At 46.5% G+C, this 72,089-nt stretch overlaps 1 protein-coding gene across 2 annotated transcripts; it reads left to right on the forward strand.

Annotated features, from left to right (window-relative positions):
- The first annotated feature begins 28,012 nt into the window (after window positions 1-28,012).
- Window positions 28,013-53,945, forward strand: EHF (ETS homologous factor). 2 transcript variants are annotated; one of them, XM_088459026.1, is made up of 9 exons: window positions 28,013-28,107; window positions 31,303-31,565; window positions 38,350-38,409; window positions 41,126-41,185; window positions 41,381-41,467; window positions 46,764-46,777; window positions 50,230-50,278; window positions 51,818-52,013; window positions 53,471-53,945. In XM_088459026.1, exons 1-9 carry the CDS (start codon window positions 28,013-28,015, stop codon window positions 53,568-53,570), a joined length of 924 nt encoding a protein of 307 aa, XP_088315152.1. In that variant the 3' UTR covers window positions 53,571-53,945. The 2 variants fall into 2 exon arrangements, with proteins under 2 accessions (XP_088315152.1, XP_088315151.1); XM_088459025.1 differs by lacking the exon at window positions 46,764-46,777 and having other exon boundaries at window positions 28,013-28,115; window positions 31,329-31,565; window positions 41,399-41,467; window positions 50,213-50,278.
- Window positions 53,946-72,089: the final 18,144 nt, after the last annotated feature.

Genomic DNA, 72,089 nt, shown 5'->3' on the forward strand with positions numbered 1-72,089 from the left:
TACACACAGAGCACTGTACACACACAGAGGACTGTACACACAGAGCACTGTACACACACAGAGGACTGTACACACACAGAGGACTGTACACACACAGAGGACTGTACACACACAGAGGACTGTACACACACAGAGGACTGTACACACACAGAGCACTGTACACACACAGAGCACTGTACACACACAGAGGACTGTACACACACAGAGGACTGTACACACACAGAGGACTGTACACACACAGAGGACTGTACACACACAGAGGACTGTACACACACAGAGGACTGTACACACAGAGGACTGTACACACACAGAGGACTGTACACACAGAGCACTATACACACACAGAGGACTGTACACACAGAGCACTGTACACACACAGAGGACTGTACACACACAGAGGACTGTACACACACAGAGGACTGTACACACACAGAGGACTGTACAGTAAGTCCACCTGTAAATTCACAAACACGTTACCCCAGAATCACATGCATCACGTCCCAGCACTCATAATAACATAATAACAGCATTGTTCAGAATAGGTGGATATCTGAGAGCGTATAAGATTATTATTGCTCCAATGGATGTTGATGCTTATTTGTTAGCCAAGGAACAGGAGACACATTGACAGACAGGTGTGTGTTGTGCATAGCTTTAATTTCCATGTTCTGTACTATCTATTGTATGAGTTATATACAAGAAGCCTCTCAGCCTTTGTTACACGCTTAACAGAAAGTATTGGAATCATGTTGCTTACCAGCTTGTAGCCATGTATGTGGCTTCAAACATTCGTACCTGTTTGCTGCTGGTACCCCTGAGGGTTGTAAAATGTGGACCCACCACCTGGACCGAATGAAACTCTTGGTGGGGCTCTAAATTGTATTTGGCATTATAGAGCTTGAATGGGTCAATGTCATAACCAAGTAACAGGAAATGATGCTATAGAATATGTTGCAGAGCTATCTAAATGGGATAACGAGAGATACCTGTAGCAGGGATATGGGGAGATGCCAGGATGGAGACACATGTAGCAGGGATAATGGGATATACAAGGATGGGGTCACCTGTAGCATGGATAATGGTATACACCTGTATGGGCTCACATGTAGTCGGGATAATGGGAAATACCTGGATAGGAGCTACCTGTAGCTGGGATAATGAGAGATACCAGGATGGGGACACAGGTATCTGGGATAACGAGAGATACCTGTAGCAGGGATATGGGGAGATGCCAGGATGGAGACACATGTAGCAGGGATAATGGTATACACCTGTATTGGCTTACATGTAGTAGGGATAATGGGAAATACCTGGATAGGGGCTACCTGTAGCTGGGATAATGAGAGATACCAGGATGGGGATTCAGATAGTAGGGATAATGAGAGATACCAGGATGGGGACACAGGTAGCAGGGATAATGGGAGATACCTGGATTGGGATACCTGTAGCAGCTATAAAGGGAAATACCTGAATGAGGTCAGGTTTTGCAGGGATAATGAAAGATACCTGGATGGGGTCACCTGTAACAGTGATAATGGGAGATACCTGGATGGGGACACCTGTAACAGGGATAAAGGTATATACATGGATGGTTACACCTGTAGCAGGGATAATGGGAGACACCTGGATGGGGGTCACATGTAGCGGGGATAATGAAAGATACATGGATGGGGACACCTGTAGCAGGGATAGTGGGAGATATCTGGATTGTGACACCTGTGTACACCTGTAGCAGAGATAATGGGAGATACAGTACCAGGATAAGGACACCTGTAGTAGAGAAAACTGGAGATACATGGATGGTGACACCTGTAACTGAAATAATCAGAGATACCTGGATTTTGACACCTGTAACCGGAATAATCAGAGATACCTGGATGGTGACACCTGTAATAGGGATAATGGGAGATACCTGGATGGGGTCACCTGGAGCAGTGATAATGAAAGATACCTGGATGGGGACACACCTGTAACCGGAATAATCAGAGATAACTAAATGGTGACACCAGTAGCAGAGATAATGGGAGATACATGGATGGGGTCACCTGTAGCAGGGACAATGGGAGATACATGGATGGGGACACCTGTGTACACCTGTAGCAGTTATAATGGGAGATACAGTACCAGGATAAGGACACCTGTAGTAGAGAAAACTGGAGATACCTGGATGGTGAGACCTGTAACCGGAATAATCAGAGATACCTGGATAGTGACACCTGTAGCAGGGATAATGGGAGATACCTGGATGGGGACACCTGTAATAGGGATAATGGGAGATACCTGGATGGTGACACCTGTAATAGGGATGATGGGAGATACCTGGAAGGGGTCACCCGGAACAGTGATATTGAAAGATACCTGGATGGGGACACACCTGTAACCGGAATAATCAGAGATAACTAAATGGTGACACCAGTAGCAGAGATAATGGGAGATACATGGATGGGGTCACCTGTGTACACCTGTAGCAGTTATAATGGGAGATACAGTACCAGGATAAGGACACCTGTAGTAGAGAAAACTGGAGATACCTGGATGGTGAGACCTGTAACCGGAATAATCAGAGATACCTGGATAGTGACACCTGTAGCAGGGATAATGGGAGATACCTGGATGGGGACACCTGTAATAGGGATAATGGGAGATACCTGGATAGGGACACCTGTAGCAGGGATAATGGGAGATACCTGGATGGGGACACCTGTAGGAGGGATAATGGGAGATACCTGGATAGAGACATATCATGCTGAGGCTGCTATGAGAGCCAGCATGACCACCCTGCTCCTCTAAATTACTCTCAGCCTAACACAGCCGGTAACAGGGAGAGGTGATATGTGCATGTGCTGCAAATGTCTGCACATGGATCCAGAGTAGCCTCCCCGGCTTCACTAGGTAAAACTAACATTATCCTGTGCTTGACTTCAGCCTTCATTTAATAACAATGCGATTGACTGGCAGCATTATATTAGTATCAGACAGAGTGCTTCTAACAAATATGCTGCTGGTATTTAACCATTCTACATTACTTACCCCTCCAGCAAGGTCCAGTGATGTTCCCCTCCTCAGTGGTGTCCTCCTCTCGGTTACTGGCATCCATAGGCATATTTATAATAAATCACTCACCCAGAGCCCAGAGTATACTAACCTTGTGCCACGCAGTCGGTCCCTCCTTCTCCTCGGTGCCATCTTCCCAGTGACATCTTTTGGTGCAGGGGGGACCCGCTTGCCGGCACAAGGTAAGATAGAGAGGAGCCCATTGATCAGAGGATGAGGCCCGCTGCACACAAGCCCCCTTGGGGGCCCCCCTGCCACTGTCACCACTGGGGTATTTTTTTGTGGCTTCCTGGGGGGGGGGGGAGCTTAGTATCAGATATATGGTGGTCACAAAAATGCTCACTGTAGTGTATGGTGGTCACAAAAATGCTCTCTGTAGTGTATGGTGGGCACAAAAATGCTCAAAATATTGTATGGCGATCACAATAATGGGAAGGGGGTGGTGTGCACCCTATCAGAGTTGTTTACAATATATCTCAGTACTACCTCCACTTGCGACTGGGTGGGTGTAACTGGACGGCAGCGGGGTGCTTGCATATAGGATAGGTTTGCCATAACGTGCTAACAGAAATACAGGCACTGCTGATCATTACAGAGACCCCTATGTTTTTTTTATTACTTTATGGATTAGTTTACTTTGTAATTTATGTTTGGTTTGTGTAGTGGGAGGGGCTTCTTTTAAAGATTTTCCTTCAGTTCCACTTTGCCTAGAAAAGGTAATCATTGTATGAATGGATCAGGGTGGGGGGCCCCAAACCAGTATCCTGCCTAGGGCCCGTGAGGTTTTAATCCGGCTCTAGTTAACACGTCCCTGCTGGTAGCCCAATAATGCCAACAAGGGCTGCTGAGTAATGCGCACGTGCGACGGACGTCTGCTTATGCGCATTATACTTTCGCTCAAAGGGGATTCAGCAAAGCTGAACCCGGAAAGGCTTTTGGTGGGTTCCCATCGCCGATAATGGGGACCGAGCTGCTGACGCCATCTATAGACAGAGATAGACTTTCTCCCGCAATTTGCCTTTATAAATACACCCCTAGTACACCGTGATGGCAGTGATGTTTCAGTTGGATTGTAATGAATTGTGTGATAGTGTTTCCTGTACATATATTATTTAGCGACTCATTTCCAGTGGGAACAATTATATTGAATAGAGTATGTCTATTTATTGGTATTTCAGTCTTTGTACAAATATTACAACATTTTCTTTTTTTAAATAATACAAAACATTTTGTTTTACCCCGTGGCTAGTTGCCAGCCCTGAGCTATGCAATCAAGTGTCGCTACCCTGCGCATTAATTCCCAGATAGTGCACTTAACGTAAATTTTCCTGGCAGGCTCAAGAGCTGCAAGGAAAAACCTGCGCTAAATGCCCCCTTTAGGGGCCCAACGTGTGGGATAACCCAATGATTTCTGCTCTTTACGTGGAATTTATGAGTTAACGCATTACCCGCGGGTTTTCAGCACGAGGAAACTGACAGGACGTTAAACCCGGAGCAGGAATAATGGGATATGCAGTACCTGGATGGGGTCACCTACTAATACAATATGCCATTGTACTTATATTATGCTATTATTTTGCAGGGAATATCCTGAATCTAAATGCATCTTTGTCATACTGTACTTGCTAACTCTAGACCAAATAAAATCTCAGCGCCTATTTAGCACCTTAGCTGAAGTGAACCTGTTATACACCTGCTGCAGAATAGAAAGAGGTATTTATTGCCCGTCTCACATAAAAAAATACAAAAATATGACACAATTCTGCGCTGGAGTATTTTATAAAAATCATTCAATAATGCATTTATTTAATTATACATAACTCATAAAAAAAAAAATAAGAATAAGAATATATAAAAGCCAACTTGTGTATTAGTTACTCACTAATAATAATATACATCTAAATTAACATGTAGCAGTTGCTGTAGAATGCAACATATTAAATAGCAACATCACAATTGTCCACAATCCTATAATCATACATTGCTACTGTAGCAGCCGGAATTCAATTAATGCTTTTCCTTTTTAGGGCCAGATTCAATTCGCCGCGAAAAGCCAGAAAAATGTCGAAAAGAGAGTTGTTTTCGCCTCATTCACCTGCTTACTCAATGCGCGCTTTTCACCCTACTCAATTGCAAAATAGGCGAAAACGCATATGGGCGAATGCTGCGAATAGTAGAACTGGCAAAAAGGTCACTATTTTGGGGGGGGAAATCAGTCTGTACCCCCAATAAAGCCTAACTCACCCGCGGAATCAATATAAAAGTGTATTATTAGCCATAATAAAAGTAACTAGGGATCTTATATTGGGGAAATTTTCATACATGCAATAGTGTGGGTGAGTCCTCGGTCAAAATTAAGCACCAGAATCAACTTATTTGACCATGGGGATTCATTTGGGAGAGGTACCTAAAGTTTCAAGCAGAATTTGGGGCAGTTTTGGAATTTTCATTTTTGACCAAGTTTTAAGGTCCGGGGCTTAGGGAAATTTTCATACATGCAATAGTGTGGGTGAGTCCTGGGTCAAAATTAAGCACCAGAATCAAGTTCTTTTGCCATGGGGATTCATTTGGGAGAGGTACCTAAAGTTTCAAGAAGAAATTTTTCATTTTTTTTTTTTCATTTTTGGCCGAGTTTTAACCCTGCTGTTCTGCTCGGGTCTACTATACTCATGTACTGTTCGGGTCAATATGACCCGTATCATAAAATTACGCTTTTTACTAATATTCAAACAATGATTATTCTCCAAACTTTTATTAGAGTAAATAAACATTTAGATGAACAAACCAAAACAAACTATAAATACGAGCGAACTGAAACCAAAAAGATTTTGTTTTGGGTCAAATAGACCCGAACAGTACAGCAGGGTTATTGCACTTGATTCAAAAAGGTGAAAAGATGACATAATCCAAATGTGAACCAATGAAATGACACTGCATTCATAATTTTCAGAATTTTGATTGTTGAAGGAATGTGTTTTTCGAAACATTTACGGTCACTCACTAGTATAATATTCAATTTGGGTCATGTTAACTACTCATAACTTTAAAAAAAAAAAAAAACAACATATTTTTTTTCGATCATAACAACTATTTGCCAAAAAAATAAAAGTCAAAATATGGAAATTGTAATTACATAAATAATGAACCAACACCGAAACAAATTTTGTTTCGGGTCAAATAGACCCAAACAGAATAGCAGGGTTAAGCAATGTTTTTCATGAAAAATAATTGCTGTAGTTAAATTGGGGGTACATGTAAATGGATACTAGTAAAGTGCAGAATAAATAAATGTTAAAAATACACCTGCTGCAGTCTCCTGCAACCCTAAAAACACCTGTCCCATCGCAATTGCAAAGCTGCCTGCGTGCATACATCATTTATCTATAGCCTGCGTGCATGCATCCTATCTCTATAGCTTGCGTTTATACATCTTATATCTATAGCCTGCGTGCATGTATCCTATATCTATAGCCTGCGTGCATACATCCTATATCTATAGCCTGCGTGCATACATCCTATATCTATAGCCTGCGTGCATACATCATATATCTATAGCCTGCGTGCATGCATCCTATCTCTATAGCCTGCGTTTATACATCTTATATCTATAGCCTGCGTGCATACAAAATATATCTATAGCCTGCGGTTATGTAAAAGACATTGCCAAAATTATCAGAATGTTGCCACCCACCACCTGTGATCTGGACCCAGCCTCAACTAAGTTTCTCTTAGGGTGTATGGACATGATTGGCCCTGCAATTGCAAAAATAGTTCAATGCTCTTTGCAAACAGGCATTTTTCCAGAACCACTAAAGGAAGCAATTGTTAGACCACTTCTTAAAAAAACTAATTTAGACCCCAACTATAGACCAGTATCAAACCTTCCTTTTCTAGGAAAGGTCATTGAGAAAGTGGTGGCAATGCAACTGGAAACCCACCTGTCTACCCATGATATTTATGATCTATTCCAGTCAGGATTCAGGAGAAGACATAGCACTGAAACAGCCCTGGTATGTGTGCTAAATTATCTTCTGATGGCAAGAGACCGAGGTGATTGTTCAATCCTAATCCTTCTGGATCTCTCAGCAGCATGTGATACTGTGGACCATGGGATTCTAATTGAGCGCCTGAAAAATTTCTGTGGACTGGATGGCACAGTCCTTAGCTGGTTCAAATCATTTCTGACTGGCAGGTCACAGAGAGTTTCTTCTGGAGTAAACTCTTCATCACCAGTGCCACTTCTATGCGGTGTCCCACAAGGTTCTATACCATCTCCCATGCTTTTTGCAGTATACATGCTACCATTGGGAGAAATAAACAGACGTCATGGCCTGGTCTACCACTGCTATGCAGATGATACACAACTGTGCCTGTCCTTTGCTCGAGGTACAAAGGACCCCATAACAACCCTAAATGGCTGCCTAGCTGAGCTTCAGGAGTGGATGATGCCAGTTGGCTGCGACTGAACCCTGATAAAACAGAGGTCCTTATGATAGGTCACAGGACAGGGCTACAGCATAGCCAACCAACAGGACTTACGCCTGGGGGATCAGAATTACAAAACACTGAACAAGTGCGAGTCTTGGTGTTGGCCTGGATAGTGGCCTCTGACAATTAAACATCAGGTATCAGCCACAATCAAATCCTCATTCTTTCATCTGAGGAACATTGCCAGAATCAAGCACTTAATTCCCTCAGAGGATCTGCCTAAAGTCATACATGTATTTATATCATCACGCCTAGACTACTGCAACGCCCTCTACCTCGGTCTCCCAGCAAAAGAATCGCGACGCTTGCAGATGGTACAAAACGCATCTACCAGGTTATTAACCAACCAGCCCCGTTCCAGCCACATAACACCCACTCTCTACTCCCTTCACTGGCTGCCTGTCAGATGGCGAATTGTTTTCAAGATTGGATTACTAACTTACAAAGCCCTACATGACCATGGCCCAAGGTACCTGAAGCAGCTTCTGGCTCCGTACCGTCCCACACGATTACTGCAATCCGGTGACGAAGGGCTATTAACAGAACCTAGAATCTCACGGAATTCGTCTGGGGGTCGAGCTTTCAGTTTTGCGGCTCCAACCTTATGGAACTCACTTCCCCGCACAGTTCGAGAGGCCTCCACTCTAGAATCCTTCAAAAATAGACTCAAGACTCACCTATTCACCCAAGCATTTCACTAATGTCCCTTGTTTAAGCTTATTTTGTGTTTTGTACTGTAAAGGCAAATGCTAAGCACTTTGAGTCCTTTAGGAGAAAATCGCTATATAAATAAAATTATTATTATTATTATTATCATATATCTATAGCCTGCGTGTATACATCCTATATCTATAGCCTGCATGCATACATCATATATCTATAGCCTGCATGCATACATCATATATCTATAGCCTGCTTGCACACATCATATCTATAGCCTGCGTGCATACATCATGTCTATAGCCTGCGTGCATACATCATATCTATAGCTTGCGTGCATACAGCCTATATCTATAGCCTGCGTGCATACATCCTATATCTATAGCCTGCGTGCATACATCCTATATCTATAGCCTGCGTGCATACATCATATATCTATAGCCTGCGTGCATACATCCTATATCTATAGCCTGCGTTCATACATCATATCTATAGCCTGCGTGCATACATCATATCTATAGCCTGCGTGCAGCTTAGCAATTGCAATCCTTGCTGAATCAGGCCCTTTGTCCCTGTGATTGAGGTTACCTTGCTGAATAGGAAATTCTCTTTAATTTCCAAGTAAACCCCAAATAGCAGCAGAGGCTCAAAGTCTTGTTTGGGGAGGGAGGTGATAAACTCTGTATGGCATAGATTACTGTATATTGCTAGGTTTTACAGATAGTAATTATCATGCTTTAAGTCTCACAGCCTCACACTGCAGCTACCTATCTAAACAAAGTTTTGACAGTCACTGGGGCTTAATTGTGAAACTAAATGTGATGGATGGTAGTTAGGATAATCAGGTTTTTTGCATAATAATTGTTTTTTTTTGTCCATCAGAATTATTATAATATATTGTGTGTGTTCTGAACCAGTCCCATTGTCCCTAATTGAAGCTTTTCCATAACTTGAGGTTACTTTTACGTTAAGTAAAGTTCCTTTGGGAGTATATTTACTAAAGGTCGATATTAATCGATTTAAAATCGATCAAATTTGATTAACATCGATGTTGTGTTTCTGAAGCTGAATAACACATTTACTAATACTTAAAAAAACAAATAAAACATTGTAAATGTGTGATTAAGATCCAGATTTTAATCGATTTTGATCAATTTTAAATTGATTAAAATCGACCGTTAGTAAATATACCGCAAGGTGTTTTCTGACAATCTTGAACTTGATTAAACCTCCCTCCAGCCTCCATTTTCGTGGTAAGGAAAATAGCGCTGCAGCTATCCCAACCATGGGCTACACTGTAGCAGCGTAAATGTGACATAGGCTTAATTAATATATGAAGATAAAATACACACAATTTACAATGCTACTCAGCATTTAGAAGTAACTTTAATAGAGATTAATTAAAGATCCAAAGTCATCGTTCCTAAATTAGTGCTGTCATCGTGCATTCATTACACAGAACAGAGGATGACATTACAGTACAGTCATTCATGTTTCACTGCCAGGAACCTTGTTCATTAAGTTTCTATCTGAAACCTTATAAAATGGCAATAAAAATAATACCTTTGCCAAGTTTCTTTGTCTACGGGTTTGTTTTGGCATAGGTAAAAGTGGTTTGTGGGTTATTTTATTTAACCCATTCACAATATATTATTCCACACTTGGTTTTATAAGGTGAAAATATGGGAGTGGTAGGAAAAGTCCACATTCAGAAGGTCAAAATTTAGAATATACAGCCATGGCCAAAAGTTTTGAGAATGACACAAGTATTGGTTTTCGCAAAGTTTGCTGCTTAGTGCTTTTAGACCTTTTTGTCAGATGTTACTATGGTATACTGAGGTAACATTACAGCATGACATAAGTGTCAGATGTTACTATGGTATACTGAGGTAACATTACAGCATGACATAAGTGTCAGATGTTACTATGGTATACTGAGGTAACATTACAGCATGACATAAGTGTCAGATGTTACTATGGTATACTGAGGTAACATTACAGCATGACATAAGTGTCAGATGTTACTATGGTATACTGAGGTAACATTACAGCATGACATAAGTGTCAGATGTTACTATGGTATACTGAGGTAACATTACAGCATGACATAAGTGTCAGATGTTACTATGGTATACTGAGGTAACATTACAGCATGACATAAGTGTCAGATGTTACTATGGTATACTGAGGTAACATTACAGCATGACATAAGTGTCAGATGTTACTATGGTATACTGAGGTAACATTACAGCATGACATAAGTGTCAGATGTTACTATGGTATACTGAGGTAACATTACAGCATGACATAAGTGTCAGATGTTACTATGGTATACTGAGGTAACATTACAGCATGACATAAGTGTCAGATGTTACTATGGTATACTGAGGTAACATTACAGCATGACATAAGTGTCAGATGTTACTATGGTATACTGAGGTAACATTACAGCATGACATAAGTGTCAGATGTTACTATGGTATACTGAGGTAACATTACAGCATGACATAAGTGTCAGATGTTACTATGGTATACTGAGGTAACATTACAGCATGACATAAGTGTCAGATGTTACTATGGTATACTGAGGTAACATTACAGCATGACATAAGTGTCAGATGTTACTATGGTATACTGAGGTAACATTACAGCATGACATAAGTGTCAGATGTTACTATGGTATACTGAGGTAACATTACAGCATGACATAAGTGTCAGATGTTACTATGGTATACTGAGGTAACATTACAGCATGACATAAGTGTCAGATGTTACTATGGTATACTGAGGTAACATTACAGCATGACATAAGTGTCAGATGTTACTATGGTATACTGAGGTAACATTACAGCATGACATAAGTGTCAGATGTTACTATGGTATACTGAGGTAACATTACAGCATGACATAAGTGTCAGATGTTACTATGGTATACTGAGGTAACATTACAGCATGACATAAGTGTCAGATGTTACTATGGTATACTGAGGTAACATTACAGCATGACATAAGTGTCAGATGTTACTATGGTATACTGAGGTAACATTACAGCATGACATAAGTGTCAGATGTTACTATGGTATACTGAGGTAACATTACAGCATGACATAAGTGTCAGATGTTACTATGGTATACTGAGGTAACATTACAGCATGACATAAGTGTCAGATGTTACTATGGTATACTGAGGTAACATTACAGCATGACATAAGTGTCAGATGTTACTATGGTATACTGAGGTAACATTACAGCATGACATAAGTGTCAGATGTTAATATGGTATACTGAGGTAACATTACAGCATGACATAAGTGTCAGATGTTACTATGGTATACTGAGGTAACATTACAGCATGACATAAGTGTCAGATGTTACTATGGTATACTGAGGTAACATTACAGCATGACATAAGTGTCAGATGTTACTATGGTATACTGAGGTAACATTACAGCATGACATAAGTGTCAGATGTTACTATGGTATACTGAGGTAACATTACAGCATGACATAAGTGTCAGATGTTACTATGGTATACTGAGGTAACATTACAGCATGACATAAGTGTCAGATGTTACTATGGTATACTGAGGTAACATTACAGCATGACATAAGTGTCAGATGTTACTATGGTATACTGAGGTAACATTACAGCATGACATAAGTGTCAGATGTTACTATGGTATACTGAGGTAACATTACAGCATGACATAAGTGTCAGATGTTACTATGGTATACTGAGGTAACATTACAGCATGACATAAGTGTCAGATGTTACTATGGTATACTGAGGTAACATTACAGCATGACATAAGTGTCAGATGTTACTATGGTATACTGAGGTAACATTACAGCATGACATAAGTGTCAGATGTTACTATGGTATACTGAGGTAACATTACAGCATGACATAAGTGTCAGATGTTACTATGGTATACTGAGGTAACATTACAGCATGACATAAGTGTCAGATGTTACTATGGTATACTGAGGTAACATTACAGCATGACATAAGTGTCAGATGTTACTATGGTATACTGAGGTAACATTACAGCATGACATAAGTGTCAGATGTTACTATGGTATACTGAGGTAACATTACAGCATGACATAAGTGTCAGATGTTACTATGGTATACTGAGGTAACATTACAGCATGACATAAGTGTCAGATGTTACTATGGTATACTGAGGTAACATTACAGCATGACATAAGTGTCAGATGTTACTATGGTATACTGAGGTAACATTACAGCATGACATAAGTGTCAGATGTTACTATGGTATACTGAGGTAACATTACAGCATGACATAAGTGTCAGATGTTACTATGGTATACTGAGGTAACATTACAGCATGACATAAGTGTCAGATGTTACTATGGTATACTGAGGTAACATTACAGCATGACATAAGTGTCAGATGTTACTATGGTATACTGAGGTAACATTACAGCATGACATAAGTGTCAGATGTTACTATGGTATACTGAGGTAACATTACAGCATGACATAAGTGTCAGATGTTACTATGGTATACTGAGGTAACATTACAGCATGACATAAGTGTCAGATGTTACTATGGTATACTGAGGTAACATTACAGCATGACATAAGTGTCAGATGTTACTATGGTATACTGAGGTAACATTACAGCATGACATAAGTGTCAGATGTTACTATGGTATACTGACGTAACATTACAGCATTACATAAGTGTCAGATGTTACTATGGTATACTGAAGTACAATTACTATAATTTCATAAGTGTCAAAGGCTTTTATTGACAACTACATTAAGTTTATGCAAAGAGTTAATATTTGCAGTATTGACCCTTCTTTTTCAAGACCTCTGCAATTCGCCCTGGCATGCTGGCAATCACCTTCTGGGCCACATACTGACTGATGGCCGCCCATTCTTGCCTAATCAATGCTGGAGTTTGTCAGATTTTGTGGGTTTTGATTAAGCAGGGCCGCCATCAGGGGGGGACTGCCGGGCCTGTAGTCCCGGGCCCGGAAAGAGAGGGGGCCCGGATGTCAGTTGTGGGGATGAATCATTAATTTACTGGCAGCCAGGGAGAAGAAACAGCGCGCAGGCAGCATTCCATAAGTTGCCGGTCGCAAGCCAATCACAGCTCACGGACCGGCAGCCAATCAGGAGCAGCCTCTCCTGATTGGCTGCTGGTCTGCGAGCTGTGATTGGCTCGCGTCAACGCCGTATTTAAAATGACGCAGGAGCTGTTTCTTCTCCCTGGCTGCCGATGCAATCCACAACGCTGACATCCAGGCCCGGTTTCCTCCATGCCTGACTGGCTGCCAGTGACAGGTAAGCATACTGACCCTTCCCTACACCCGCTTTATAGTCCGGCCAGCCTTCCCTGTGCACCCTTCTCAATCCAGACAATTGTCTGTCCTTTCCCCCCTCTACTCCAGCCAGCCTTCCCTAACCTGTGCCCCCCCTAGTCCAGCCATTCTTCCCAGCCATGTCCCCCCCTACTCCAACCAGCCTTCCCATCCCTGTGCCCCCCCTAGTCCAGCTAGCCTTCCCTGCCCTGTGCTCCCCCTAGTCCAGCCAGCCTTCCCTGCCCTGTGCCCCCCCTAGTCCAGCCAGCCTTCCCAGCCCTGTGCCCTGCCCTAGTCCAGCCAATCTTCCCAGCCCTGTGCCCTCCCCTAATCCAGCCAGCCCTGTGCCCCCCCTAATCCAGCCATTCTTCCCAGCCCTGTGCCCTGCCCTAGTCCAGCCAGCCTTCCCAGCCATGTGCCTCCCCACCTAGTCCAGCCAGCCTTCCCAGCTCTGTGCCCCCCATCCCAGGGAGGGGGGCCCTGCCTATTTTGTCAGTACCGGGCCCCATCATTTCTGATGGCAGCCCTGGGATTAAGGTCTGGTGAGTTTCCTGGCCCATGGACCCAAAATTTTGATGTTTTGTTCCCCGAGCCACTTAGTTATCACTTTTACCTTATGGCAAGGTGCTCCATCATGCTGGAAAAGGCATTGTTCGTCACCAAACTGTTCTTGGACAGTTGCGAGATGTTGCTTGGAGGATGTTTTGGTGCCATTCTTCATTCATGGCTGTGTTCTTAGGCAAAATTGTGAGTGAGCCCACTCCCTTGGCTGAGAAGCAACCCCACACATGAATGGTCTCAGGATGCTTTACTGTTGGCATGACACAGGACTGATGGAAGCGCTCATCTTTCCTACTCCAGACAAGCGTATTTCCAGATGCCCCAAACAATCTGAAAGGGAATTCATCAGAGAAAATAACTTTACCCCAGTCCTCAGCAGTACAATCCCTGTACCTTTTGCAGAATATCAGTCTGTCCCTGATGTTTTTCCTGGAGAGAAGTGGCTTCTTTGCTGCCCTTTGTCACGACCCTGTCTAGTTGTCACCTTTTTGCCTTGAGACTTACCCCTGTCAGCTTCCCCCATGGATCTGTGTGTGTAATTTGCCTGGAGGATTTGCTCTGATTATTGCACCTGGTCTCTCCTCTGTCTGTGAGCACTGCTAGCCCTGATTGGAGTCGCAGGTGTGGTTCTCATTCTCAGAGCTGCAGAGATGAATACTCCCTCTGCATGTTGTGCCTTCCACCACTCAGAATGCTACTACCAGACCACCTGTGCGTATCCACCAATTGCTGCCAGACCCATGGTATATATATCCTCTCCATTCTGGGCCTGAACATCTCGTCTTCCTGTGGTGTATGGTTCATGCATTCAAGTCTGTCCCTGTAACCTGCTACAGCAATCCCTGGTGCTATCCAGAAAACCTGTTTCAGCTGTACCTGGAAATCCAGTAAATCTGCTGGCAGCAACCCCCGGTGCTTCCAGAAAACCTGTTACAGCCAAGCCTGGCAATCCAGTAAGCCTGCTGACAGCAACCTCTGGTGCATCCCGAAAACCTGCTACAGTAATACCTGGCATCCAGACGTCCTGTTACAGCAATACCTGGCCTGTGCTCTGCTGCTAGTCCTACTCCTGGTTGGTCCCTGGCACTCTGTAAACCTGCATCGTGTTACCCTGCCTTGCTTCCTGCTGTGGATCAACTCCTGCCCCTGTTACCTACCTATTCCCTCCCTGAGCCTGCAAATTCCCAAACCTACCCATTCCTTCCTGAAACCTGTTATTTCCAATTATCCTGTCCAGCCTGCACCTGAGTTCTAGCCTTTGTCATAGTAATTTCAGATTACCCTGTTTAGCCCTCATCTCAGCATTACCTGACTTTCCTTCAGTCCACGTTGTTCCAGTCCAGAGTCAAGTTATTAGTTCATCAGTTCAATTCAACAAGTCTTCCTGCCGGTCCCAGTCCGGTCCCTCCAGTTCCTGTCATTTATCATCAAAGGCAGTTTTCACTGCAACCCAAGTCTTGTAAATAGAGCTATTTACATTAGCTGTGATTCCAGTCATGCCGGCCTCCATTGAAACCCGATCACCACCTGAGACAGGTAACTCGCAGACACCAATCATGACACCCTTCTTGACCCCAGGCCATCCTCCAAAAGTCTTCACCTCACTGTACGCGAAGATGCACTCATACCTGCCTGCTGCCATTCCTGAGCAAGCTCTGCACTGGTGGTGCCCCGATCCCACAGCTGAATCAACTTTAGGAGACGGTCCTGGCGCTTGCTGGACGTTCTTGGACACCCTGAAGCCGCCTTCACAACTATCGAACCTTGAAGTCCTTGATGATCCGATAAATGGCTGATTTAGGTGCAATCTCACTAGCTGCAATATCCTTGCCTGTGAAGCCCTTCTTGTGCAAAGCAATGATGACTGCACGTGTTTGTTTGCAGGAAACCATGGTTAACAGAGGAAGAACAATGATTTCAAGCATCACCCTCCTTTTAAAGCTTCCAGTCTGTTATACTAACTCAGTCAGCATGACAGAGTGATCTCCAGCCTTGTCCTTGTCAACACTCACCTGTGTTAATGAGAGAATCGCTGACATGATGTCAGCTGGTCCTTTTGTGGCAGGGCTGAAATGCAGTGGAAATGTTGTTTTTGGGATTAAGGGCCTGATTCAGACCAACTCGTGAGCACTATGCGCTCGCAAGCGGGTCGATGGTGGCCCAGTGCGCATGCGCACGATGGAGCCGGCTCCGTTGTGCGCATGCGTGAGACCCGGATATCGACGGCAAACTGTCGCTCCGAGTCTCGTACCAAAGGGGGCATGCTGTCGATGTTGAGTGACAGCACGCCCCCTTTGGTGGGCGGGCTGGGGGCGTGGCTGCCCAGATGGAGGCGTTCCCATGGGAACGCCTACTGTCTGGGGCCAGCCCCACTGATATCACAAGTGATGTCAGTGGGAGTGCTTTCGGCTCTGTTAGAGCCAAAAGCTCTCTGGGGCTTGCAGCAACGAGACCCTACCACAAGGGTCTTGTCGCAAGCCCGATGGTCACGATGGTCTTGACCATTGCGACCATCATCATGGCCACTCGCTATAGCTGTGGGTGGTCACCCACAGCTATGCGAGCGGCCAGGAGGCTGTTAGAAAAAAACAGAAGGCTGGCCCTGATTCAGAGCGAGCGCTTTGTCAGAGCGTCTGGCTCTGAATCAGGCCCTAAGTTCATTGTCATGGCAAAGAGGGCCTTTGCAATTCATCTGATCTCTCTTCATGACAATGTGGAGTATATGCAAATTGCCATCATAAAAACTGAAGCAGCAGACTTTGTGAAAACCAATACTTGTGTCAGTGGCATAACTATAAATGTTGCTTCCCCATGCCAAAAAAGTTTCAGGTGCCCCCCCCCTCCCAAAGGAAAACAAACACACCCAAAGACGATGTTTAAAGTATGTGGTTTCATGATACAGTAATTATGACACACTAAGTAATGCCACTTATAACACCTTATACCACACCGGAATACCCCTATAACACATTATGCCACACTGTAATGCCCCTTACAACACATTATGCCACACAGCAATGCCCCTTACACATGCCACACAATAATGCCACATATAACACATAATGACACACATTAATGCCCTTATAACAAATTATGCCACGCCGTAATGCCCTTATTTCACTTTATACCACGATATGCCACACAGTAATGCCCCTTACACATTATGCCCCTTATAACACATAATGCTACACAGTAATGCCCCTAATAGCACATTGTGCACACAGTAATGCCCATTACACATTATGCCACACACAGTAATGCCCATTACATCCCACCCTGACAGATCTACTTCACCAACCCTCCTCTCTGCTCCTGCCAGTCCGTCACCTCAGCTCAAGACAGGTTGCACAGTTTTTATGTCCGTGTAGAACCAGATTATTGGGAACATAGTTTATAACCTGTAAACTGCGTGTATAAAGTTAGTGCCCCTTATACAATGCCTCCTGTAGTTGTTCCCCGTATGCAATGCCCCCTGTACTAGTGCCCCTTATGCAATGCCCCCTGTAGTAGTGCCCATCATTCAGGGCCCCCTGTAGTTGTGCCCCTTATGCAATGCCCCCTTTAGTAGTGCACCATAAAGAAGTGCACCCTGTAGTTGTGCCCATATGCAGTGCCCCCTTAGTTGTGCCCCTTTAGTAGTGCCCCTGTAGATGTGCCCCTTCAAGTAGTGCCCACTGTAGTTGTGCACCTTTAAGTAGTGCCCCTGTAGTTGTGCCCCCTGTACTTGTGCCCCTTCAATGAGTACCCCTGTAGTTGTGCCTCCTTCAAGTAGTGCCTCCTATAGTTGTCACTTCAAGTAGTGCCTCTTCAAGTAGTGCCCCTATAGTTGTGCCCCTTCAAGTAGTGCCCCTTTAAGTAGTGTCCCCTGTACTTGTGTCCCTTCAATGAGTACCCCTGTAGTTGTGCCTCCTTCAAGTAGTGCCCCGCGTAGTTGTGCCCCTTCAAGTAGTGCAACCTGTTGTTGTGCCCTCTCCTGGAGTCGTACTCCCCCAAACCTATCCCCCCCCGCCTGTACTTACCTAACTCTGCGCGGCTGTCATCCGGCTGTCTCTCCACCTGCAGTGCTGACTGGATCTAAATTGATCCAGCAGACGCGGCCGCTCAGATTCCTCACGTCGCAGGTGACGTCATGACGTCACCCACGCACTGCATTAATGGGAACGCTGGCCTCTGAAATGATCGGGGCTTCCTTAGCCTCCGATCACTTCAGAGGCCAACGCCCACAGTTGCAGTGGCGAAGCCACGGCCCCTGGCGCCCCCAAGTCTCCGCGGGGGCTGCAGGGGCAGTAGTTATGCCACTGACTTGTGTCATTCTCAAAACTTTTGGCCATGACTGTAGACACCAGAGTGTTGATAGGTTGTGAATGTTTACAGTCTGAATGTCGAAATGGACTTCAGGTCGATAACCTATATGGCGACATTCGAAAATGTCAACATGTCCACACCAGAGTGTCAACATATAATTTTTTGCTTATTTTAGCCTAACCCTAAACCTTACCCTAAATTTAACTCTAATCCTAACCATAAACCTAAGCCTAGCCCTAATTCTAATCATAACTTTAACCCTAAATCTTACCCTAAAGGCGCATATCCACTACGCGATATAAATGAACGATTGTAGGGTAACGACATTGTTATAGTTCAATTGTTCATTAATCATGCAGTGAATATGCCGGCAATGACCAGTCATGCGCTACCGCTGGTCATTTCCGGCATCTGTCATCGTCTGAACATTCTGCTCAACCTGACGATACAGGTTGTGCAGGTTCATGGATGAGGGAGGGTTCCGGGACTGAACGATATATCGATATAACAATATAACGATATATTGTTCAGTGTGGGCTCAATGTGCACTGCACAATATAATGACAATTGAACGATAACAATGTTGTTATCATTCATTAGTCGTGTAGTGGATATGCGGCTTTACTCTAAACCCAGGGCCGCAACTAGGGGGGGGCTAGAGGTGCACATGCACCGGGTGCTGGAATGCAGGGGGTGAAAAAGGGATGACTCACGGTGGCTTGGGGGCTGGACAGTCAGAAAATGGCCATCCAAAAATGGCCGCCGCCAAGGAGGAGACACATGATAGTGGTCCTTACTGGACCTCTAGTGTCTGTTAGGCCAGCGCAAGTGCCGGGAGAAGATGCTGAAAGCTGCATATTCTCCCGTGAAACCCCCTGGCAAGGAGCATGAAACCCCCTGGCAAGGAGCATGAAACCCCCTGGCAAGGAGCATGAAACCCCCTGGCAAGGAGCATGAATCCCCCTGGCAAGGAGCATGAATCCCCCTGGCAACGAGCATGAAACCCCCTGGCAACGAGCATGAAACCCCCGATAACGAGCAGGTAATTTTAAAGTAATTAGAAGCCTTACTGTGGGGTATACAATGGTGTCGGGCAAATATGTAAGTGGCACTTTGGTAATAGGCATTATAGTGTGTGGCATAATGTGTAATGAGCATTATTGTGTGTGGAATAATGTAGGTCTCTATACCAGGGACGTTTGACTAGTGCACTGCCATATGGAGGAGCAAGGACAAAATCCAGGTATGGGAAGGGAGGGGGCGCAAAATTGCTACCTTGCACCGGGTGACAGATATCCTAGCTTCGGCCCTGCTAAACCTAACCCTAATCCTAACCATAACCCTAAACCTAGCCCTAATTCTAATCATAATTCTAACCCTAACCCTAAACCTAACCCTAAATCTAGCCCTAACCTTACATTTAATCCTAATCTTAACCCTAATTCTAACCATAACCCTAAACTTTGCCCTAAATCTAACCCTAAACCTAATCCTAACCATAAAACTAACCCTAACCCTAAACCTTTCTCTAAGTCTAAGCCTAAACCTAACACTAATCTTAACCTTAACTGTAACACAAACCCTAACCCTAACTATAACCTTAAATCTAACAATAATCATAACCATAACCCTTAAAATAAACGTAAATCTAATTAAAAAAATTAATCAAAAAACATCTGGTGTTTTTCATTTGTGAATGTCGCCATGTTGGTTATCGACCTAAGGGCCTGATTCAGAGCCGGACGCTATTTGCGCTCGCTCGTGGCTATTCAAATGAACTGTTCGCTCTTTGCGGTCTGTTCACGCCTCTAGGTCTGAACGAGCGAACAAAACTTGCGGTCGTTTTTTGGAAAACTACGCCCCATGGCCGCTCGCATCCTACGTCATGTCCGCTATTTATTAGATTAATCGAGTACATCGACCAGCGTATGCACTGCTCGCTATTCTTGTGGTTGGTTTTTCCTACCACAATCTTGCGAGCAGTTCTGACTATAAAAGAACCCAGTGACGTGGTCAATGATGCTGCTGTATTAATTATGCACACCCATAAAACGTCCGTTTTGACCTTTAAGCACGCCTGCGTTCGGATCTCCCCTCCCCGTTTTCAAGCACCTTCCCCTGTTACCACCCACATACGCCTCATCCTGTCACTCAAAATAGCAGGCATTCGCTATTTAGCGAACAAACGATTTTCGGCCGCACTGACTGGTTCGCGGCGTGCGTATTACGATCCGTACGCATGCGCAGTTGTGCAAACATCGCTCGGAACGAACGAGCGGCCGCTTACAAGCGGCTCTGAATCAGGCCCTAAAGCCCATGTCGTCACCATTCTGATTAGATGCTGCAAAAGTTAAGTGGATTCCTCATTGTTCCAACTTCATTGTAAACTTAAGTAATTGTTTTATGATTTGTGAACATTATTTTACATTTTGTTCTGCCTAATAAGTAGGAATAAAGTCACTATTTAAGCCTTTCAGCATCTTTGCAGCACTAAGGGTTACCTCCATCCCTGCGATCAGCCCCATTAAGCAACGCTATTATATGGTGACCGCAGCTGAATGCAAACGCTGCAGGATGCATGGGATACGCACCCTAATGCCAGCGTCCTTCCTGACATAATCAGAGACAGACCGGTGCAACTTTCTCACAAGGGGCATTTAAATGCGAGCGATGATGGCGATGTGCCGTCAGAACAGCGTGGGAACGATCATAATGGCACCACAATGCTATCCCAACACCGCTCATTGTACTCAGTGCCCCCACAAGGGTGGGCAGGAAACGGAGCAATATTTGCTCTACCATCCTTTTGAATGATATGCGCAGGGGCACATTGCACGGAACTGAATTGCCCCCAGATTACAAATAAGTTTAGGGGTCTGTTTATTAATGAGTGAACAGCCCATAACGCCACCCTATACAGTACATCAAGGTGTCACCACCGCCAATAGCAATGTTATCACCATAATTACCGGAGGGGAGATGCTGGTTATCAATGTGACCACATCCCCTGCGGTGGGATTGCGTAAAGGGAGTGGGAAAATGATAATGCGATTGCATCCCCCATCCTATTTCTCTGGGTGAGTAGGCTAATCTGATAATTGTATATTGGTAGTGGTCGCTTAAAGAGCTAAGTACTGCATGCCTGCAGTACTGTGGCACTCTAACACAATGGCGTGCACCGGGCCGTGTGTACGGAGAATCGTCTCACCTGGGTCACAGTATATGTGATGTCTGGACAATTTCCAAAACTTGCATTCATTATACTTCCAACAGTGCTCTGATAGGAACTTTCCTCATTTCCTCTCTCTCTGCTTCGCTTGTTGGTGACTTGCAATGGCGTATCATCCTGCAATGGTGTATCTAAAATGGGTGCAGGATGTGTGATGCACATGGGCCCCTGGGCAGGCTTGCCTACCCTCCCGATTTGGCCGGGATCCACCCGATTTTCATGTGCCGCTCACGGCCCCCCGGCAAGGCAATCAAGCCTCCCGGAAGCCTGAGACCCTCCCGGCATCCCCCCCAGAAAAAATTAGAAACCCCCGCAGCGGGGTGCCGGTGACGCGATTCACGCTGAATCGCGTCATCGTGGCCTCGCCCCATGCTTCACAATGCCAAAAATAATGGCATTGTGAAGAGGGGGGGCCACGATGACGCAATCGCGTGACACCGGCCCTGCCCACAATGTGATGTCAATGACAGGCCTCGCCCCCCACTGTTAGCCGACATGCAGTTCCCTCCCAGAATGCTGGAGCTGATTGTCGGCAAGTATGCCCCTGGGTCCAGGTGGGCCCACAGTGCACATCCTGCACCCATATATAGTTATATTTACCTCTATGTAGTCTCCTGGTGGCCCATAGCCGCACAGTAGCAAAAATCACAAAGAAAACGGCATGGAGGCCATTTTCCCAGGGATTACCATATGCGCATTAGAGATGACCTGAGGAATCAGGCGCCATTTTCCAGAGACCTGCGCAGTATACTCTGGCACCAAGATAGGAAGGGGCCCACACAAAGGCTGCACATGGGCCTCTTACGCTCTTAAACCCCCCTGGTGACATGGCATTTGTAATTTTTGTGCCTTTATCAATGGGAGCACTGACTGATTTAGGTCTGTAATTGCATACTTAGTAAGTAATAGTATTGCCTCGACATATCCCTGTTGATCGATTGTAACAGTTCCTTTACTGAAGTTTTGTAAGATCCTCAAGCCTAACAGGCTAGTGCAGGCCCTAGGTCTTTTAACTTGTATGTTTGATACTGGATATGTGTTTCTCCTGACCTGTTAGTAACAGATCATCCGGGTATACAACTATAGTGTGTTGCTATGTATGTACTAGTCTGTGATGTACACAGGATGTGAATAGTTGACAACAGCGGAAAGAACTATTGGAGCACACCAGCCAGATAGACTTAACCAGGAGCTTTGGTTTATTTATAGCGCACAGTTATAGTGCAGCTCTAGTAATAGATACACTTATGGATAGCAGAGATGGAACAGAGCATACAGCAAACCAGATGGTCATGAATGTAGGTAGCGGCAGCTGGATATCGCAGCATTCTCCATGGAGCTGGTGCACAGCCTGTGCCACCATGGCACTCAAACACAGTTAAGACAAGATGGCACATCTTGGTTTGGTATGCCAAATGCTTCAAGTGTGATGCTATATGGGAGGAAGCACAGTTGTGCACCCTATATTTCCATGGCTCTATCCACTTCATCAGGATTTGGATTGTTACCTGGATCACTTGTGATCTTTCCACAACCTCTCGCTCTTTAGCTGCATTTTCATAGCGAATTTCCACTTGGTGTAATTCTCTAAACCTCTCAACCTCATGTCAGCTGCTGCTCTGTGTATTTTCTATGCTGATCCAAATACAGAACTTCTCTATATATTTTCACACTGGGTGTTGGGCCCATAATTTATTAGTATAACCTATTGGTGGAGCCTGTGTGGATTGCAGTAGGTGTCAGTTGAATATGAGATGGATGGTCAGTCCACACCGATGTCCTTAACCAGTATACTGGGTTTCTTAGGAACAGTGGTATGCACAGGGGCAACAGCGGTTTACACAGTAAGCGTTATGCACAGGGTTAACAACGCTGGTCACAGTGGTTATAACAGCAATAAAAGATGTGGTCACTTGAGGAGCTAAGTACATCATGTCCATGCAGTAATTTGGCACTCAGTGGCATCATCCAGTGTCACTACACAGAGAGGAGGAGCCAGCGCAGAGAGGAGGAGCCAGCGCAGAGAGGAGGAGCCAGCGCAGAGAGGAGGAGACAGCGCAGGAGCGCACTCTGGGCCTGATTCAGAGCCGGACGCTATTTGCGCTCGCTCGTTCAGAAAAAGGGGCCGGATATTTAAACAGAGCGCTCGCTCTTTGCGGTCTGTTGACGCCTCTATGTCTGATCGAGCGAACGAAACATGCGCTCGCTATTTTGTAAAAAGCGCCCCCTGGCCGCTCACATCCCGTCATCTCCGCTATTTATTAGATTAATCGAGTACATCGAAAGGCGTATGAACTGCTCGCAGTGCTTGTGGTAGGATTTTCCTACCGCAATCATGCGAGCAGTTCAGGCTAAAAGACAACCAAGTGACGTGACCGATGACGCTGCTTTGTTAATTATGCACACCCTTAAAACGCCCGTTTTGACCGTTTGGCACACCTGCGTTTGGATCACCACTCCCGTTTTCAAGCACCTTCCCCTGTTACCACCCACAAACGCCTCATTCTGTCACTCAAATTAGCAGGCATTCGCTATTTTGCGAGCACACAATTTCCGACCGCAATGACTGGTTCGCGCATGCGTATTACAACCCATACGCATGCGCAGTTGTGCGAACATCGCTCGGAGCGAACGAGCGGCCGCTTATGAGCGGCTCTGGATCAGGCCCTCTGCTCAAACAGGAAAGCAGATGATATATTTATTGTTATTTTAAAATGTGGAACACTGAACACAGATCCGCCAAACGAATAAAATGCATACCTTTAGCAATGCATACATTCTATGGACCTGAGTTACAGATGAGAGATACAGCTGCCCCTTAGTATGTGACCATAGCATCTCCACATCAGCATTTTCAGTTTCATGCATCTTAAGCTATGTTCAGCCTTACATGTAGGTAGCCCATACTTGCCTACTTTTGAAAATGCTTTTTAGGGAGATTGTGAAGCAACACCTATGAGTGCAGCGATAAAGTGGGCGTGTACTGCTACATCTGAGAGGCGTGTCATACTTGTGATGGGCGTGTACTGCTACATCTGAGGGGCGTGTCATACATGTGATGGCTGTGTACTGCTACATCTGAGGGGCGGGTCATACATGTGATAGGCGTGTACTGCTACATCTGAGGGGCGTGTCATACATGTGATGGCTGTGTACTGCTACATCTGAGGGGCGTGTCATACATGTGATAGGCGTGTACTGCTACATCTGAGGGGCGTGTCATCATACTGACTTACATCCAAATGTAAATAGGCTCCAAAGCAGTTAGTAAGATCTATATGTTGATGGAAACACACTGAGGACCTCATTCAGAGTCGGTCGTTGCGGTCGCTCGGTCGTACACCACCGATGTTTGCTGAACTGCGCATGCGTAAAATTCGCAATGCGGGTGCGCAAACTTGCTATTACGATCAGAAAGTGCTCTCTCCTTGAACACAGCCAGGTCGTTAGTTTAAGTGACAGGATGAGGCGTTTGTGGGTGGTAACAAGGGAAGTTGCTTGAAAACGGGGGAGTGGAGATCCGAATGCAGGCGTGCCTCATTATGCGAACGGTGTTTTATGGGAGTGCATACGGTTTATGGGAGTGCATACAGTTTATGGGAGTGCATAATTAACTAAGTAGCGTCATGGCACATGTGACATGGGAGGTTTTTACACTGACTTGATCGTAGTGCTTAAGAGAGGGTATGGTCAACCTTAAGCTCTACGACCAGCTCCGATGGTTCCCGATGGTCTTGATGAATCCTTATATGCCCGGAGATGACGTGTAATGCGAACGAGAAAGGGGCGTATTTTTAGCATCCTCTCCTCGCTCGTCCAGCTAACGATCCCATCTTAACGACGCAACTTGCGAGTGCTTCATTTGCATATCCGGCCCCTTTTACCTTAAAACCGTGCGGCCACAACGACCGACTCTGAATGAGGTCCTGATACTTTTCAGAAAATACATGTAGCCATAGGGATCATTGTGCCTTATTCCCAATGCCGGGAAGTGATACTAATGATCCCATTTGGATGTATATATCTCTGTGTTTTTTTATTTGACAGCTTCATAATGGGGGGTAAGGTGCAATCAGGGAGATTACTAGACTCTCTCAGGGAGACAGGGAGATTTCTACTATGTCATGGGAGTCTCCCTGACAATGAGGGAGAGTTGGCCTATAGATGTAACAATCATCAGCACGAAAGCCAAAGCTTTAATTATGTACACTAGGTGCAATATATAGTACGTCTTGTAGCTAGCATACATAGGAGATCCCAGGGGTAACATAAAGATGGGAGGTGCGGTAGGCGTGGTGTCACATGCAGCATCATTGCGGCACCGTTGTACTTTTCCATGATTTGCGGAATTGTGCATTGTGGGCAGTGAGCGATGATTGTTTAGTGTGTGTGCGTACAATATTGTGTGTGCTTGGTTGTAGGAAGAACATCTGGTTGGTTGGATGGCAGATACATTGTTTAAATGTGTGCCCCACGTTAGATTTGAGAGGGGCATCTCCAAACTGAAATCTAAACTGCAGTCTAGACCTTGTGGAGCTTAGGGCGAGAGTTCTCTTTGGCGCCCCCTGTTAATCATTCTAGAGAGCACGCCCAGCGGAAAGTGCTCTATCTTCTCTTGCCCAGCACCACCAGCATTCTGGGAGACTGGGAGGGATTGGGAACAGCAGCACAGTTTGTGAATATGGCACCGCCAGAGTTATATGTCATGCCACACAGAGCCCATTCACATAATGCCACACAGTAGTACTCTGTATACACATTTTGCCACACTGTATTAGTGCCCCTTATAACACATTATGCCACGCAGTAATGCCCCTTACCCATTATGCCGCATGTGGTAATGCCCCTTACCCATTATGCCGCACGTGGTAATGCTCCTTACACATTATGCCGCACACAGTAATACCCCTTACACATTATGCTGCATACAATAATGCCCTTTATAATACATTAATTAATATAGCGTGCCATGCTTATTTCGTTACATTTTTAAATACATTACTACAGACATTAAACACTTGTCAAATTCTAGAAAAACACATTACAGGTAACGTATATTTGCTGGCCTTAATTATCACCCAACACGTATTTGCACACTACCCAGAGGGACAGAGATGGGGCTGCGGGCAGTACTTGGATGCTACAAGTAGAAAACCGCCATCCTTCTCCCACTCAGTAGAAGGTCCTAAGAGCAGTCACTGTGCATGGCGGCCTCAGCAGAACGTAGAAATCCATTACCTGCTCAGCGCACAGTAACCCCCCCAGCGTGAGCCATGGAAGAAATAAGCAGCATTGGCAATGGGACAACAAATACATAGGAGCATACAGACAGCACTGACACTAGGTGACAGGCTCTCCCCATACCTGCACTGCCGCCCGCTGTCACGCAGGTCTGTATCCGAAGGTGGCTGTCAGTGGTCCCAATTATTGTTTGTCAGTGTCCGTACACCCCGTGCTCCAAGCCTCGCCCAGCTGGCCGCCACAGTCTAATGGAAGCCCACACCGAGTGACCGAGCCAGGCCGACATGGTAGTGCCCGACGATTGCAGTGGGATGTCTCTCCCCCGCGCACTGTGATGTGGTCGCGGCTGCCGGCCGTGCCTGGCATTCTGGGACTCAAAGAATACCGCGGGGGGTGCTGCACTATGGGAGGAAAGTGGGAGGGAAAGTGGTGCCGCCACGGTGGTCTCAGGCGGCGGGCAAGCGCAGGCGGACGCAGTCTATTAGACGGCGCCAGTGGGGACACCTCGTCTGCGCCTTTAGACGGCAGCGCCCCGGGCATTAGCCCTGCTTGCCCGCCACTAACTGCAGTGTACAATAAAGCTGTGTCCAACGTTTGTGGGCTACATGCAGAAGAAGCAGCCAGTATTTACCCTGCATGCAAAAAGAAGAGACCTGCCGCATGTGCAGTAGACTCTGGCAAGATGACACAGTCTACTTACATATGTCATCAGCAAAAAAGGAGGGGGACACACAAAGAGACTGCACATAGGCCCCCTCCTCTTAGGGGTTTATTGCAGGTTAGTAGAAGTTAAGATGTTGCCCATAGCAACCAATTAAATTCTACTTAACATTGATCTATCACTTTATAGAAGATAATAGCTAGAATCTGATTGGTTGCTATGGGCTACAGCTTCACTTTAGTAAATATACCCCTTAATACGTCCCTGTCTCAATCAGTGTAATAAAACAATGTCCCTGATATCTAGCAGCTTAGAACAGAAAAAAAGAAGAAAAGTTCAGGTCTGGTTTCTTTTCGTTAGTAAATACTTTGCAGAATAAATATGTATAGAGGAAAGCCGCCTGCGCTGATATTCCATTCCATCGCTCTTCCCAAAATACATTTATTCTGATCGACCTTTTCTTCTTTCCACAGATCATGATTTTACAAGGAAACAACATTATGAATATTAACCCGAGCACCAGCTCACACTCACACTCCCACCAACCCATCTGGGCAGCCCCCTACTCTCCATGTGATGGTGAGAATATTATGATGGGGTCATCTAATTTGTACAGAGCATTTAGGCTAGTCAGTGCATCCATGTGAAATATGAGAGTATATATATATATTATATATATATATATACTGTATATGCCGATCATGTATAATTCCACTGCATCCATACGTTTTATAGGTGCAAAGTTGAGTTTATAGTCTGTACTATAGGCAAACACAGGGGGGGCTCCGGTTGCCTGGAAACCCCCCTCCCCGGCCCACACCATGGCCACAATAGAAATAGTACTATAATAGAATTTTAGAGTTGCATATTCTTCTCAATATCACTAATTAAATAATAGGCACCACCTGTGGATCTTTTAACATGTGTCAGCCAGTAATTTATACACCTGTGCACCAACTAGGAGATCTGGAAAACATGCACTGTAAGGGTGGCACTGCTATAGACCATTTACACGGTTGATTATTAATACTGTTATCCAGTGCATAAGGAGACCAATATGTACATATATGTCCAGGGCAGTGCTCGGTTCCTCTGCTGCTCCCCCAGACTCCCGGACTTGCTCCCAGGCTCTGGAATGTTGCCCACATCTGAAATAAAAAACATTCAGCTGAGGCAGGATGGCTCTACCGCCATATCTAATGGCGTACTGTGATCGCTGGTCCTGTATATGCTGGAATTATGACACACACTGCACTTTGCATGACGCATATTAAAGCTGTATAAGTGATAATTATGTCCTCTTCATGACCACATCACTTTAAAATCAAGCATTTGGAAACACCCCTCTAGAAATCCTGCATTTGCCACTGTGTGTACTCACTGCCACACTGCCACACTGCCACACTGCCACACTGACACACTGACACACAGTAAGGTTCATTTCTTCAGAAGCCAAATAACCTGGCTCTGTGTCTTTGGAGTGTTGCTAAAAACCAGAGCACTTGGAGGAAACCTTTGCAAACAGAGGAAGGACGTTCTGGGGCTGATTGTGTGTTGGGACCAAACACCAAACAAAAAAATCAGTAACTTTGCTTCTTTGCAAAACCAGGCTGCACTGCAGGTGGGCAGATTTAAAACACAGCATCAGCTCCACCAATTACACACAGATATAATCCACGGCCCCAGCACTGGGATGCAGCAATGCCACAGTGCTGCCCATGTAGTGTAAATTATATATATATATATATATATATATATATATATATATAATTATATATATATATATATATAGGGTTGGGTATGGAATCCTGACGGCTGAATAGCTGGCAGGTTAAATGCCGACGCCAGAAGCCAGAACAAGCAGAATCTTGACGGCTAAGGTAAGTACCCTATCCCTCTCTAACCCTAACCCTCCCTTAGGGGTGCCTATCCCTAAAACTCCCGGGGTGGTGCCTAACTCTAAGTCCCCCCGGGGGTGCCTAATCCTAAACCTCCCTTCCCGCACCCTAAACCTAACACTAACCTCCTCCCGGTGGTGCCTAACTCTAACCCCCCTCTCCCTAGCCTAACCGTAACCCTCCCCAGGGGTGCCTAACCCTAAGTCCCCCCAGGGGTGCCTAACCCTCCCCGCGGCCAACTCTAACCCTGTCCCCACTTACCTTCATTTGGGAAGCCGTCTGTCGGGACTCCGTTGTTGGTCTAAAGATAGGCGTCAGGATTTAGACGCCTATCTTTAGTCCTAAGTCGGGATTTCGACGCCAGGATTCCATCAGACGGCTTTCTGGGCATCAGTATTCTTAATACATCCCATATATAATATGTTCGTCATTTGTTGACGTAGCATGCCATTGTTGCTAACTTTTAGACTCTGTCGGTTCTTTGGCTCCATAAATCAATAAAAATAATTTTCACAAAATGATACCATACTACCAATATGTAACTCTCTGTCACTGCCCCTGTCACATGCTGCCCTGTCCTCACTAACATCACTCATCTGCTGATGTACTCTGTGCTGCTGGGGATCCTGCTGCCTCCATTCCCCTCCTCACATCATGTCACTGCCTCTGTCACATGCAGCCCTGTCCTCACTAACACATCACTCATCTTCTGATATACTCTGTGCTGCTGGGGACCATGCTCCTCCCAATATATAACTCTCAGTCTGTGGCTTCCTGCTGCCTCCATTCCCCTCCTCATATTATGTCACTGCCCCTGTCAGATGCAGCCCTGTCCTCACTAACACATCACTCATCTCCTGATATACTCTGTGCTGCTGGGACCCTGCTCCTCTCACTATATAACTCTCACTCTGTGGCTTCCTGCTGCCTCCATTCCCCTCCTCACATCATATCACTGCCCCTGTCACATGCAGCCCTGTCCTCACTGACACATCACTCATCTCCTGATATACTCTGTGCTGCTGGGGACCCTGCTCAGTCTGTGGCTTCCTGCTGCCTCCATTCCCCTCCTCACATCATGTCACTGCCCCTGTCAGATGCAGCTTTATCTTCACTAACACATCAGTCATCTCCTGATATACTCTGTGCTGCTGGGGGACCCTGCCCCTCCCACTATATAACTTTCAGTCTGTGGCTTCCTGCTGCCTCCATTCCCCTCCTCACATCATGTCACTGCCCCTGTCACATGCAGCCCTGTCCTCACTAACACATCACTCATCTCCTGATATACTCTGTGCTGCTGGGGACCCTGCTCTTCCCACTATATAACTCTCAGGCTGCCCCCGTTTCATACTTAATTACACCCTTGGATTGCTAGCAGGTGGGCAGGAACATGCAGTGCTGCAGTAAAGGCTCTATACACTGCATGACTCCCTAGGCGGCTCTACACGCGCCAAAGGACGCTTCGAGCAGCACTGCAGCAGCGCTGCTAGCCGTCAAGAGGTCGTGGGGCAGTGACGGTGCCACCTCAAGGGCCGTGCATCCTGGTTGGCAGCCCTGCCCGCGCACTCTTCCCTACAGCCCTGGGAACATGACGCAAATCTTGTCACCAGACCTTGACCACTTGCACAGACAATAACTACACATAATTAACACTGCCTCTAATTGTATTATAATTAGAAAGAAGAAAGTCACTTGTGCAGAGGACCAGGAGAATTGTCCCGTCTGTCTCCTGGCAGGAAACTATGCATAACATTAGTTATAATTTACACGCAGCGATGGTTACACTCCTTTCACAAACAACGAGGTTCCAAGTAAATGGGGCCGAATGCTCCTATAAAATCTGTAAGTCTTCTGGAGTCACTGACATGTAACGTGTGCTGGCTGTCTGCAGGTTTCTTCACGGGTCAGTGGCATGACATTCACCCTCAGTACTGGACCAAGTTCCAGGTGTGGGAGTGGCTGCAACAGTTCGTGGACTCCAATCAGCTGGACGCCAACTGTATCCCCTTCCAGGAGTTCGACATTACCGGGGAGCGTCTGTGCAGTATGACCCTGCAGGACTTCACGCAAGCCGCTGGCGCTGTCGGACACATCTTGTACAGCAACATACAGAGCCTGAAGTGGCACGGTGAGATATAAAATCATAATCTGACCATTTACTGACCGCATGAAATGAATTGCGCAGGATTGTGGCGGCTGAGTCCATACATAGCCACGTTTGGGAATGCTTTGGGGAAATCAATTTGTTTGAGATTCGCCCTCTGTGATCCAAGGTCGTAATGTGCATTACAGTGCAAAATGGCCTCAGATTAATGAGGGGGGGGGGGGGGTGCTAAGTAAGCACAAGTGTTCTTTACTTTCAATTATTTTTCCTTTTTCAGCAGTGGCACTGATAGGCACAGGTATCAGTATGGCACTGACGAGCGCCATGATGCCTGCAGTGCCGCCTGGGCTACGCAGCATCCAGGTCCATTACCCAGTACAGCTACATTCCATCAACTTTCTACAATGGGACCACAGCCCGCTCTGTGTCCTTACAACACATGTCAAAGACTGAATTTGTGAGAGCTGGGTCGTGATGTCATCACTGCCCCCAGAAATCGCTTTGCGAAATGCGTCTCGGCAGACAGAGACGCATTTGTTTAATTTGAAATATGTTTCAGTGATGGTGGCTCTGCTGTACATGGCAGACAGGCATCATAATCACCATCATTGTTCATTTGTATGGCGCCTCAAATTCAGCGTAGCCGAGCAGCCAGTGTATATATCACATAAATACAAGTTAAACATAATAATAAATCAGACAAGTATCAAATGTACAAGAAATAAATGAGGATAAATTCTATTAGCACCAAAACCATAAAAACTTAACCCTCCCACATTACTAGTTGAACATAATATTAAAACATGCAGTGCGGCTGTTACCTATAGTCTTATATAGTCTTATACCTATAGTCTTATATAGAATAGAAAATGTGAGAATACGCATGAAGCCTCCTTTCTAGCTTCTGGAGACTGCATCAGCTGCAGCCCCTAGAAGCACATTAAGGCTGGCAGAAAGTGGCTTTCCATTGGAAACTCTTTCTGCTAATCCCAGTCCTGACTGGCAGTGCCAGGGAGAGAATCACCTCCCCCTAGCATTGCATGTTTGCCATGCCATATGCAAATAGCGCTTCCAACAGGAAGCCACTGCGCTTACTAGGGCTCCCCAGGGTTGGCAGATATTTACTGGCGGGGTTGGCAGTTGTTAACAGGTATATTTAAGGTAGACAAAGGGGATGTGGATATGAGGTATTATAGAGTAGAGCAGAGGTTCTCAAACTCGGTCCTCAGGCCCAACACAGGTCATGTTTTCCTGGTCACCCAGCAGGTGCACAGGTGTATTCATTACTCACTGACACATTTTAAAAGATCCACAGGTGGAGCTAATTATTTCACTTGTGATTCTGTGAGGAGACATGGAAAACATGCACTGTTTGGGGTCTTGAGGACCGAGTTTGAGAACCTGTGGAGTAGAGGCATCTTGGAGAAGGAAATGGCAAGATGACGGTGAAAGTCAGGCTTATTATATCTGGTGGCTTTGTGATGTCTGCCAGGCTGACCAACATCAGGAAGCCAGTCAGACACCAGGAAGTGACAGACACTGGGAAGCTGAAGGAGCCTGGGGAAGCAGACACTTGAAATCAGACAAGAGACACAGGGAAGTCCACAAGTGGTAGACTGAGCAGGTGTGGTGAAGCGAGAAGGAACATGTAGCGGTGGAGAGAATGTTTTTGTTCATTGTGTAAAGAATAATCTGAGTTTTTGGAGTTAAAAAAACATAACCTCCACCCATGGACACAATAATAAATCTTGTTTTTGGAAACAGAGCAGAAACAGAGGGCCTGATTCAGACCCGCTCGCGAGCGCTGAGCGCTCGCAAGCGGGTCGGTGGTGCCCTAGTGCGCATGCGCACGACGGAGGGAGCTCTGTGGTGCGCATGCGCGAGGCCCGCATAGCGACAGCCAAGCTGTCGCTATGGGTCTCGCACCAAAGGGGGCATGATGTCGATTGTGAGTTACAGGACGCCCCCTTTGGTGGGCGTGCCGGGGGTGTTGCTGCCCAGACGGAGGCATTCCCATGGGAACGCCTACCGTCTGGGGCCGGCCCCACTGACATCACTAGTGATGTCAGTGGGAGTGCTTTTGACTCTGATAGAGCCAAAAGCACTCCTGGGCTTGCGGCAATGAAACCCTACCGCAGGGTCTCGTCGCAAGCCCGATGGTCGCGATGGTATTGACCATCACGACCATCTTTTTGGCCGCTCACATAAGCTGTGGGTGGTTACCCACAGCTATGCGAGCGGCCAGGAGGCAGCTCCAATTTTAGGTAGGAGGGCTCTGATTCAGAGCGAGCGCTCTTGTCAGAGCGTCTGGCTCTGAATCAGGCCCAGAGTGCGTGATTGTACGTAGCCAGCATTCAGCCAGGATATCCTCAGCGCACATCCTACAGTGCAACACTGCGCACCCCCCAACATTGGTGCCATCTCAATGCACCAAGCCACGGCCATGCCCTTTTAAATGGGAACAATCTAACATAAGCAGGCATATGACGTTACATAAGGGTATTGGCTTTGCAGGCCATCGTAATTGACAACTAATATTATATATAAGCATGAGATTATCTACAATATTTTACTGAAACCTTTTTTTTTTTTTTTTATTAACAACAAGGGGTAAATTTACTAAGATAGGAGTTCTAAGTGATGTTGCCCATAGCAACCAATCATATTCCAGGTATTAACTTCTAAAAGGTGCTAGATAAATGAGAAATAGAATCTGATTGGTGGCTGTGGGCAACATCACTTCTTAAATAGAACTCCCATCTTAGTAAATTTACCCTCCAGTCTTAAGTGGGAATACTAACATTTAATTTGTAACAAGTAAGAGTCAATAACTCATTTGAGCGTCTGTATTTTCCCTATTTCCTTATTTTGCCGAGGTGCGCTTCATATTTTGGCACGGTACCTACACTCAGTTTTGCAAAACTTCCTTGTTGGCATATAAGTTCCATAATAAATATTCATCTATGCAAATTGCAAATAGGACACCACACAGCACAAGTTTTCAGTCCACCTGAGTCTTCATTCCATTGAACAAAAAAAGTACCATCACCTACCTAAAGCTGCCTATATGGATTATATAGTAATCTGGGGCACAGATGGATGATGTGAGCTAACTGCGATCTAGAGCATTGCAGCCAATCTGGAAACAGCTTACATTAGTCATTTTACAATAAGCAGCTGAAAGCTGATATTTGATTGGTAGCTGCGATTTATAGCTCGCCATTCCTATATATATATTATATACCATGCAGATGTTGTAAGCAGCACGGGTATGAGGGCAGCAAGTTGTAGAGAATTTGAGTTTAAAAAAAAATGTTTGGTAAATATAAAAAAGTTCCAATATTTGCCTTTTAAAGCGCACACATATAGAAATGTTATTTTAAATGTGCATCACAGATAAGCATGGCACCATTTTAGTTGCTCCCACAGGCAAAACACCAAGGGGTTTATTTATCAAGTTATATTTGTGGTTTATTCCCCAAAAATGGGATATTCGCAAATATTAAGTATCCCTGGAATGTCCAGTACCATGAAGGGACCTGGATTTACTGAGCTTGGCCCTGATAGGTAACAGGTGACCCAGATAGGTGATCTCCAGATGCCATTACCTTATAGTAACCTATGGGCAACAATGGCCGCCACACATGTGTGGTCAGAAAGGACCCGGCTGATGATATAGAAGGGAAATTAATGCTTTTGTGATCAGTTTAATTCTTCCATATCGCAGGGATGGGCTCCTTGCGAAGCCCCTCTTTCTGCATGAGATTTTTAGTACATTCAGACGAATTTAAATTTCTTATTCCCGCGAATAGCGGCAATAAGAAGTTCTATTTATCGAGTTTAAAACCCAATGATTAGATAATATGCCCCCTAGTCACATCCCTGTCCTAAACTGCAGACGAGATAGCTGTAGAAGCTGCTGATTGCAGCCAAAACCTACATTCATCCTCGTGTCTATCTGACTAGTTATTTGTGAAATGATAAATTGAATTGCAAAAAAACACAGATTAGGCCCACAAAATGGCTGCCTTCACTGCACATATATATATATATACGGCATGTACATGCAGAGCCGTAACTAGACTTTTTGGTGCCCTGTGCCACAAAGAACATTGGCGCTCCCCTCATTTTTCAAAGGGACATAATGCACCCAAGAAAGGGCCATAGCTTCATGGGGAAGGGCCAGGGAAGAGATAGGAGAGGCCAGGAGATGCTGGGGATAAATAGGGACACAATATAGTGCACCTGAGAGAGGGCCATGGCCTCATGGGGAAGAGATAGGGGAGGCCAGGAGATGCTGGGGATAAATAGGGACATAATATAGTGCACCTGAGAGAGGACCATGGCCTCATGGGGAAGGGCCAGGGAAGAGATAGGAGAGGCCAGGAGATGCTGGGGATAAATAGGGACACAATATAGTGCACCTGAGAGAGGGCCATGGCCTCATGGGGAAGAGATAGGGGAGGCCAGGAGATGCTGGGGATAAATAGGGACATAATATAGTGCACCTGAGAGAGGACCATGGCCTCATGGGGAAGGGCCAGGGAAGAGATAGAGGAGGCCAGGAGATGCTGGGAATAAATAGGGACATAATATAGTGCACCTGAGAGAGGGCCATGGCCTCATGGGGAAGGGCCGGGGAACAGAGAGGGGAGGCCAGGAGATGCTGGGGATAAATAGGGACATAATATAGTGCTCCTGAGAGAGGGCCATGGCCTCATGGGGAAGAGATAGGGGAGGCCAGGAGATGCTGGGGATAAATAGGGACATAATATAGTGCACCTGAGAGAGGGCCATGGCCTCATGGGGAAGGGCAAGGGAAGAGATAGGGGAGGCCAGGAGATGCTGGGGATAAATAGGGACATAATATAGTGCAACTGAGAGAGGGCCATGGCCTCATGGGGAAGGGCCAGGGAAGAGACAGGGGAGGCCAGGAGATGCTGGGGATAAATAGGGACATAATATAGTGCAACTGAGAGAGGGCCATGGCCTCATGGGGAAGGGCCAGGGAAGAGATAGGGGAGGCCAGGAGATGCTGGGGATAAATAGGGACATAATATAGTGCACCAGAGATAGGGCCATGGCCTCATGGGGAAGGGCCAGGGAAGAGATAGGGGAGGCCAGGAGATGCAGGGGGTAAATAGGGACATCTTATAGTGCACCTGAGAGAGGGCCATGGCCTCATGGGGAAGGGCCAGGGAAGAGATAGAGGAGGCCAGGAGATGCTGGGAATAAATAGGGACATAATATAGTGCACTTGAGAGAGGACCTTGGCCTCATGGGCAACGGCCAGGGAAGAGATAGGGGAGGCCAGGATATGCAGGGGGTAAAAAAGGGACATAATATCGTGCACCTGAGAGAGGGCCATGGCCTCATGGGGAAGGGCCGGGGAACAGATAGGGGAGGCCAGGAGATGCTGGGGATAAATAGGGACATAATATAGTGCACCTGAGAGAGGGCCATGGCCTCATGGGGAAGGGCCGGGGAAGAGATAGGGGAGGCCAGGAGATGCTGGGGATAAATAGGGACATAATATAGTGCACCTGAGAGAGGGCCATGGCCTCATGGGGAAGGGCCAGGGAAGAGATAGGGGAGACCAGGAGATGCTGGGGATAAATAGGGACATAATATAGTGCAACTGAGAGAGGGCCATGGCCTCATGGGGAAGGGCCAGGGAAGAGACAGGGGAGGCCAGGAGGTGCTGGGGATAAATAGGGACATAATATAGTGCAACTGAGAGAGGGCCATGGCCTCATGGGGATGGGCCAGGGAAGAGATAGGGGAGGCCAGGAGATGCTGGGGATAAATAGGGACATAATATAGTGCACCAGAGATAGGGCCATGGCCTCATGGGGAAGGGCCAGGGAAGAGATAGGGGAGGCCAGGAGATGCAGGGGGTAAATAGGGACATCTTATAGTGCACCTGAGAGAGGGCCATGGCCTCATGGGGAAGGGCCAGGGAAGAGATAGGGGAGGCCAGGAGATGCTGGGGATAAATAGGGACATAATATAGTGCACCTGAGAGAGGGCCATGGCTTCATGGGGAAGGGCCAGGGAAGAGATAGGGGAGGCCAGGAGATGCTGGGGATAAATAGGGACATAATATAGTGCAACTGAGAGAGGGCCATGGCCTCATGGGGAAGGGCCAGGGAAGAGACAGGGGAGGCCAGGAGATGCTGGGGATAAATAGGGACATAATATAGTGCAACTGAGAGAGGGCCATGGCCTCATGGGGAACGGCCAGGGAAGAGATAGGGGAGGCCAGGAGATGCTGGGGATAAATAGGGACATAATATAGTGCACCAGAGATAGGGCCATGGCCTCATGGGGAAGGGCCAGGGAAGAGATAGGGGTGGCCAGGAGATGCAGGGGGTAAATAGGGACATCTTATAGTGCACCTGAGAGAGGGCCATGGCCTCATGGGGAAGGGCCAGGGAAGAGATAGGGAAGGCCAGGAGATGCTGGGGATAAATAGGGACATAATATAGTGCACCTGAGAGAGGGCCATGGCTTCATGGGGAAGGGCCAGGGAAGAGATAGGAGATGCCAGGAGATGCTGGGGATAAAACAAGAGGAAGCTACAAGCAAGAATATTAATAATCAGAAATTTGACAGGCCCAAACAGCGCCCCCTGACCTGTAGTGCCCTGTGCGATGCCACCGGCCGCACTACCCTAGCTACGGCCCTGTGTACATGCATGACATGTTTGACATTCAGACTGAACCAAATACATCTGGTGAGATTGATGAAGACACTTATATACCATTTGGTACAGACTTCACCGTTCTTAATATTTTCCGTCTTACAGGTCACTATGGAAGTCAGGTCTTTCAGTCTCTCAACGTCGTTATTAAGACGGAGCAAACAGGTATTTACATTATATATATATATATCTATATAATAATCAGCATATTCTTTTGAGAAATTAACTAAATTAAGTATATTAGCATGAAAAACTAATTTGTTTGTTAGGTGACACATCGGACATTGGGTTTAGCAAATGATACATTAAAATAAATCATATGTATAAATAAAACAAGGACTGTTGATGAACCTTACATTCTAGAGGGAAAAGACAATGTTAATAAACAATAGGAGTCATTGTGTGGCAGAGTGGACATGGTACCAGAACTGGTTGAACACCTGAATGGAGTAGGATCAGGTGGGGGCAGCATTGTTTATAGCGATTAAAACATTGAAGGTTGGGAGAGACTCTGGTCAGGCTGGAAGAACGGGAGCTCCATAGGTGGGGAGCAGCAAATGAGAAGTCTCGGAGGTGGAAGTGAGATGTGGAGACCCTTCAAGTTGTCCTCTGGTTCCTCTAAATGTGACCACATGAAACTTCTCATCTCGTAAACACTGGAGTCAGACATTTCGTAGATTATGAACATCCAAGGAAACAGAAACATCCCCGAGACGTTCTATGACTAATATTCCTGATTTATGTTCCTGATATACTTGTTATTCTGACAGTAAACGGTCTGTTCAGATCTTGTGTAAATTGCTGCTGAGCTGTAAATCCTACATGAGCTCCCAGAAAACCATTCCCTGTGACTCTGGTGTATGAAGACCGTAGTTTAATCTTTGAAGAGCCGATGTGGAATTATTATTATTATTATTTATTTATATAGCGCCACAAGTGTTCCGCAGCGCCTTACAATGTATGAAAACAAATAGGTGACAAAAGACTTACAGTACAAAACAATACAATACAATACAGGACAAGGACATGGATAATATACATTGCCACATTAGCGACCATAACACCCGGATAAGCAGCAGAGCTTAAGCAACCAAGTGTTAGGTGCCCTAGTGGGGAGTAAAAGAAGTAGATGAAAGTAAAGTAGGGAGAACCACAAGAGGGTAGAGGGCCCTGCTCGTAAGAGCTTACATTCTAAAAGGTTAGGGCAGACAAACAGAAGTGACACAGATGGGGGTATACAGGGAGGATATACTCACGGTTAGGTCACCAAGTTCCAGCTGATGAGAGTATCCAGGATATGACTCCGTAATAGGCACAAGGGGCCTGATTCAGACCCACTCGCGAGCGGCTGTCCGCTCGCAAGTGGGTCGATGTTATGGACTGAGCATGCGCACGACGGAGGGAGCTCCGTCGTGCGCATGCGCCAGACGCGACGAGCGAAGGAAAGTCCTTCGCTCGTTGTGTCCGATCAAAGGGGGCGTGCTGTCAATGTTGATTGACAGCATGCCCCCTTTGGTGGGCGTGCCGGGGGCGTGCCTCCCTGACGGGGGCGTTCCCACGGGAACGCCTCCCGTCAGAAGCCGGCCCACTGACATCACTAGTGATGTCAGTGGGAGTGATTTTGGCTCTGATAGAGCCAAAATCACTCCGGAGCTTGCGGTTGAAAACCTCAACCGCAGGGTCCGGCTCGCAATTTCGATGGTCGCGATGGTCTCGACCATCGCGGCCATCACAAAGCACGCTCTTATAGCCTGTGGGTGGTGACCCACAGCTATACGAGCGTCCAGGAGGACGCTCCATGAAAATGGAGCCCGGCCCTCATTCAGAGCGTGCGCTCTGCTCAGAGCGTACGGCTCTGAATGAGGGCCAATATCCAGATCACCCTTTGTTACTATTGCAGTTAATTCTGAAAATTTTATCAGCACAGCTCCTAGCATTTGCATACATAGCTCTAAGAGTTTTGTTAGTGCATCTCATAGTCCAAACCAAGTTCATTAAACACATACAAGTGTAACAAATTTAGTTGATATAATCTGTTCTCAAATGTTGGTCAAACTTTGTTCAACTGTTTGATTAACTGTTATGCATATCACACTTAATACTTGCCACACTTTGTATCTTTCTACATGTAGCTGACCCCTCTAATTCTAAAGAAATAATTTGTCTGATTATGGCCTCTAATGGTCAGCTGATCAAAGCAGATAAAGGGCCTGATTCAGAGCCGGACGCTCTGACCAGAGCTTTCTCTGAATCAGGGCCGGCCTACCTAAAATTGGAGCGGCCTCTTGGACGCTCGCATAGCTGTGGGTTACCACCCACAGCTTATGCGAGCGTCCATGATGATGGTCGCGATGGTCAAGACCATCGGGCTTGCGACGAGACCCTTGCGGTAGGGTCTCGTTGCTGCAAGCCCTGGAGTGAATTTGGCTCTATCAGAGCCAAAATCACTCCCACTGACATCACTAGTGATGTCAGTGGGGCCGGACCCATGGGAACGCCTTCGTCTGTGCAGCCACGCCCCCGGCACGCCCACCAAAGGGGGCGTGCTGTCAATCACCATCGACAGCACGCCCCCTTTGGTGCGAGACCCCGAGCGACAGCTTCCCGTCGCTCGCCGGGTCTCGCGCATGCGCATTTGGGTAACATCGACCCGCTTGCGAGCGTCCTGGGTCTGAATGAAACCCAAAGTGCACTGTGTTAAGTAAACACATGCTCAATAAACTATACTACCCTCAAGAATATCCACAGAGCAAGTAAGACCAATTACAAGCACATTGTGACATCCCATACATTTAAATACACAGATTATTTTGCTTGAGGGTGTAAGCTGTGCCAGCAAGGGAAATGCTCTGATCATTGTTTGTTACCCAATCTGTCCTAGATCCCAGTTCCGTCACTCCTTGGAAAGAAGAAGCATTTCCATACGACAACAGCTACGACGGTAAGGGCCGGGCACAGCCTCTGCACGTTACATGACAATTATGGTGCCATTGTGTAGGCTAAACCAGTGTTACAGAATCTGCCGCCTGCCCATTCGCCACGTACTAGTAACAGCGCCAGGGCATGAAGGCTTCCGATGTTGGTTCAGCCCCCACTGTGTGCCCATAGCAGGTGTACTCCAATCTGCCTGACTCAGGTCCACTTTGTGTTCCAGACTTGTATGATAGTAAGCCGTTCTGCCGGAATCCGCTGTCAGTGACGACGTCTAACCACTACACTACAGGTAAGTCTGGTCTGTGGCCAATGTGACCTATAATTCCACTGATAGTATGATCTGAAGTTACGATATCAGCTGAATAAACTCCACTTCCCAGAGATTTTAAAAATATGAGCTTATGTACTATAGGGGCAAGTTGCAGACGTTTCCATCTTCCCTGGCCGGGCTGCTCCATTTATCATCATCTATACAGTTATAATTAGAACTGTGATGTTATATCTTGAACATCTAAAAGTTCAGTGCTGTATGGCTGTGTACATGGGGGTTAATGAGGAAAAACGTCCTTTATGGTCCTGAAAAACACTGCTCTATGGCCCTCATTCAGAGCCGTTCGCTATTTGCGGTTGTTCGTTCTAAAACAAGGGGTGGCTATTCAAATGAACCGTTCGCTGTTTGCGGTCTGTTCACGCCTCTAGGTCTGAACGAGCGAACAAAACTTGCGTTCGTTTTTTGGAAAAATACGCCCCCTGGCCGCTCGCATCCTACGTCATGTCCGCTATTTATTAGATTAATCGAGTACATCGACCAGGGTATGAACTGCTCGCTATTCTTGTGGTTGGTTTTTCCTACCACAATTTTGCGAGCAGTTCTGGCTATAAAAGAACCCAGTGACGTGGTCAATGACGCTGCTGTTTTAAATATGCACACCCATAAAACGCCCGTTTTGACCTTTAAGCACGCCTGCGATCGGATCTCCACTCCCCGTTTTCAAGCACCTTCCCCTGTTACCACCCACATACGCCTCTTTCTGTCACTCAAATTATCAGGCATTCGCTATTTTGCGAACACATGAATTTCAGCCGCACTGAGTGGTTCGCGCATGCGTATAACGATCCGTACGCATGCGCAGTTGGGCAAACATCGCTCGGAGCGAACGAGCAGCCACTTGCGTCCGGCTCTGAATCAGGGCCTATATGGCCGTCGGCCGGGGTGTAACTAGGTATTTGAAGTTCCCATAGCCTATAGTTTGTAAGGGCCCCTATGTACCAGCACATGTAACTGTCAAGGAAGATTGGCCCCCCTCATCTCTGGGCCGCATAGCAGCTGCACCCCTTGCACCTATGGTGGTTATGCCCATGGCTATCGGTACCCTTCCATTGCTGAGGCTGTAGAACGTAAGCTGAGTACACGCTGAGGGGGTCATTCAGACCCGGTCGTTAGCACCGATGCGTTCGGACCGGGTCGATGGCCCCCCACAGAGCATGCGCACGACGGCGCCGGCGTGCGCATGCGTGAGACCCGCTACGACCGACAGCGCCGGTCGTAGTGGGTCTCGATCCAAAGGGGGCGAGCTGTCTGTTGATTGACAGCTCGCCCCGTTTGGAAGGCGGGCCGGGGGGGTGGCAGCCCAAACGGGGGCGTTCCCATGGGAACGCCTACCGTTTGGGGGTGGCCCCACTGACATCACTAGTGATATCAGTGGAGAGCTTCCGGCTCAGACAGAGCCGAAAGCTCTCCGGGGCTTACGACAAGGGAGACCCTACCCTAGGGTCTTGTCATAAGCCCCGATGGCCGCGATGGTCTTAACTAGGGATGAGCGGGTTCGGTTCCCTGAGAACCGAACCCACCCGAACTTCGGGGATCCGGGGCGATCCGAGCCCAAGCTCGGATCTCCCTGTCTGCCCCGGATCCCTCTCCCGAGGCAAAACCTCGAGATCTGCTGTCGGATCTCGAGGTTTTGCCTCGAGCGGCCATTTAAAAAAAAATGCCTTTGCCTTTAATGGGCAAAGTGCTGATTGGCTGACAGAGCCGTCTGTCACGGCTCTCAGCCAATCAGCATTATGGTGCTCATTTGCATGTAGCACGGACTCGTGAGATCCGTGCTACATGCATCTGTGTGATTGACAGTGACACAGAGCACAGATGGGTCAGTGAGACCCGTCTGTGCTGCTGTGTATTTCAATGACACAGATGCACGCACGGACCAGGAGATCCGTGCTACTTGCATCTGTGTCATTGACACAGAGCACTAACGGGTCCGTGAGACCCGTCTGTGCTGCTGTGGTAAATAAAAAAAAAAAAACCTGTGTAAAAAGAGAAAAAAATGGCGTGCCCCCCCCCAAAAAAAAGAGCAACCAGCCCCGGGCATTAGTGACCCAGTGCTGGGTGTGCTTAAATACAGGGGACAAACGACATAGGGGTCCCCTGTACTTAAACACAACCAGCACCGGGCTAGTCAGAACCAGAGCTGGTTGCCAAAATACGGGGGACAAACGACGTAGGGGTCCCCCGTATTCTGCGCAACCAGCTCTGGGCTCTGATCCGGTCCTGGTTCTGGAAATACAGGGGAAAAAAATGAGTAGGGTTCCCCTGTATGTTCCAGAACCAGCACTGGACTTTTTCTAGCGGGGGGCTGATGCCACAGCCAGGGGAGCCCTTTCACCGGGCCCCCCAGCCGCAGCATCAGCCCTGACCGCTAGTCAGCCCAGGCCGGGGATCCCTGGAGAGCTGGGGACCCCCCCAATAAAGGGGTCACCCTCTCCAGGGCACCCCAGGCCCAGGCTGATAGCCCGGGGCTATCCCCGCCACCCCTGGTGGCGGTGGGTGGCGGGTTGATTGTGTGGTGTGGTGTAAATAAAGAATATCAAACATTGTCTTTACAAGTAGAACTGCAAGTCCCAGCTAGCCTGCCCCGCATGCTGGTACTTGGAGAACCACAAGTACCAGCATGCAGGGCATTAAGGGCCCACTAGTACCTGTAGTTCACCTGTAAAAAAAATGTTTAAAAAAACACAGGACACACACACCGTGACAGTATAAGTTTATTAAACATACATACACACACACACACACACACACACATGTACACATACTCACCTATGTAACCTGTAGCATCGGTCCACTTGTCCGGTAAAGTATCCCTAGGGGACCTGTGAAAAAAAACATACTCACCATCTCCTATGCGAGGTTCTGTCCTCTTCGTTCCAAAGTAGGCATCCCCGGACTTGGCAAAAAAAAAAAAACGAAAACGCGATCCACGAACTTAGTACCGTTCTATAGAACGGTACTTCCCGAATGAGAGCTTAGCGGCGGGGTATCACCATGGAAACCCCGCTGCTAAGCGTTCATTGGCTGAGAGAGGCCATCTCCCGTCTCTCTCAGCCAATGAACGGCTCCCTCCATTGTAGTCAATGGTGGGAGCCGCAAGGTTATTAAAGTTTACCCTGCGGTTCCCACCATTGACTACAATGGAGGGAGCCGTTCATTGGCTGAGAGACGGGAGATGACCTCTCTCAGCCAATGAACGCTTAGCAGCGGGGTTTCCATGGTGATACCCCGCCGCTAAGCTCTCATTCGGGAAGTACCGTTCTATAGAACGGTACTAAGTTCGTGGATCGCGTTTTCGTTTTTTTTTTTTGCCAAGTCCGGGGATGCCTACTTTGGAACGAAGAGGACAGAACCTCGCATAGGAGATGGTGAGTATGTTTTTTTTCACAGGTCCCCTAGGGATACTTTACCGGACAAGTGGACCGATGCTACAGGTTACATAGGTGAGTATGTGTACGTGTGTGTGTGTGTGTGTGTGTGTGTATGTATGTTTAATAAACTTATACTGTCACGGTGTGTGTGTCCTGTGTTTTTTTAAACATTTTTTTTACAGGTGAACTACAGGTACTAGTGGGCCCTTAATGCCCTGCATGCTGGTACTTGTGGTTCTCCAAGTACCAGCATGCGGGGCAGGCTAGCTGGGACTTGCAGTTCTACTTGTAAAGACAATGTTTGATATTCTTTATTTACACCACACCACACAATCAACCCGCCACCCACCGCCACCAGGGGTGGCGGGGATAGCCCCGGGCTATCAGCCTGGGCCTGGGGTGCCCTGGAGAGGGTGACCCCTTTATTGGGGGGGTCCCCAGCTCTCCAGGGATCCCCGGCCTGGGCTGACTAGCGGTCAGGGTTGATGCTGCGGCTGGGGGGCCCGGTGAAAGGGCTCCCCTGGCTGTGGCATCAGCCCCCCGCTAGAAAAAGTCCAGTGCTGGTTCTGGAACATACAGGGGAACCCTACTCATTTTTTGTCCCCTATATTTCCAGAACCAGGACCGGATCAGAGCCCAGAGCTGGTTGCGCAGAATACAGGGGACCCCTACGTCGTTTGTCCCCCGTATTTTGGCAACCAGCGCTGGTTCTGACTAGCCCGGTGCTGGTTGTGCTTAAGTACAGGGGACCCCTACGTCGTTTGTCCCCTGTATTTAAGCACACCCAGCACTGGGTTACTAATGCCCGGGGCTGGTTGCTCTTTTTTGGGGGGGTGCACGCCATTTTTTTCTTTTTTTACACAGGTTTTTTTTTTTTTTTTTTACCACAGCAGCACAGACGGGTCTCACGGACCTGTCATTGCTCTGTGCCAATCACACAGATGCATGTAGCACGGATCTCCCGGGTTCGTGCTACATGCAAATGGGCACCATAACGCTGATTGGCTTCCTGTCTGCCACTGCAGTGCCACTCCTAGATGGGCCACGTGTTTGTGCCGCCCCCTTGTGTCGCTTAGCATAGTCATCCAGCTTCCTCGGTACAACCTTTTGGCCTAAAAACAATATTGTGAGGTGTGAGGTGTTCAGAATAGAGTGGAAATGAGTGGAAATTAATGTTATTGGGGTTATTAATAGCGTAGGAACAAAAAAAGGCCCATTTATGTGATTTTAGCGTTTTTTTTTTATTTTTTAAGAAAAAATCCAGATCCAAAACACAAAACCCAGAACCCAAAACACGGAAGGGTGGTTTTGGCAAAACCAATCCAGATCCAAAACACGAAGAAAGATCCAGATCCAAAACCAAAACACAAAACACGAAAAGTGTCCGGTGCACACCCCTAGTCTTAACCCACAGCCTTACCACCACTAAGGAGGATGTCTTGAAAATTCAAGAGGTCCTCCCCTCATTCAGACCGACCGTACGCTCTGTGCGACCGGCTCTGAATGAGGTCCTGAGTGTTGTCTACCCAGTCGATATGTCAGCCTGACGGCCAGACATATCGGATTCTGGGTACACATTAGAATAATGGAGTGAACGTCAGAACGATCAATAGTTCCGTCTTTCGTTACACTGCATGGCTCCGCTTGCGAAATTGTCTGGTTTGATTTGATGACGTCACAAATGCGACCGTGGGAGCGCATATATCGTGCATACACACTGCACGATTTATCGTTCTGATTTGGCCAAATTGGAACGACATCGCTCCAGTGTGTACCGAGTTTTAATGGGCTACTAAATGCTACAATGATACAATACCTACTGTTCACACTGAACGCCCACCCTAATTCTGGATTTCATAGGAAAAGGGGATGATGGGGAGCAGTGGAGACTCCAGAGGTGAGGCTGCAGCGCAATTCAAAATTCAAATAGGAGAGTCACACCAACTGTCACCCCAACCGCTGCCAAACATCGCCGGCCAGGACTCACTGGCAGTTGGTGTGACTCCCCTATTTGAATTTTGAATTGTGCTGCAGCCCAACCTCTGGAGCCGCCACTGATGGGGAGTGAGGTGGAGATACTACAGGTCTTCTCTGTTGGACTCCTCCAGCAGACGACAACTAAGCCCAATGGCTGGTGTGCGTCTGTGTTTTGCAGCGCTCTATCAGTGTGTTTTGCAGCGCTCTCTATCAGTGTGTTTTGCAGCGCTCTCTGTCAGTGTGTTTTGCAGCGCTCTCTGTCAGTGTGTTTTGCAGCGCTCTCTGTCAGTGTGTTTTGCAGCGCTCTGTCAGTGTGTTTTGCAGCTCTCTATCAGTGTGTTTTGCAGCGCTCTCTGTCAGTGTGTTTTGCAGCTCTCTATCAGTGTGTTTTGCAGCTCTCTGTCAGTGTGTTTTGCAGCTCTCTGTCAGTGTGTTTGGAGCAGCGCTCTGTCAGTGTGTTATGCAGCGCTCTCTGTCAGTGTGTTTTGCAGCGCTCTGTCAGTGTGTTTTGCAGCGCTCTCTGTCAGTGTGTTTTGCAGCGCTCTGTCAGTGTGTTTTGCAGCAGTCTGTCAGTGTGCTTTGCAGCTCTCTATCAGTGTGTTTTGCAGCGCTCTCTGTCAGTGTGTTTTGCAGCTCTCTATCAGTGTGTTTTGCAGCGCTCTCTGTCAGTGTGTTTTGCAGCTCTCTGTCAGTGTGTTTTGCAGCGCTCTCTGTCAGTGTGTTTTGCAGCGCTCTCTGTCAGTGTGTTTTGCAGCTCTCTGTCAGTGTGTTTTACAGCGCTCTCTGTCAGTGTGTTTTGCAGCTCTCTATCAGTGTGTTTTGCAGCTCTCTGTCAGTGTGTTTTGCAGTGCTCTCTATCAGTGTGTTTTGCAGCTCTCTATCAGTGTGTTTTGCAGCGCTCTCTGTCAGTGTGTTTTGCAGCTCTCTGTCAGTGTGTTTTGCAGCGCTCTCTGTCAGTGTGTTTTGCAGCTCTCTGTCAGTGTGTTTTGCAGAGCTCTGTCAGTGTGTTTTGCAGCTCTCTGTCAGTGTGTTTTGCAGCACCTTCTGTCAGTGTGTTTTGCAGCGCTCTCTGTCAGTGTGTTTTGCAGCACTCTCTGTCAGTGTGTTTTGCAGCACTCTCTGTCAGTGTGTTTTGCAGCGCTCTGTCAGTGTGTTTTGCTGCGCTCTATCAGTGTGTTTTGCAGAGCACTGTCAGTGTGTTTGGAGCAGCTCTCTGTCAGTGTGTTTTGCAGCTCTCTATCAGTGTGTTTTGCAGCGCTCTGTCAGTGTGTTTTGCTGCGCTCTGTCAGTGTGTTTTGCTGCGCTCTGTCAGTGTGTTTTGCAGCGCTCTGTCAGTGTGTTTGGAGCAGCTCTCTAACAGTGTGTTTTGCAGCTCTCTATCAGTGTGTTTTGCAGCTCTCTATCAGTGTGTTTTGCAGCGCTCTCTGTCAGTGTGTTTTGCAGCGCTCTCTGTCAGTGTGTTTTGCAGCGCTCTCTGTCAGTGTGTTTTGTAGCTCTCTATCAGTGTGTTTTGCAGCACTCTCTGTCAGTGTGTTTTGCAGCGCTCTGTCAGTGTGTTTTGTAGCTCTCTATCAGTGTGTTTTGCAGCGCTCTCTGTCAGTGTGTTTTGCAGCGCTCTCTGTCAGTGTGTTTTGCAGCGCTCTGTCAGTGTGTTTTGCAGCTCTCTATCAGTGTGTTTTGCAGCTCTCTATCAGTGTGTTTTGCAGTGCTCTCTGTCAGTGTGTTTTGCAGCGCTCTCTGTCAGTGTGTTTTGCAGCGCTCTGTCAGTGTGTTTTGTAGCTCTCTATCAGTGTGTTTTGCAGCACTCTGACAGTGTGTTTTGCAGCGCTCTCTGTCAGTGTGTTTTGCAGCTCTATCAGTGTGTTTTGCAGCTCTCTGTCAGTATGTGCGCTCGCAAGCGGGTCGATGTTGGCCCAGTGCGCATGCGCGAGACCAGGATAGCGACGGCCAAGCTTAGGCCCCACAGGTGCTGCACCCACCCCTCTATGGCTGTCACATGTCTGCTCTCATCCAATCACATGCTGACCCAGTTTCCCTGCTCCTATGAAGTGTTCCCGGCCAATCACTCTGAAGTACATCTCCTGGACTCGTGCCAGAGGGAATGTAGAGGGGGATTGAACTCCAAACTGTTGTAAGACCACTGACAGCACAGACTCTGCAGTAACTTAACAACAGTAGCAACCCCATTCATGTAGCACTATGATAGACTGCAAATAAAGCTTTTGTTTTGCATTCATTTAAACAGCACCTATAGAAAGTGCTTTATTTGATGGTAAATGGACCTTTTACTATGTGGAAATTGTACCATATACTTGAAAATTAGGTTTATTTCCCACAGGTAATGACATATGTTATCACTTCAGCATAAGCATATACTGTAGCCAAAGTGAGAGGCTGCTGCAGAAACCCCCACACACAGCTGGTGCAGTACTCTTTTTCACCAGCAGGTGCAGAGTCTCCTTCTCAACCCTGTATTAGTGTATTGCATTGCACGTGTTGGAGTCACTATAATGGGTTTCTTATGTTTTTGTGCTACGAACGTGCTCTTATATTATCCATTTACTTAGGGCCTGATTCAGAGCCGGACGCTATTTGCGCTCTCTCGTTCAGTAAAAAGGGGTGGCTATTCAAATGAACCGTTCGCTCTTTGCGGTCTGTTCACACCTCTAGGTCTGAACGAGCGAACCAAACATGCGGTCGTTTTTTGGAACACTACGCCCCCTGGCCGCTCGCATCCTACGTCATGTCCGCTATTTATTAGATTAATCGAGTACATCGACCAGCGTATGAACTGCTCGCTATTCTTGTGGTTAGTTTTTCCTACCGCAATCTTGCGAGCAGTTCGGACTATAAAATAACCCAGTGACGTGGTCAATGACGCTGCTGTATTAATTATGCACACCCATAAAACGCCCGTTTTGACCTTTAAGCACGCCTGCGTTCGGATCTCCACTCCCCGTTTTCAAGCACCTTCCCCTGTTACCACCCACATACGCCTCCTCCTGTCACTCAAAATAGCAGGCATTCGCTATTTAGCGAACAAACGATTTTCAGCCGCACTGACTGGTTGGCACATGCGTATTACGATCCGAACGCATGCGCAGTTGTGCGAACATCGCTCGGAACGAACGAGCGTCCGCTTACGAGCAGCTCTGAATCAGGCCCTTATTTCATTATTTTGAATGCTAATCCTGTGCTTTGCCCATGGAAAGGCTGTGGGGAGAGGGCGGCCTAATGTGTACACCTGAAGAGAGCTATTGTGTGTTCTCTATATGAAAGTTTCCACAGTCACTATTACACCATTCCTGGCACAGGTCCATCCAACAGGACAACAAATGCTGTTTTGTCTTTTCAGCCTATGCAGAATCGGAGGTGAATAAATCTCAGGAACATCCCCCGAAAGCCAGCACAAAGAAACACAGTGAGTAGTAGCCGGTAATTTTCCAGTAACTTATAGGGGAGAGTCAGCACCGCAAGAGGTGGGGGCAGGGGACACCACTCACACCCCTAAGTTGAGTTGCATTTTGGCTCAATACCTCCTATATCTCTTCACCCTTTGAATATAAATGCCAGAGCTTTCCTGTCCTGCTGTGGCATTGCGGCCATTCATAGGAGAAGCGAGGGGGGAGTGTATCAAGCCTTGATATACAGTGGACAAGTTGCCCAAACCAACTGCTGAGAGTGTCAGTGTCAGTGTGTGTCTTTGGGAACATCCGGTATCCAATCTTTTCACCAAGGCCATTCTTAGACAAGTACCAACAGCATTGAGGCATTGCACGCCGGCCGATGGATAGAACTTGGTCAGTAGTGTTTCCACTTTGCTGGCTCCCTCTTACATCTCACTATTACTTTCCCGCAAGACTCATTTGGTCAAAATTATGGCATCATCCCCGTCCCAGAGTAAGGACCACAGGGGCCTGGGGCTGCAAATGACCATGGTCCTATTGAGAACCAGAGGAGGTGTGCCCAGTGCTGTGTGGGTGTGGCCATTGCCATGTGGGCGTGTACTCCCCTTCACTATCAGCCCCTATGTCTCCTTAAATATGTAACAGTAGAACAATTGCATCATTTATTGAGGAAAATAGAAGTAAATTGTTAATACGTATGATTTATGGTCGGCCCTGTGACTTGTTAGGTGAGTGGAAGCCATCAAGCTCTCATGATGATGGGCCTATTTTTATGTTGTGGCCTAGGGCTGTATTTCCATTCACCCCTTTGTTAATCTGGCCCGACATTACCCTCACCGATATACTGGGCCTCTGGGGGGGAAGCCGACGGTCGCAATGCCGACCGCCGGCTTCCCGACTGTCTAATCCCGGCAAGTGGCTAACGACTGGTGTCGATATCCTGATGCCTGTCATTAGACCTATGCCGGGAGCCCGACACCCGGCTTACCGATTGAAGGTAAGCAGGCACCGAGCGTGGACAGCCTTTTAGGTTAGGGGCTCCCCCGGGAGGTTAGGGTTAGGCTAGGGGAAGGGGGAGTGTTAGGGTTAGGCACCCCGGGGGAGGTTAGAGTCAGACACCCCCCCAGGGGACTTAGGGTTAGGCTGCGGGGAAGGTGGGGTTAGGTTTAGGCACTTAGAGGGGGGTTAGGATTAGGCACTTGGGGGGGAGGTTAGGGTTAGGCACCCCTAAAGGAGGGTTGGGGGGGAATTAGGTTAGCATACTTACCTTAATGGACGATCATGATTTCCATCTCTGCCGGGCTGCCGCTGTCGGGATTAGAACCGCCGGCCTCTGGGCAGATAAGCTCTGTGGCTCTTTACAGAGTTAAATCTCTGGGGAATCAATACATTCCAGCAAGCCGGTAAGGTCTATTTATTAAAGGGAGAAAACCCATAAACAGTCCTTTTGGCTAGAGTTTGGGATTCCCCCTGTTTATTACAATAAGTGCAGCTTTCAGGCACTTGTGCTAATGAGCTAAGCTTGGCTGCTGACTGTAAGTCTTTCCTTGTAGACCCGCGTGGGACTCATCTGTGGGAGTTTATCAGGGACATCCTGCTGATGCCTGAGAAGAACCCTGGTCTGATACGGTGGGAAGACCGATCCGAGGGAGTCTTCCGGTTCCTCAAATCCGAGGCGGTAGCGCAACTCTGGGGGAAGAAGAAAAATAACAGCAGCATGACCTATGAGAAGCTGAGCCGCGCCATGAGGTAACAGCAGTACGAGTGCTACGTCTACCATTTCCCCATAGCAATAAATTCAGGCGCTCGGACTGTTTCCTATTGCAGGAAGGCGGCGTAGACATAGGACGGGCAGTGTTGCCGCTCTGTGGTATAAAGTATGTTACCAGAACTTCATTGAGGCCACCCTTGTTTTGATGCAGGTCCTTAATACATGAACTGACAATATACATTTGTGACCTGGAAGGTCTATGTACTAAACCTTGGAAAGAGATAAAGTGAACAGTGATAAAGTACCAGCCATTCAGCTCCTAAGTGCCTATCTCCAAGGCTTAAGGCCCCCCATACATCAGAGATGGATTACAGCAATCGTGCAATTTGCAATCGATTGTGTATAAAAATCTTTCCCTTTTTCAATCGATTGCAGAATTGCCACAATCGATTGAAAAAGGGAAAGATTTTTATACACAATCGATTGCAAATTGCACGATTGCTGCAATCAATCTCTGATGTATGGAGGCTTTTTAGTTCATAGACCCCTTTGTTGCAGACTGAAAATCACAAACCATTGGAAGTAATTAATTTGTGGTATTATAAAGCTTATGTTGCTAATTTGCATGTATTAAAAGAGCTACACCTAATCGTGTCACATAATTAACCAGCCTAATCACTCTTAGTCACCTGACGACTAATGCAGGTGAAGTAGTTTCTATTGCAACAGTGATCTTGTCTAATTGATTGTTAACATGAGCTGTGGTGTCTGTAGATGCACTAGAATTGCAGATGCCATAAAGCAGGGGTCAGGGAACTTTTTTACCTTTTACCCCAAAATATATTTAGATATGCCGACGTTACCCCCTTGATTTGAAAGGAAGGAAATCATATAGTAGTGACCCCATAGTTATGCCCCTGTAGTAGTGCAACCAAAATATAATGCCCCTGTACTAGTGCCCCCATATAGTGCCCCTGTAGTAGTGCCCCCATATAATGCCCCTGTAGTGCCGTTTGTACAAAAAAACCCACTTACCTTAATCCCCGCTCCTGCATCCGCCGCCGTCCTGTCTGCCCGGCTGCTCCTCGGAACTATGGGAGAGACGTCATGACATCTCTCCCATAGTGCGCATGGATAGAAGCTGAAGCTGGAGTTCAGAAGAGAACTCCAGCCTCCGGCTAACGCGGCGCTGCAGGGAAGGTGCCGGGCGCCCACTAGTAATATCTCAGCGGGCGTCCAGCTTAGAGCCTCCCTGTGGCACAGCTGGGCATGCATATGAATCATCCTATACTATAGAATGATTCATATGCATGCCCGGCTGTCCGTCCATTACCCCCAGGAATTTCATTTTTACCCCATGTGGGGTAATTACCCCTGTTCCCTGACCACTGCCATAAAGGAACAACTAATTACACATTTTGGGTACATACATGGGAGGTATGTGTGGTCATCATTATTTTGTCTACATCGTTATCTTTTGCCGTCTTTTCGGCAGATACTACTACAAGAGAGAGATCTTGGAGCGCGTCGATGGAAGGCGTTTGGTGTATAAATTTGGGAAAAACGCTCGCGGATGGAAGGAAAACGATAGCTGAAGCCCAAAGCTGGCACACTGGAAATAATGACTAATTTATTTATATGACAATAAAAAAAACAGAAGACTTCAGAGGAAGAGTACAAGGCTTGCTGGTGTCAATGAAGCGATTTCTCTTCTATTTTGGGGACAAAATAAAATGACCTACGGTTTTCTGCGACTTGCAGCATTTCTATGAATTGTGCTGGTAGTTGCCGGGAGATTCATGTTACCGTGTTATAAGAGAATGGGAAAACACAAATGATTGTAATAACGTTAGATCAGAAATGGCACCTCATCCTCATTTAAAGGGCACCACGCTTGGTGCTATTGGGCACGCCTATAAACACTAAAGAAAATCTCCACATCATTCTAGATGCCAGACAATACTATAGAATCCTGGGCGGATATATATATATATATATATATATATATATATATATATATACACTTTTTTTTACGTTATTTGATTTTCAATCTGGACACTTAAGTTGATCATTAAAGTCTATGTATATTTTAATGATGTCATGCAGCTTACTAGAAACTAGTGACATCACTAAATCTTAGTGAATGGTTGTCACCGGTGACAGGTGAATTTTTTATGTTGTTAGCAGGATAATGATAAAGTACAAATATTTAAACTGTGAACGGCAGAAAGCAGGAAATAACTTTACTATAATGTTATATACCATGTTAACTATTTAAAAAGGACAGAAACAATTCTAACCAAAATGTTAGCATCGATCAAGAGTGTAATAGACATCTCCACAGAAGCTATTGGTAAAATGATAATATACATATATTTTGTAAATATTTTTTTTTCTTTCAAATTATTAAAATAATAACAATTATGTGGTGAAAGATTTGGCAAAGATATTCATATTTATATAATCAAAGCATTGGTACCGCAATGGGCCCCTTAACCACCCCTGACCTGGGTTTTTGACACAGTGCACAAATAAAGTCTAAGACAGCTTATTGTATAAAGTGCTGAGTTTAAAAAGCGAGACATTTCCACAGTATCAATCTCAGTGTGTGTACAAATTGTGTCCTGAAAACGATGTCTACGTAAAGATTGATTAAAATGAATAAAATCTTTGAGAATTATCTGGCTACCTTAGGAATAATTTTCCCAGTCACCCAAACAGCTTTATAAAAAAAAAAAAAAAAAAACGCAGACACCAACCAGATTTTTGATATAGCCTCATACTAATCATATTTAGCGAATGTCCAGTTGGTCGCTGTGATGTCCTTGTTAGTGAAACAAACGTGAACATACTTCACCTTGTATGGTAAATGTATTTTATAAAATAAAGTCAATTGAAATGTATTTTTATAAATAATTTATATATATATATATATATATATATATATATATATAAAGTTTCTGTAAGTTTTCTAGAAACAGTGAAAGTTCATTCCTCTAAGAAGATTGGTACTGAATGATGTTTTGCAATTTAATGTAAATATAACTTTCTATCTACTATATAGTACTGTGGTTAGTGTTGTTTTTTTATTATTATGACTTTTGTTATAAAGTAGAAAACACTTTTTATTTTAGTAAATGGTGATGCAGACCAGATTATTGTCCTTGAGTAAAGGTGATACTATGGATTGTAGTCAGTTACCATTTGCTGATAATTGCTACAGAGCAGCTGTAATGTTCATGCACCTATTTTTATTCTGTAACAAGGCGCCAGCTGGATCTTCCTGTGCGCGGCATGATACAGACATGTAAACATTGTGACTTCACAGCCTATTGGTAAGGGGGGCCCTTAAAGTGTAAGCGTCATTTACAAATGTGCAAAAAATGTGAGCTAGCAGCGCTTTTCCTGTTTCGCAAAAGAGACCGTCCAAGCTCCAACAGACAGGTCATTGATGCCAACATTAGATATAGTGACTAACTAGCTAACTGGGGATGACTATGTCTCCATGATCTTCTTGATCTCAGGTTGACAATGCATGTTTTCTAGGTGACCCTCTCGCATCCCGCCTACCTCTTATTGAATAGGCAGAATGGAGGAGGGGTCACAATGACGTGATTCTCACAGAATGACGGGAAACACCCGGCCTTTTCCCTCAGTGATCACCCGCATATTCCCTCCGGGCACCCTACTGTAATGTCCAGGAGACACCCGGTTTTCGGGAGTACTCTCATCCTGGGATAGCGGATCACCCTCCTGTATCCCACGCACGTCCGAGTGAAATGTTTTTTATGAATCTCCGTGTCATTGTGACTCCCCCTGACATTGCTTTAAGCTTAATGAATTCGTTCTGTGAAGCTTAAAAAGAATATTGAAAAATAAGTCATTAGAACGAAATATTATAATGTGTTGTAGATCAGGTCAGACTTGCTGGCAGTTATGTAACACTACCAGTCTGCCATAGGGCTATGGCATTCCTGTACAGCAATCAGGTCATTAGGGGCTGCAGATCATCTCGTTTACAGTACCGAGGCCTGGGTTAGCGTCAATTACATCTAATTGTCTCCAGTAACCGGTTATCTGTAATACGTGTTGGAGTCCGCCATGTTTTAGGCTGAACTAATTCATAAAAATGCAGCCTATAAATATACTGTACTAGATATAAGTTCCTAATAAATATGACTCAGGCCTTATGAATATTAGTCAAGCCTCATGAATTTAGAGCAGGCCTCATGAATATTGTCAGGCCCCATCAATATCAGTCAGGCAATGACTCACTGGTGTCAGTGGATCCTAGCAAATTAAATAGGTTGCATATTGGTTAAGTTTAAAAAATGGCTGCCCCTCCCTCACAGTGTGCCAACATATGTAGTCCGCTGCCTGACATCTGGGTCGTTCCTTCATCGACCCAGCTGCCGTGCCGGCAATTTGCAGTGGTGCCGGTAAACAATATATCGGTCCGGTCGGTCACCGGATCATGCCGGATATGTTGTAAATCGGCACCATTGGGCGTCGCATAGAGGGGGTCACCTAATGTGTACCCACCTTAAGATACAAAAGGCATGGGCTCCTAGTAAGTTGAATACACTGCTGAAACATACTTTTGGGTGGAGTTCAGGGAGTCGTTATTATGTACAGTTCCCAGAATCCCTGATGGCTGTAACAGTCCCTCCCTTCATGTCTATTAATAATTATATGATAGAGGCTGTGTAGGTGTAACCCCCCCCCACATATACCCCATTCATGTGAAAAGGGGGTTCACAAGGGAGAGGTATTGACATTGAAACTGAGTGGTACGCCATGGTATGGTTATCGGGGGTGCTTGGTGGAGCTAGCAAATGACCCTTCCATACATTTTTGTTTTTTTAGATGACTTATTGTTATGTTTTGCTTTTCTGATCTGCTTTTTTCCGAAGTTTTCCTATTTTGTATACTGAGGTTGCTAGGCAACTGCTTTTCACCCTGGTTTCCACAGCTCAGCAGTTCTTAGCAATTAGTTAGACAAATCTGCCCTAATTAATCAGCTCTCAGGGCTTCCGCTTCATGCTCACATGACTCTATGCCAGCAGCTGATTGGGTAAAACCTACATAAATACGCTCAGTGCATTACCCGCTTTTCTGGTGCTAGGTTTCCCTGTCAGTTAGGTGTGCTGTGCACCTTGTGAGATATTGCACTCCACTTTGCTGCGTATGACCTCTGCTATGTTTCTTCAACCATTTTGCTTGTTCACTGACCACCCTTTCTGGATATCTGCCTGCCAAGACCCATTGCCTGATTGCTGACCTTGCTGCTCTCTGTTGCTCAGTGACCCAGACTGTCCCCGACCATCCTCATTGTGTCTGTCTTGTCCAATTTGCATGTTTCTCCATTGTGTTACTGTGTCGCATCACCCCTATCTCACGGATCGGTTAGCAACTCGGTACTACCGTATATCTAAGTCCAGGATGCATCTGCGTACTTGTGTAGTCTGGGAGAGGTGGCTGCTATTAATGAATCATCCCGCACCTTAGGAGTTCTTATTTAAGTTCACACTTTATGGGGTCTATTTACTAAGCAGTGTTAGGAGACAGAGCGAAAAGTGATAAGAAAGTGATAAGGTGCCAGCCAATCAGCCCCCAACTGTCACCTCACAGCCTGTGTTTGAAAAATGACAGTTGGGAGGTGATTGGCTGGCACCTTATCACTTTCTTATCACTTTTCACTCTGTCTCCTAACACTGCTTAGTAAATAGACCCCTATAGCTGTAACCACTGGCAGAGTTACACCGTCCAAGGGCACTCGCTAGTACACAAGGGGGAGGCTGAAACTAACATTTGCATATTATAGTCGCTGCAACGCCACAAAAACTCGCAAATGCGGCTGCAATAGCGTGCACTTCTCAATCAGGCCCAGTGTGGAGGCTGCTTCAGGGAGAGGGGGTGACTCTAGCGGGGGACACCTATCCTATCTGCTCACTACCGCTGTGGCCACACTTGTATAGCAGTGCAGCTGCACTCCAGGCAGTGAGAGGAGACTGCGGCTGCGCTGTTATACAGATGGGACCATAGCAGTAGTGGGCAGAGCAGGGGTGGTGGTCGCTGTCCCAGGCCACTGCCTGGCCCCTCCTTCCAGCCCAGGTAAGTAGTACCTGCTCTTCTCCTCTCCTCCCCTCTTGTTTTTCTTCCAAAGAGATTTTAAAAAGGAAATAAAGATTTGTAGAAAAACAGATAAAAGAACTGATGTGTAACCAGTATGTAGAGTAACTTTCCCATTTTAAAGAAACAAACGTCAGTGTGGCATTGCTGCTATATTGTATACCTAAAACTCAGGATTTTGGCTTTTGATTGCCAAACTAACGTATAAAAAAAACAACCAAAAGATTATTTTGTAACCTCAAAACATGTTTTTAGACTATTTGGGGGATATTTACTAAAGTGAGAGTTTTTAGAAATGGAGATGTTGCCCATAGCAACCAATCAGATTCTACTTAATATTTAACTAGCACCTTCTAGAACAGGGATGGGGAACCTCAGGCCCGGGGGCCGTATAAAGCCCGCAGAGTCATTTGGTCAGGCCCTCTGAGCTTTTTCCCGCTAGACTCATCTGGCTAGCAGGGTGCCTAGAATGGCATACTGCAACCAGAATCTATGCAGCAGTGCCACCTGGGGTGTCCTTAGGGCGCTTCAGACGGTCACACCGCTGCCATCACAGCTCCCCGGAGCATCCTCAGGATGTTCCGGGCAGTGCTGTAATCACAGTCGATTGTGGCCCCACCCGGTGTGACATCACACGGAGGGGGCGTGGCCTGTGTCCTGGGCCAGCAAATAATGTTATATATATATATCAGAATGGCCCTCAGCAGAAGAAAGGTTCCCCACCCCTGTTCTAGAAGATAATAGCTAAAATCTGATTGGTTGCTATGGGCAACATCTCCACTTCTAAATACTCTCACTTTAGTATATATATTATATACCCGTTTGTCTCTGCAGTTCAAAAACAAAACATTTTAAGTACAAACTGAGGAAAAGACTGAAGTGAAATGATAATTTTCCTCGTCTTTCTACTGAGCAGTTTACTGTAAGATCCCAATGGGTCAGCGCTTAATCCAGTAAGTGCACTCTAAATACCAAACTTTTCATTGTATTTTAAGTGTAGAAATGAAGATTTATTTTTCGTTGTATAAATACGGTTTGGGTTCGATGGGTTATTTTTTCAGATGTAGCAGATATGGTAGGATTGTGAAAACAGGGATAATATGTTCTGACTTGTATAAAAATAAACTTGTATAAAAATAAACTTTGAGATTCATTATTTAATCTGTTGTCTTGAAAATGTTGTTTTAATATTAAAATCGTGGGTCACATTTAATTGGAAATAGAACATTAAGTCACCGGTAGGACAAGAAGCTCGATACGTTCTTAAAAGTCATTAAATGTTGTTTTGTGGTATAAATGCTAGGAAGCAGTCACAGGGGCCTATCCTCACTGACAGGTATTATACTAACTCCAAGGTAAATGGGTGTCAATCTTATTTTTGTCTTTACCATTTACCTCCTGACAACCAGAGGACCAAACCCTGGGTCCCCATCATTGCCAAGATCCAGCTTTTCCTACACTACTCACCAGGCAACGATATCCGGTGCAACCAATCCCAATCACTGGCGCCTGTTACGTGGTGTTAGGGGAGGCAGATACTACTAGGGATGCGATTCTATTAAAATGGCTGTTAGCCAATGGGGTGAGGGGCTAATAGAAGAAGTAAAGTAGATCTGTGCTTCTAGAGCAGTGGTTCCCAACCTCGGTCCTCAAAGCACACTAATAGTCCTGGTGTTCCCAGTGGGATGTTTATAAACACACGGTTATCGGTGAAGACATTGAGTAGAGATACGCATAACCAGATTTAAGGTTATATAAACAAACAGCAGTTTATTATCAAAGAACAAAACAGAGGTAGAAATACAGTCTATTGGTGCAGCAATACTCAACTTATAGGTGGTCACACATGTCCTTCATATCTTCATTCATGGGAGGTCTGCTTCATATCGATAATGGATGGTCACACTTAGACATCTAAGCACAGGTGCATGTCGTTCCATTGCCTTATACGAATCCCCCAATTCTTAATTCTGATGGATTCTCTTCCTCCCGACCTCTCCAGACAACTCTTCATATACTCTCTTTCTTGCTGACCACGCCATTCTGTGCCTGCATGGGGTTTGCTCACATCATATAAGCTACTTCTATTACCAACTGTTTCAAAGGAGCTCACCGCTGTACAGGGGCTGGCTGGCAACTTTTAGCCTGGGGGGCAAATGCATGCAGGCGGCCCTGACAGAGGAGTATGCGTGCTACATCGCCCCCCCGCCCCCTCAAGTGTTCCATGGAGGAGGCGGGTCCATATGGGATTAATGTAAGGTAAAAATAAAGATTAGGGGCAGCCCCCTGTCATAGAGCCTATATGCAGTGCCCCCGTGTGCCACAGGAGAGAACACCCTTATACAGGCCTCCAGTAGTGCCCCCAGTAGTGATCCCCCCTATGCAGTGCCCCTTGTGCCCCAGTAGTAAGCCCCTTATATAGTGCCCCCAGTAGTGGTCCCCCCTGTGCAGTGCCCCTTGTGCCCCCAGTAGTAAGCCCCTTATATAGTGCCCCTAATAGTGGTACCCCCTTATATAGTGCCCCCAGTAGCAGTCCACCCCCCATGCAGTGCCCCCAATAGTGGTAACCCTTATGCAATGCCCCTTAAATAGTGGCCCCAGTTGTAGTCTCCCCCATATGCAGTACCCCCAGTATTGCCCTTTACATAGAGCCCCTAGCAGGGGTCCCTCGATGCAGTGCCCCCAGTGGTAGTCCCCTCCCCCTATGTAGTGCCCCTAGTAGTAGTCCCCTTCCCCCTATGCAGTGCCCCTAGTAGTAGTCCCCTCCCCTTGTAGTGCCCCTAGTACTAGGCCCCCCCTTTGCAGTGCCCCCAGTAGTAGTACCCCCCTTGTAGTGCCCTCAGTAGTAGTAGCCCCCCTTGTAGTGCCCCCAGTAGTAGTAGTCCCCCCCTTGTAGTGTCCCCAGTAGTAGTAGTCCCCCCCTTGCAGTGTCCCCAGTAGTAGTAGTCCCCAGTAGTAGTAGTCCCCCACCCCCCTTGTAGTGCCCCCAGCAGTAGTATTAGTAGTCCCCTTATAGTGCCCCCAGTAGTAGTAGTCCCCAGTAGTAGTAGAGTAGTCCCCTCCCCCTTGTAGTACCCCCAGTAGTAGTAGCTCCCCCCTTGTAGTGCCCCCAGTAGTTGTAGTCCCCCACCCCCCTTGTAGTGCCCCCAGTAGTAGTCCCCGCCTTTATAGTGCCCCCCGTAGTGCCAGACACTCCCCCCCCAGTAGACACACGTAATATAAAAAACAAAATTAAAAAAAAAACACTTACCTGAATCCCCGCTCCCGCCGCCATCTGCTCCTCCGTCTGTCCTCCCGGGCCGGGCCGCTCTGCATTATGGGAGAGACTTCATATGACGTCATGACGCCTCTCCCATTGCCCACTGCGGGAGCCGGAAGATGGAGCGGCTCCTGCAGTGGGCGCAGCAGCAGCTAATGAGAGTCTGACAGACTCTCATTGGCTGCTGATCAAACACACAGCTGCTGGAGCTGGCGGCTGTGTGTTGTTCAGTGTAGCGCTGACCGAACTCCGTCTGGTCAGCACTACACACGCGGTGCAGTCTGTGTCACAGTGACACAGACTGCACCGGCCCGAGGCCTGCATGACGCTGCGGCCTGGGGGGCACATGGCACCCTGCCCCCCGGCCCAGCCCGCCACTGCCGCTGTACCTAGGTCCCTTACTGTCCTGTAACAGTTGGCCATTCTCTAAAAATAAACATGCATGGTACATTTGCTGCTCGAAACGTGCTTAAAACATGTAGAAATGACCTTATTAAACTTATGGTTACACCTGGTTTCAGTGATATACATGCTTGAGCACAGATGGATAAATCAAAATAAGGAACTAATGAAGACACATGCCTCAGTATGGCTATTCTTTATACCTGGACTCAGTGTGCCTTGAGGACCGTAGTTGGGAATCCCTGCTTTAGAGACTGGTGCCACAGGAGAGTCTTCCAATTGCCCTGGTAACACTGCCCCAATCCTGGGCCCATAGACGTTTCCTTGTACAGGAATTGATTACAACAACTGGTAACCGACAAAGGTTAATTAACAACCCCAGAAAATACAACATATCACAGTTTAATTTCCTTTCACCCCTAGACAGACCTTACTTGTGATACATGTGACATACAGTATGTGGCCGTGGGATGCTAAGATCCTGGACATACACAATATAATACATGTGACATATGTGGTCCTGGCACTCTGGGATCCTGGACATACACAAGATGATACATGTGACACACTGTATGTGGTCCTGTTGCTCTTGGATCCTGGACACACACTAGTTGATAACATGCAGCATATGGTCATGGCATTTTGGGATCCTGAACGTCAGGGCCGTAACTAAGATGGTGCGACCAGTGCCATAGCACAGGGCACTACAGGGCAGGGGGCGCTGGTTGGACCAGTCATTATTCGTGTTTATTATCATTCTTACATTGCTTCCTCTTCTTTTATCCCCAGCATCTCCTGGCCTCCCCTATCTCTTCCCTGGCCCTTCCCCATGACGCCATGGCCCTCTCTCAGGTGCAATATATTATGTCCCTATTTATCCAGAGCATCTCCTGGCCTCCCCTATCTCTTCCCTGGCCATTCCCCATGAGGCCATGGCCCTCTCTCAGGTGCAATATATTATGTCCCTATTTATCCAGAGCATCTCCTGGCCTCCCCTATCTCTTCCCTGGCCATTCCCCATGAGGCCATGGCCCTCTCTCAGGTGCACTATATTATGTCCCTATTTATCCCCAGCATCTCCTGGCCTCCCCTATCTCTTCCCTGGCCATTCCCCATGAGGCCATGGCCCTCTCTCAGGTGCACTATATTATGTCCCTATTTATTCCCAGCATCTCCTGGCCTCCCCTATCTCTTCCCTGGCCATTCCCCATGAGGCCATGGCCCTCTCTCAGGTGCACTATATTATGTCCCTATTTATCCCCAGCATCTCCTGGCCTCTCCTATCTCTTCCCTGGCCCTTCCCCATGAGGCCATGGCCCTCTCTCAGGTGCGCTATATTATGTCCCTATTTATCCCCAGCATCTCCTGGCCTCCTCTATCTCTTCCCTGGCCCTTCCCCATGAGGCCATGGCCCTCTCTCAGGTGCACTATATTATGTCCCTATTTATCCCCATCATCTCCTGGCTGCCCCTATCTCTTCCCTGGCCCTTCCCCATGAGGCCATGGCCCTCTCTCAGGTGCAGTATATTATGTCCCTATTTATCCCCAGCATCTCTTGGCCTCCCCTATCTCTTCCCCATGAGGCCATGGCCCTCTCTCAGGTGCACTATATTATGTCCCTATTTATCCAAAGCATCTCCTGGCCTCCCCTATCTCTTCCCTGGCCCTTCCCCATGAGGCCATGGCCCTCTCTCAGGTGCACTATATTATGTCCCTATTTATCCCCATCATCTCCTGGCTGCCCCTATCTCTTCCCTGGCCCTTCCCCATGAGGCCATGGCCCTCTCTCAGGTGCAGTATATTATGTCCCTATTTATCCCCAGCATCTCTTGGCCTCCCCTATCTCTTCCCCATGAGGCCATGGCCCTCTCTCAGGTGCACTATATTATGTCCCTATTTATCCCCAGCATCTCCTGGCCTCCCTTATCTCTTCCCTGGCCCTTCCCCATGAAGCCATGGCCCTCTCTCAGGTGCACTATAATATGTCCCTATTTAACCCCAGCATCTCCTGGCCTCCCCTATCTCTTCCCTGGCCCTTCTTCATGAGGCCATGGCCCTTTTTCAGGTGCACTATCTCATGTCTCTATTTAAAAAAAAGGGGGGGGGGTGCTAATGCGGTCTCTGGCAGACAGTGCATCAAAAAGTCTAGTTACGGCTCTGCTGGACATACACAAGATGATACATGTGACACATGTGGTCCTAGGGATCAGGGATCCTGGACATACAGTAGAAGATACATGTGACATATGTGGTCCTGGGGCTCTGGGATCCTGTACATACAGTAGAAGATACACGTGACACATGTGGTCCTGTTGCTCTGGGATCCTGAACACACACAAGTTGATAACATGTAACATATGGTCATGGCATTTTGGGATCCTGAGCATTCACAAGATGACACAGGTGACATATGTGGTCCTGGTGCTCTGGGATCCTGGACGTACAGTAGAAGATACATGTGACATTTGTGGTCCTGGGGCTCTGGGATCCTGGAAGTACAGTAGGATTCATGTGACACATGTGGTCCTGGGGCTCTGGGATCCTGGATGTACAGTAGAACATACATGTGACATATGTGGTCCTGGGACTCTGGTTTCCGGGACATACAGTAGAAGATACATGTGACATATGTGGTCCTTGGGCTCTGGGATCCTGGACGTACAGTAGAGGATACATGTGACACATGTGGTCCTGGTGCTCTGGGATCCTGGACATACAGTAGAAGATACATGTGACATATGTGGTCCTGGACATCGTCACACCAAGGGGCTCCATTAGGGTTATGTTTTGCTGAATTTGTTTTATCCACCCCAAAACATAATTACATTATTGTTGTAAACTTACTTAATTGTATGAATTGTTAATTATACGGTGATCTAACATTTTCCAAACTCATCTCCCAAGGAAAGGTCGGGCCAGGTTCAGGTTTTGTCAGGTGACCCGCAATGGTTACAGGCCGTCCTGGGATCAGGCTCCTTCCCAAATTTTATTTTCTAAGTGTGTTTTGGATGGAGAATACTAAGGTGACCTTACACTCACCTAGTGGGTGGGTTACAGCTGATAACATCACTGCTCACCAGCTGATCTCTTATCATGTACAATAGATCATGGCATTACTCACACATTGTATTTACATTACAACTGATGGGAAAACAGCTCATTGTACTTACAAGTCAGACGGGTCACATAGAAGTGTTTTCTATATTGCCTCATATGGGTAGATATGTGAAACTCTCACACTTGATGAATATTGTGAAACATGGGAGAAAACACAAATGTAGCAAGTGCACATGATACAACAACCAATAGTTTATAATATATACGGTCTGTATTCCTACTGACATTATGCACAACTCTCTGTAGTTACATTAATAACAGGCTTCTCTGGAACCAAATCCTAATCCAGGTCTCCAATTCACCCCTCAGTCTTCAGTACTGAACAGATAAATCTCCATCTCCTGCAGACTATCAGTAATTGCAAATGTATATGTTACAGAACAATAGGCAGCGCTTATAGCATAAAAATATTTTTAATTTAAATATGCAAATACAATTCCTTATATTAGATAGCTGAATAATTAGTAATCACAATAAAAAAGGGGAACAATATTCCAAGAACAATATAAAATAGTAGAATACCTAAAAATTCCAAAACATGAATAAATAAAAGTAGCTGGAGGGTATATCGATATATACCAAGACACATGCAAATTGGTTATAGTCCAAACATAAATCCAATTTAGTGTAACGTTTCCAGTGTTATCCACCTGACAATTAAACAATTCGTCATCAATTTAAGCAATTGCAAGTGTTTCAAAGAGTCATATGCAAACTGGTTACCATGCATGGGTGCCGTGTAAATCCCCTGAGAGATGTGGGCTAGACAGTCCCAAATGATTCCACACTGTGGTAGATGACAGTACCTTAATTCCTTTTTGCAATCAGCGGGAAGGTGCAGTGGGAAATCCTGTGGAGCCGTGTAGGTAAATAGATGGGTCTCTGCTAATATGACAGTCTCCCGTTGGTAAAGCTCTGTGTCCCCATAAAAGAATGGTGCTGACTCCAATAGAGTATGTAAGTCCTGGGGCACAAGCGAGACGCAGGTGCGGGGTGGTAATCGGCAGCTGCAGTCTGCGGATAGTGTCACCCTAATAGAAGGTGAAAGTGCAGCCTCTCCAATGTGTAGACCACCGATCTCCTGTATAATGAGCCGAATGCCTCAGGGCTCCGTCAGGTGGTTGTCCGACTGGCACGGACCGCTAGGTTTGCAATGCACAGGATCCCAAGATGTGAAACAGCTGATGCGGTGGATTTATTGCAGTGGTGTCCTCCAGATAATACTGCCTAACGCGTTTCCCTGTAGTCACAGCTTCGTCAGAGGCAAAGTGAGAAGCTGTCTCCAGACGTCCTTTTTAAAGGTGCCTAATTATTTAATTGCTAATTGGAAATGCCTGGAGAACACTTCTCTCGTCATGTCATTTTTTCTTTCACTGTGACTATTTTCCCCACATAGTTTAAAAATACATAGGACTCTATTTACTACAATCCGCATATTGAATGCGGATTGTAGTGTGATATTACCGAGTGAATTCACATTGCGAATTCAGGCAATATCACAGGGATTTACTATAAATCCCTTGCAGGGACAGAGCTTGCGATAAAGCTCTGTCCCTGCGGATCCCATCCGCACTCTAGTCGCGGTATTTTCGGAAAAACCACCACGACTAAGAGCCCGCATATGCGCCGACCCACCGTCGCTGCTACCCCCACCGATGCTAAGCCCCGCCCCCCGTGATCGCGGACCCCCGTGAACCCCCCCGCAACCCTCCCCTCCCTTCATTACACTTACCTGCATCCTCCTGGCCTCCGGTGATCTTCTCCGGGCTTCCCGATCAGGTGATCTCCCATACTGCACTGGGGCCTGATCAGCTGATGACCGGGCAGCAGTGCACTGTGGGAGACCAGCTGACCGGAGAGGAGCCACCACCGGAGGCCCGATCACCGGTCCCTGGATTCAGGTAAGTAAAAAAAAAATGTTTCAATTTTTTTTTTCTTTTTTTATAGCAATCAGCTTGCTGTCTGTTTAGACCACATAGCTGATTACTGGTACCGGCTCCCGCCTCTGCTCTCCCCATTAGAGCAGAGTGGGAGCCCGGTAACTGGGGGAGACCCTGGATAACGCCACCTCCAGGTGGCGTTATTATCACAGGGCTTTCCCGGGTATTTTTTTACAATTTATTTTTAGTAACTCTGGTCGGATCACATTTCCCATTACAATGTAAAATTACTAAATATAAGTGATACTAGGGGTTGGAGTAGAATTTTACTAATTCTACTCCAATTGCCCTGTAATAACTACAGGTGATACTAAAATAATGTGAAAAGGGTGTGAAAACACAAAACACCTTTTTTCACTTTATGTTAGTAAAAATAATGTTAATAAATAGAGCCCATAGTGGCATCAGTATAAACAATTAAGTTTTCAGCTACATTTTTACATAAAGAGGAAAAAAGGAGAAGAAACAGTTGGAGACATAATAATAGAAATAAAAATAAAAATCCCTAGATTACAAAGTTTACCGTAAAAGAACATACTCATTTATTTACTTATAATCCTTATTGTTTAATTTTCAATTTCTAATTCCTTGATTTTATGATTATAAAAATTATACAATTCGTCAACAATGCTAGTCATTAATGTTAGTAATAGTAGTAAATATATCTCATTCTTACGGATAACAGAATTTAAAACTAGCTTGGATGTAAATAAGTACCTGTATTACAATTGAAAAACTCCTTAATGTTATCATCCTTGATGTTATCTATATTTCAACAGTCAAAAACTGAGCTTAGGATCTATGAGTTTATGATATCATTTACTTGTACATTTTTAATGTTGATATAATGTAACAAGTCATATGTTCAAACAAGTACTTCGTGACCAAATAACTTGGTCATGAGACATAATATCAGAACTAGGAAAAAGTAAATGGACTGGGAGTGTTAGAAGCAATTAACAAAAGTAAAGGATACAGGGCCTGATTCAGAGCCGCTCGTAAACGGCCGCTCGTTCGCTCCGAGTGATGGTCGCACATCTGCGCATGGGTTGTAATTAGGGGTGAGCGGGTTCGGATTTCTGAAATCCGAACCCCCCCGATCCGAGTCAGGCTCAACTTTTCCCGCCTGACTCGGATCTGAAATCGAGGCAAAACGTCATCATCCCGCCTTCCGGGTCTCGCGGGTTTTGGATCCTATATAAGGTACCCGCATCGGCGCCATTTTCTCACTCGGCTGTGGACAGTGAAGAGGGAGGGTGGGAGTTAGGGCTGTGTAGTGTAGTGTTGTGTAGTGCTGTGCTGTGCTGTGCTGCGCTGTGCTGCTGTTGTCCATAGGGGCTGTGTCCACTACTTCAAAGTCCATAGGGGCTGGCTGGACTGTGTTGTGCAGTCAGTTGTCCATAGGGGCTGTGTCCACTCCAAAGTCCTGTGCAGTGTCCCAGTCCTAAAGGGGTGCTGTAGTGTTGTCCAGGGGGTGCTCTGTCCGTCAGGGGTGCTCCCCCCAAGTGCAAAAAATATATATATATTTTTTTGTGTTTGTGAATTGTGTGCGCAGTAGCCGCATGTGCATCAACAAAGTAGTGCCAAGCGTGCGCCTGTATCCCATAAATAAAGGGCTGGCTGGATTGACCGCTAAAGGGTGCTGTAACCCCCAAAGGGCACTCCAAACAAAATATTTTTTTTTCTTCTGTGTTTCTGAATTGTGTGCACTGTGGCTGCACTTGCATCAACAAAGGAGCAGCGCCAAGCGTGCGCCTGTGTCCCATAAGTAAAAGGCCAGCTGGCTTGTCCGTTAAAGGGTGCTGTAACCCCCAAAGGGCACTCCAAACAAAATAAAAATATATATTTTTTTGTGTTTGTGAATTGTGTGCGCAGTAGCCGCACGTGCATCAACAAAGTAGTGCCAAGCGTGCGCCTGTGTCCCATAAATAAAGGGCTGGCTGGATTGACCGTTAAAGGGTGCTGTAACCCCCAAAGGGCACTCCAAACAAAATAAAAAAATATTTTCTGTGTTTGTGAATTGTGTGGGCTGTAGCTGCATGTGCATCAACAAAGGAGCAGGGCCAAGCGTGCGCCTGTGTCCCATAAGTAAAGGGCCGGCTGGCTCATTTCTTAAAGGGTGGTGTAACCCACAAAGTGCACTAGTCTCCAACAAAAATAAACAATTATTTTCTGTGTTTGTGTGCGCCTTAGCCGCACGTATATATCAATATAACATAAATGGAGGACCAAACTTTCTCCGATAAAAATAAAATAGGGAAAGATCAAGAACCACTTCCTCCTAGTGCTGAAGCTGCTGCCAATAGACGATAACATGCCATTAACGTCGTCTGCCAAGGCCGATGCCCAATGTCATAGTAGAGGGCACATACAATCCCACATGACAAAGTTCAGGAAAATGACCTTGAAAAAAACATTTAAATCATCTGAAGAGAAACGTAAACTTGCCAATATGCCATTTACGACACAGAGTGGCAAGGAACGGCTAAGGTCTTTCCCTATGTTCATAACTAGTGGTTCAGCTTCACATGACGACGGAAGCCCTCCTCCCACTAAAAAAATCAAAGGAGTTAAGCTGGCAAAACCACAGCGAAGAACTGTGCGTTCTAAGAAGATATCACAAATCCCCAAGGAGAGTCCAAGTGTGGTGGTGGTTGCGATGCATGACCTTCCCAGCACTGGACGGGAAGAGGTGGCTCTTTCCACCATTTGCACGCCCTCTGCAAGTGCTGAAAGGAGCACCCACAGTCCACTTGCTGATATGCAAATTGAAGATGTCACTGTTGAAGTACAACAGGATGAAGATACTGGTGTAGCTGGCGCTGAGGAGGAAGTTGGCGAGGAGGATTCTGATGGTGATGTGGTTTGTTTAAAACAGGCTCCGGGAGAGACAGTTGTTGTCCGTGGGATGAAAATGCCCATCACGGTCATGCCTGGGCAGAAGACCAAACATTCCACCTCTTTGGTCTGGCAATATTTCTATCCAAATCCGGACAACAACTGTCTTGCCATATGTACCATATGTAAAGGTGAAATAAGTAGGGGTAGGGACGTTAACCACCTAGGAACATCCTCCCTTATACGGCACCTGCAGCGCGTTCATAAAAAGTTACTGTCAAGTTCAGAAACTTTGGCTAAGACCGTAAGCAGTCCAGGGACACCTAAATCCTGTTGTCCTGTTGTATCCAAGCGCCTGCAAACCACACCGTCAACTCCCTCCTCGTCAATTTCCTCCTTAGTCAGGATCAGAAGTAGTCCTGCAGGCCATGTCACTGGCATGACTGACTCTCCTATCCGGGATTCCTCCGGAGGATCCTGCATTGCTACGCCTACTGCTGCCGCTGCTGCTGTTGCTGCTGCTGGGAGTCGTTCATCATCCCAGAGAGGAAGTAGGAACACCACTACTTTTACTAAACAATTGACCCTCCAACAGTCCTTAGCGAGGAGGATGAAGTACGACAGCAGCCATCCTGAAGCAAAACGTATAACTGAGGCCTTGACTGCTATGTTGGTGTTAGACGTGCGTCCGGTATCCGCCATTAGTGCAGTGGGATTTAGACAATTGATGGAGGTAGTGTGTCCCCGGGTTCCAAATCCCGTCTAGATTCCACTTCACTAGGCAGGCGATACCGAGACTGTACAGAAACGTCAGAAAAAGTGTCCTCAGTGTCCTGAAAAATGCCATTGTACCCAATGTCCACTTAACCACGGACATGTGGACAAGTGGAATAGGGCAGACTAAGGACTATATGACTGTGACAGCCCACTGGGTAGATGTATCACCTTACGCAGCAACAACAGCAGCGTCACCAGTAGCAGCATCTCAGAAACGCCAGCTCATTCCAAGGCAGGCTACGCTGTGTATCACCGGTTCAGTAAGAGGCACACCGCCGACAACCTCTTAGAGAAACTGAGGGAAATCATCGCCCAGTGGCTTACCCACTTAGACTCTCCTGGGGATTTGTGATATCTGACAACGCCACCAATATTGTGCATTACATCTGGGCAAATTCCAGCACGTCCCATATTTTTCTCACACAATAAACTTGGTGGTGCACAATTTTCTGAAAAGTGACAGGGGCGTGCAGGAGACGCTTTGGGTGGCCCAAAAAAATTCTGCCCACTTTCGCCATTCAGCGACTGCGTGCCAAAGACTGGAGCACCAGCAAACACTCTTGAACCTGCCCCACCATCACCTGAAGCAAGAGGTTTTGACGCGGTGGAACTCAACCCTCTATATGCTTCAGAGGATGTAGGAGCAGCAAAAGGCCATTCAAGCCTATACATCCACCTATGACATAGGCAAAGGAGGGGGTATGCAACTGACTCAAGCGCAGTGGAGAATGATTTCCGTGTTGTGCAAGGTTCTCCAGCCCTCGAACTTGCCACACGTGAAGTCAGTTCAGACACTGCCAGCTTGAGTCAGGTCATTCCCCTCATCAGGCTTTTGCAGAAGCAGCTGGAGAAAGTGAAGGAGGAGCTAAGATGGAGCGATTCCGCTCGGCATGTGGGACTTGTGGATGAAGCCCTTCATTCGCTTTGCCAGGATTCCAGGGTGGTCAATCTTTTGAAATCAGACCACTACATTTTGGCCACCGTGCTCGATCCTAGGTTTAAAGCCTATGTGGTGTCTCTCTTTCCGGCTGACACAAGCCTGCAGAGGTGCAAAGACCTGCCGGTGGAAACACTGTCAGCTGAAGCGGAACGTGACACATCAACAGCTCCTTCTTCATTTTCTCCCGCAACTGGGGCTGCCTGGAAAAAACTAAGGTATCCTAAGCAACCCGCTGGCGGTGGTGCAGGGCAGGCAGGACCAAGTTTGGACATCTGGTCTGGACTGAAGGAACTGGCAACAATTTCTGACATGTCTACTGTCACTGCATATGATACTGTCACCATTGACAGAATGGTGGAGGATTACATCGGTGACAGCATCCAAGTAGGCATGTCAGACAGTCCGTACCTGTACCGGCAGGAAAAAGAGGCAATTTGGAGGCCCCTGTACAAACTGGCTCTATTTTACCTGAGTTGCCCCCCCTCCAGTGTGTACTCCGAAAGAGTGTTTAGTGCAGCCGGGAACCTTGTCAGCAAAAGGCGTAGGAGGTTGCTTCCACAAAATGTGGAGAAGATGATGTTCATAAAAATGAATTATCAACTCTTCCAGGGAGATCAGCCTCCAGAACGTACAGAGGGACCTGTGGTGGTGGATTCCAGCGGGGACGAATTAATACTCTGAGGATGAGCATGTACACAACACTGAAGAG

Source organism: Taudactylus pleione, unplaced genomic scaffold (assembly GCF_031769625.1).
Source record: "Taudactylus pleione unplaced genomic scaffold, aTauple2 ptg000887l, whole genome shotgun sequence".
In the NCBI taxonomy this organism is placed as follows: domain Eukaryota; kingdom Metazoa; phylum Chordata; class Amphibia; order Anura; family Myobatrachidae; genus Taudactylus; species Taudactylus pleione.

Excerpts from the sequence above, each read along its gene's own strand:
- EHF (XM_088459026.1), top strand. The coding sequence starts at position 28,013 with ATGATTTTACAAGGAAACAACATTATGAATATTAACCCGAGCACCAGC. Across the intron at positions 50,279-51,817 it reads AGCCAGCACAAAGAAACACA|ACCCGCGTGGGACTCATCTG; the intron begins GTGAGTAGTAGC and ends CTTTCCTTGTAG. Across the intron at positions 52,014-53,470 it reads AAGCTGAGCCGCGCCATGAG|ATACTACTACAAGAGAGAGA; the intron begins GTAACAGCAGTA and ends TCTTTTCGGCAG.